The sequence below is a fragment of the Phasianus colchicus genome, chromosome 6 (genome assembly GCF_987193195.1).
Source record: "Phasianus colchicus chromosome 6, bPhaCol1.hap1.1, whole genome shotgun sequence".
In the NCBI taxonomy this organism is placed as follows: Eukaryota; Metazoa; Chordata; class Aves; order Galliformes; family Phasianidae; genus Phasianus; species Phasianus colchicus.
The window spans coordinates 10,902,839-10,963,786 of NC_143441.1; the positions used below are offsets into that span (position 1 = coordinate 10,902,839).

General features: G+C 44.5%; 2 protein-coding genes across 3 annotated transcripts; one reads left to right on the forward strand and one right to left on the reverse strand.

Moving 5' to 3' along the window:
* Positions 1 to 3,830: 3,830 nt before the first annotated feature.
* Positions 3,831 to 10,338, forward strand: CLEC3B (C-type lectin domain family 3 member B). The gene is made up of 3 exons (XM_031590351.2): positions 3,831 to 4,067; positions 7,253 to 7,351; positions 8,549 to 10,338. The coding sequence occupies exons 1-3, from the start codon at positions 3,962 to 3,964 to the stop codon at positions 8,947 to 8,949; spliced, it is 606 nt and encodes a 201-aa protein (XP_031446211.2). The 5' UTR covers positions 3,831 to 3,961; the 3' UTR covers positions 8,950 to 10,338.
* A 5,406-nt stretch (positions 10,339 to 15,744) lies between these two features.
* On the reverse strand, positions 15,745 to 39,123 carry CDCP1 (CUB domain containing protein 1). Of its 2 annotated transcripts, none has more exons than XM_031590350.2 (9): positions 38,607 to 39,123; positions 28,548 to 28,751; positions 26,777 to 27,130; positions 25,104 to 25,472; positions 22,852 to 23,079; positions 21,749 to 22,132; positions 20,958 to 21,323; positions 19,653 to 19,734; positions 15,745 to 18,492 (listed from the first exon to the last, which is right to left on the reverse strand). In XM_031590350.2, the coding sequence occupies exons 1-9, from the start codon at positions 38,680 to 38,682 to the stop codon at positions 18,045 to 18,047; spliced, it is 2,511 nt and encodes an 836-aa protein (XP_031446210.2). In that variant the 5' UTR covers positions 38,683 to 39,123; the 3' UTR covers positions 15,745 to 18,044. The 2 variants fall into 2 exon arrangements, with proteins under 2 accessions (XP_031446210.2, XP_089998550.1); XM_090142424.1 differs by lacking the exon at positions 38,607 to 39,123 and adding an exon at positions 38,347 to 38,568.
* Positions 39,124 to 60,948: the final 21,825 nt, after the last annotated feature.

The following is a 60,948-nucleotide window of genomic DNA, read 5'->3' on the forward strand; positions in this document are numbered from 1 at the left end:
TAAGCACACACATGGCTTTCTTCCCACTGTCCAATCATCAACTTTTTCTCTGAATTCATGAAATTCGTAGAAAATCTCTTACAACCTCCTAATTCAGCATCTGCAGCTACATGGAAGCAAACCAGTTGCTCAGCGATGGGGAAGACACACAACCACGCTATAAGCTGGCAGAATGGCTGTTTGCTTCCCAGTCCCAAAATACTGACTTTCACTTTGGCAATATCTTCACTTCTGCTGATGGTGAGATGGATGATTTCTCATAGTCTGCTCAGCAAACCTACGCAACCAGGAATTTCTCCAAGGATTTAGCATTCAGTTTAGACATGTGGCTACAGTTTTCCTGTGGCTGGTCAGACTTTAGGCTATGAATGATTGGCAGAAAGAAAAGCACTGAAGATGGATGGGTCTCCCCCTAGCCCAGTGGAATCTGCGTGCTCTGAGCAGAAGAGGGGGTGAGTCCTTTGGAGCAGCTCCTTTTGGAAATGGGAAGATGCTGAGCAGCTCCTGGCACTTGAATTCAAGTGGTTTGGCTTTAACTGGGTTCAGTTTAAGGCCTGAGAATCTCTTTTAGCACAGATTTTTCTGAACTGTGGCCCCTAGAGTGTACAGGGTATGGAAAAGCTCCCTCCTTAGGCTTAACACCAGTTTCCAAATGCTGGTACTGGAGAGAACATTTTGGCAAAGTGCTGACTCCTTCATTTTCCCCATCATTGTCCTTATGAAAACCACCCTTTCCTGAAGTATTATCGTGTTCCTTCTCTTGAAACAATGATCCATAGATTCAGCTCTTTCCATTTTAACCTGTTCCGATGTTGTTTACGCTGGCGGAAATCAGGACCAATGCCAGCACAAGTTCACAAGGTGGCTAACACCAGAGATTTTCCTCTGTTCTCCCACATCCTCAGAATATGTTTTTACTGTCCAGCACTATTTCTCTTCTGTTCCTTCCTGAGGTTGTTGCATGGCTCATGTGTGAAGATGCTTTCAAGGCTCCGCCATGCAGGACACATCCCAAAGGAGAGGGGCTGCAGCCTTTTTGTGCTCCTGCTGCCCTGTGAGGAGTGAGCATGGCTTGGCATTGCTGCAGCATGCCTTTGGGCTGGTAGCTTAGTCTTGAGCAGCCAGGGCTGGTGATTACCTATCTCGATAATAACCGTGTGAAAGCTGTTATCTAGTCCACCCTTCTACTTTCCAGCCATTGTATGGTGGCACTCGTGCATTACTTAGCTTGGCAATCTCCACTCATTTCCTCAGAGCTGGACCAAAATCGCCTCTGATCTTGCTGCCCATTTCCTTGCCCAGCTGGGCATGAAATCACAGGTCTGCATCATTGCCAGGAGCATCCAGCTTCCTTCCATGGGCTCCTTCCAGCCACTGTTTTGCTGGCTGAACCCTCTCCAAATACAGCATCTCAACCTACTTACTGGGTTTCCCAGAGCCACGTAAGCCTCTGCAGTCTTTGGGCAATCTTCCTAAGCACACACTCTTTTGCTCTCTCTTTTTACTTCAAACTCGTCTGCTTACAGCTAACAGGAGTTGTTTTCTGTCTGACCGCAGACTCATCTTGAAACAAGAAAGTACTTTCACTGGAAAGTAGAATTCTGAATTTCAGATTATATATACATAATATGAACAATGAAAATGGTTTCTTGGCATCTTCTTACATTCCTCCCTCTGGTTAGCCCTTCTGTGAATTACCTATCGCTCCCTTCCACAAGTTCCCACTCCTCCTTCCCTCTCATTATCTGTGCTTAATGAGGCTCCCAGCTGTGGCTCTTCTTGCTGCTTCACTTTCAGCTTTCAGCCTGAAAGGGGAAAGATTCCAGTGGCCAAAACCTCATCATCTTCCAGTTGTATTAGTTCATCTAATGAAGAGGATTACCTCTACCCACCTCGATTACATAACATACGTGAGTCACCCGGATCTCAGAAGTGTTCTATCTGGCTGAGGTGCCAGCACACAAAAGGCCATTGATGTCCCTGTTATTTAATGAGAGTCTCAAGCCTCAGCAGAAGCCCAGACAGGGTGTGCGCTTCATGTGGGCAAGAACCCTCCAGCCTATAAATGCCCTTCCTCAAAAGCTTCCCAGTCCTGGACCTGTTACAGCAGCCCATGAGCTTTGTACTCTTGAGTGAGTCCATGTGGGTTTAGGAACCTTTAGCCTCTGTCATATAGGTCTCACGGAGACGAACTTTTTGAGCCTCCAAGAAAAGCAAAGGTGACATTTGGCATTCATGACAGGTGGAAGTCCCACCTGTGGTGAACCTGGTAAAAACCTGGTACCTGCTGGCTGCTGCAGGAGGGACCTGTTTGCTGCAAACCACATGTTGAGATGGTGTTGGCCAAAAACCTTTTCCTTCAGGAAGCACAGCCATCTAAATCGTGTGGGCAGGGACCAGGTGGCTCCACACCCGAGTTGTGTTTCACAGAGAGCGTTTCAGTTTTTTCTCTGTGTGGCAGAACATGAATCAGAGAAATGACAGGCGAGCAAATCTGCAGCCAAGGAAAACTAGGAGGTGCTGAGCTAACCAAAAGCCTTTTTGGATACAGAGATGCTGCTCGAGTGTCAAGAGAAGGGAACACATGTGGGTGTGAAGATGTTTGGCACCTCTGGGTCTCCATCCTCCTTTGGGAGAGGCCAGGAAGGAGAAATACCCCTAAATATTTGTTCTCTTGCATGAGTCTGTGTGGGATTGTGTGTGTGTGTGTTTGTGGTAACGGAGTGAAGATCAAACCCATTTCCTTGGCTTTGAAGTTTGGACTGCTGCTGAGCTCAGTTCAGGTAGCAGTGAGGGCTTTGCCTGCTCAGCACAGGAGCAGCGTAACAGCTCAGCCAAACTAAATCAACAGCAGATCTTTTTCCATGTATATCCTTTTTTATCTCAGATCTTTTATGTGCGTGCAACTCTAGTGGTTCCCAGTGTGTTGGGCAGCATCTTGCTTTTTGTTTTTGTTTTTCTGAAAGGATTTCAGTTAATGATAGCTGCACAAAGCACTTTGTCCTCCTTCTCTCCATATGTGAATTCATTCCACTTGCTGGGATATTCCTGTTCCTCCCAGAGGAAGGACTCCAGAATAACTGCAGTTCCCCAAAAACCCAGCAATAATTTGGGCTTAGGTCACAGAGCTGCCCTGAAGTCACCCTGAGACCCCTTGAGGGCAAAACATCTTTGTGGGACACATTCCCACCACCTCAAGGCACGCTCATCCCATTTCACAGCTCAGGGCTGTATATTAGCCTTAAGGTTCCCCATACTGAGCAGAGACCCAAATTCTGTGAGTGGCCCATGGGGAAGACACCTGGGTGCTCAACTTGCTTCCAGTGCGGCTCTCCTTGGTGGCACAGGAGTCAATACTGAGCATGAAGACCCAGAGCTGTTCCCAGCCCCATGGGCACAAGGAGAAGCAGTGACAGACACCCATGAGGGCATTGCCCAAGGCCAGAACCTCCCTGTCCTGCACCATTGCCAGCCTCTGCCTCCTGGCTTGACATGCATTGAAAGCTGGGTTGGTTTAACCCTCAGGAGAACAAGCACTGATGTTACAGATTCTGAGTTAAATGAGGGGAGAAATGTTGGGGGCTTTGTGATTCACAGTGCCACTGCCATCGCTGAAACGTGAGACCAACCTCTTGGTGTTGTGCTGAGAGTCATAGGGAATCATTCCAGCTGTATTCCCAGCTGTTCCCTTAGGTTCAGCTGAATTGTCTCTCAGTACGCTTGTGGGTTTTTTTTTTTTTTTTTCATGTGTGTGTGTGTGGTTTTTTTAATTACTTTTTAACAAAAACAAGCGACGAAAGCTGGCTGGGCTGCTCTCAGCATTGGCCGGAGCTGCTTGGGCCCTCCCTGCGGCCGCTGGAAGCCGCGAGCAGCGCGGGGCCAGCTTCTTGGCCAGACGCTGCTGATTAAAGCCGGCGTGTTGGGCCGAGCACAGTCAGTCCCGCTCAGCTCAGTGCTCGGCATGGCGCTGCGGGGAGCCTGCCTGCTGCTCTGCCTCGTCTCCCTCGCCCACATCTCCGTCCAGCAGAACGGCAAGGGCAGGCAGAAGCTGTTGGCCTCCAAGAAAGGTAAGGGCCAAGTCTGCGGGATCCTGCCTGGCGTGAGGGGCAATCGGCGCAGTTAGGGGAGCTCTAATGGAGCTTTTAGCTTTTAAAAACCCAAGGAAGTCTCATTTTCTTTTAACACCTGTAGGAATGCTTTCGTAAGTTAGAAAGGATAGAGGAGTGTTTTGGGCAGGTTGCTGTACTGAATGCGTGTGGTGGGGCAACATGAGGGTCAGAGGGCACCGTGTTTTCTGTGTCCTCCTCAAGGCTCTCCCCAAACTTCCCCTCTGCTATAGTCTTCCTTCCTCCAGCCCCTACCTCTGCTCATTCATTTTCCAGAAGCTAAGTGGCAGCTGTGGCGGAGCTGCAGCCAGGAGCAGACAGCAATACATCACCTATTACAGGCAGCATGGCTCATCATTTTCAAGTGCTTTTCTTCTCATCCCTCCTCTCCTCAGCCCAGAGCAGACACCCAGAGCACAGAGCAGGCGGTGAGCTGCTTTGCAGGCTCTTTGCTCTTCGGAGCAAGCGAGAGTGGGAAGGAAGCATCCCAGGAATTCACTTGGCTGTGCTCTCCCGCAGCTATTTTTGTCAGATCCCATCCTTGAGAAACTTTTTCTCCCAGTGGACCTCTCTATGAAATTGGTGCAGATCTGCTTAGTCCACAGCAGTGGTTTCTGCCTGTGTTGTATAGCAAAAATACCACCTTGCAAGAGGAATCTCATTTCTTAGGGAGATCTTATCTATCATTGGAAGTGATGGGAGCCCCATCTCCTGGGGCTCCTCTTCATCCCTTGCCACCTCCAAGCCCACTCATGGTAAGGATGTGATGTCACTCTCCTGTCCGCCATCCTTGCTCCTGTCCTGCTTGGTGGCCAGATGAAGGGAGTGAAAACCACCAGCAATCCCCTCGCAGTCCCCCTGCCCTTCACTGGGGTGGCTTGGACAGGGCAAAGTCATGGGAGTGTTGGGGCATTTTGTTGGGTTTGTATTTCTTAATCTGTGTGGCCAAGCCACAAACAGAAGAAATCAATGCTTTGAGCCAAAGCCTTTTCAGCTCTTTTTTCTCTTCTCTTTCTTTGCGCTATTTCTTTTCTTTCTTCATGATGTAATTATTGCTTACATTTGGATCTCCTTCAGAGCAAAAACGGTGCCGTTTCACCAAGAAAAACCCAAAACTACCATTTCAAAAATGCTGAAATAACACATTCACTTTGCCTGTTGTTTTATCCCCCTCTCAAATTGCTCCCAGTAATTGCTCCAGCTGCAGCACTTCAGCAAATCCTCTCCAAACCCCAGTGGGGTGGGGGTGGCCAGTTGCAGGGGTAATGCCACTGGGAGAGGGTGCAGACTAGGGACCCCCAGCACTATGGGCTTCCTCTGATTGCAGCCAGGCAGAGTCCATGAGGGCATGGAGGGAGCACCTCTGTGTAGCTCCTACACATATTTTTACGGTATTTGGAGTCCAGATGCAGGTACTTGCAAATCAGTGGGTAGAGGTTGACATGGACTCTGCTCCTGACTCTGCCCCAATTCCTGTGTGATTTCAGAGCCTCAATGTCAGTAAGCAAGAGACTTCAGAAAGTGCCTGCAGACATTTCCAGCAACACAAACCCCATGCAGAGGTTCTCCGTCCCCTCCTGTGCTCCAGGAACATGCTGGGCTGAGGCACAGCTTATGCAACATGCCTTTGCAACAAGTAAAATCAGCCCTGAGTCCCCATTTGCAGCCTCAAACACATTGCTTACGAACTTTTCATAACCAGAGCGTCACGACCCAGCTCTTTCTGCAGTTCCCTTCTCTTCTTGTCCCTGTCCTCAGCCTTCTAGCTCAGGGGTGGCCAGCCCAGGACTTACTCTGGCTCCCAGGGACAGCACTGGCACACTGCTGGCTTCAGAGCCCCAAAACCAACTGCAACAGCTTTGATCACAGCTTACAGAGATGAGCTTTCAGGAAATAAAGGTGCAGAGACAAATACTACTCTTGCTCCCAGGCAGAGCAACGAATGGAGCTGCCCTGGCAAGACTCACTGAGAGTGCCTCACCATGGCCTTTGGATATTACTTAAACCTGAGGGACATTTGTTCTGCTAGAAAAGAGGCTTATATGGATAAACAACTGTGCTAATTAGCTGTTTCCCACAAAGTATTTTCATCAAGGCATTAAAATAATACCTAGTGCCTGAATCGCAACTGAACCCATTAAAGTTAATTGAGCAAGGAGCAAAGCAGCTGAAGGCTCTCCTCCTGGTCTGTTTGTGCTTTTGTGTGCATGACACATGTAATCTTCAGGCTGGTGGTTTGGTGAGCATCCAAGTTCCTTCCCCACTTGCCTCAGTTGATGGCACAGCTCCACAGCTCCCTGACCCCAAAGGAAGGCTCTTTTGCTGCTTTGTGGGCAAACTGAGGAGTGACAGGTATAGAGCAATGACCACAAATGCCTCTATGTCCCATCTTCCACTTCCTCCATCCCATACCAGTCCTTCTGTGCAGGAGAAATCGGAGAGAGAAGAGCTGGTACTAAGCCATGTGTTGGTGACCTTCCTGGTAACAGCGTGATCCATGATACAGGACTCCATTTAATGCTAGCAAAATCTTACTGAAGGGATGAGTTTCTTGCACTCATTCTCCTCACTGTGTCTTAGGAGACATCACTGTGGCTTGCAGTAGAGAAAGGCTAACTTTACAAAGGAGGCTGTGATGAAAATGTGCTTCACTTCTCACCTAAAGAAGCCACAGGTGACACTTTTCACCAGTGTTCTTCCCAGAATAATTTTGGGCAGGTCTCCCCATGCAGTACTAATGTACAGCAGCCCAAATGCTGTAGCTTGAGCAGCCCGCTGCAGTGGTGCTGCTATTACCACAACTCCCCTGCTAGAAACATCGTGAATATTAAGCCATGGTGCTTGGATCAGCCATGTCATTCACCCAGAACCAGCAGTCCCAGGACTGGTACCACCACTGCCCACTCTTGAATCCAGCAGTTGGTGGTTAATAAGTGAGGAGAGCGATGCCCCAAAACCCAGCCTGAGGGACCTGGGCTGATGGTGCAGTCAGACTAGTGAGTAAATGCTATCTGATTGACTGTGGGAATCTTTTTTGTCTTTCTTTGTGGGGAGGGAATTGGGGATTTTTGATTATAGGAACAGTTCCAGCTGCCTCCTTTGGGGCTGTGGTGGATGTTTATGCTCTCTCTGGATTTCTCCAACAGATGGTGTGAGTCTCAAAATGATTGAAGACCTGAAGGCCATGATTGACAACATCTCTCAGGAGGTTGCTCTACTGAAGGAAAAGCAAGCACTTCAGACAGGTAAAGGACTCCTTGAAGAAGGCTTGGCTTTTGCTTAGAGAGTGGAGGTGCTTTTAAAGCGGTTAGCATTGTTCCATGTGACCAGGGATACCCAAGCAGGCCACGATGATGTGTCCATCACATGGAGCAAACTGGGGATCAAAGCAAAGCATGGTCTCTCTGCAGCTCCTCCAGGCACAGGAAGCGCCTCAGGCAGTTAATGATAAGCGTTGTGCAGCATATGGCCCCTTTCTTTATGCCTTAGAGCTTCTCATTTGCAAAGCTATTGATATTTCTATGATACTAAGCCAGATGTTCATTTTCCATTACGAATCAGCAAGACGGGTGATAGATTATTCTCCACTTCAGTCAGATGAGCTTTATTCTTTGCCTCAGGCTTTTGTCTGAAGCCTGGGGAGCTGGTTACCTAATCCCTCATACATTCCATGCTCTTGCCCAGGCGACTCCGCTGGGGATTGATCCCCCCATGCCTTATGTGACAGGCATGGAGTACAGGCCCCAAAATTTCTTTTTCCAGATGTGCTCCATGGTTATTCTGTGCAAATTCCATGACACCAGTAGGATCTGCAGAACACGAAACAGAAATACACTAAAAGTGCAAGTTAAGGAGAATTTTCTCCCTAAAAGAAAAGAAACACAAGCAAAATCAAGGCTTTAGATTCAAGCTCAGTCATTGAAATGTAAGCAGTCTGGATATTAATGCATAGCTCTGATTAGCTATTCTTTGGATGGAGTACCCTGTATTCTCAGGGTTTAAAGCTTAAAAATTAAAAGGTTGCTATTCTTAACAATGAAATCAGAGGCAAATAGAAATTTCCTCTGAAGACCTCCACCTCTGCAAGCACAACACTTCTGATCAAAACCTATAAAAAAGACATTTTTTTCACTCTTGCATAATCAAGATGGTTGAACTGCAATTGCAGGCTGCTGGCTGCTTTTCCCTAAATGCCCAGCCCCCAGCAGAGATATGTTGTACCCCAAGGAACTCAATCCAGAGAGTGTAGCCTCAACTTGAGCACACTAAGGATGGGATCACCCCTGGGACCTTTCTGGGAGGCTGTTTCCAAATGTGGAGGCCACGTTCCTCCTGTGACAACGAGGGGCCCTGAGGGATGCACATGCTGTGCTTGCTGGATGTCCATTTTAAACCCAATTCTCTTCTTGTCTCTCTGTTCCATTCACGTGGCAACTTCTCAGTCTGCCTGAAAGGCACCAAAATTCACCTGAAGTGCTTCCTGGCGTTCTCTGAGAGCAAGACATATCACGAAGCCAGCGAGCACTGCATCTCGCAGGGCGGCACGCTGGGCACGCCGCAGGGTGGAGAGGAGAACGACGCGCTCTATGACTACATGCGCAAGAGCATCGGGAACGAGGCAGAGATCTGGCTGGGCCTCAACGACATGGCAGCTGAGGGCAAGTGGGTTGACATGACGGGTGGCCCCATCCGCTACAAGAACTGGGAGACCGAGATCACCACACAGCCCGATGGCGGCAAGCTGGAAAACTGCGCGGCCTTGTCAGGGGTGGCGGTGGGCAAGTGGTTTGACAAGCGGTGCAAGGAGCAGCTGCCCTACGTCTGCCAGTTCATGATCGTGTAGCGGGGCTCTGTAGAGCTGTAGGATGGCTACCTGCACGCCCACACACCCACACGCACCTCCACGTAGCGCCGCGACCGAGGCAGCCGCCATGGCCTGGTATCAGGTCGGAGCTGCGCTGCCTTTCACTCGGCTGCATCCAGCCCCATTTGCATCCCTCTCCCTATGGCATGATGTATAGATATATTTTTGTACACGGGGAACTGATGAGGTGGTTTCGATGAAGACCCGGTGTGACAGCCCAGCCTCATCAACAGCCACGTGAGCTGCCAGGGCTGTCTTTCCGCAGCCTCTGTTGCCACTTTGCTGAACCTTGCTGGGACACGGCAATGCCAGTCTGTGCCTTCTCCTCCGGCCTCGCTCCCCTGCAGGCCCTGGCACAGGGATCAGGGTCCTGTCTCAGAGAGCAGTGCGTGTTATTTCTGCTTTGTGCTCAGATCCATTGGCCTTGTACCCAAGCACTGTTGGAACTGTTGGCCCAGTGTCACGCTGCTCAAGGGGCTGGCATGCTGAGAGGAAAAGTGTCTTTCTCACAAGCATTCCCCTTTTTTTGATCCTTTTCTCATCAGTCAGAAGAAAGTGCTTCATTTATCTCAGTGAGGGAGCTAGCCCCAGCGTCACATCTTTCAAAATTCCTGCCATAAGCTTTATTTATCCTCCTGCCCCACACAGGAAGCAGTGATTACTTGCAGCATACTCAGTCAAAGATATTATTGGGAGCAGAAGGTGAAGGTACTAGGTAAACAAAAAATCTGCAACGCTATCAGGTAATATGCTGCTCTATAGAAGGCAACTAGCTACCAAAAGTAAACCCTGAACAAGTCTGACTTTAGCCACTTTAGGAGTTTTAGGGCCTGTATTAGTGATGAATTACTCCAGTCCTTTTTGGTCAAGGCCCAGTCCTCAGCAAACACAAATGTGCTGAGTATCACATGCAGTGGTAAAGATGAAGACCTGGCCTTGGTAACTTTCTGCTGAGAAAAGGGTTGAAAAAATTGAAATATAAATTGGCATCATGGGAAGGCAATCACAGTCTTGCTGACACTGATTTGCTGACTTCTGGCCAAAGCATACCAGTGGCTCTTTGATGCCCAGTGCTTGGTACCAGCCCAGTTCTTTGGATTACACATCCCTAGCATGGCTAGGCAGAGGGCAGCCTGATGGGAATCATATGTTCATGGGGAGCCCTTAGGAGAAGTGTTTCCATTTGCTGCTTTGCCTAAACCCAGCATGGTGATGGGGCTTCTAGGATGTCATGTGGGAGAGCCAAGCTGCAGGGGTCAAAACACACACACACACAGTGCATACTTCCCAGGCTGTCATTATTGCCAAACTTTCTGCTGTTCAGATGAATACAAAATAAAAATATATATAGCTTGCTGAAGGAATGGAGTTGAGTCAGTGTGGTTGGACTGCTTCCTTCTCCTTCGCCTTTCTCTTCAAAACAGCACCGGGGACCTTTCTGAGGGTAGGGGACATAGGAGGCAGAGGGCAAAAGCAGGAAGCAAAAGTCCACTGTTCTGTAGGATTGTCCCTCCTCTTATTATTCCAGTCAGAGGCAGGGAATCCTTTTACAGGAAAATAACATTTCCTCCCTCCTCTTGCTGCTGGGAATTTTCAGGAGCCAACCCAGAAGAAAGGACCTTCCCTTGCCCGTGTCTGGCAGCAGTGGCAATACTGGAGAGGTGACCCTTCCCCACCTGCCTACCTCCTCCTTTGTAGCCAGCAGAGCTGTGGCAGCACTAAGCATCCCCCTCCTTCCCTCAGTGACATGGTGAGAGTTTCTCCCTCCTCCTCCTTCCCCTCAGTGTCCCCAAAGACCACGCAGAGCTGTGGAAGGCAGAGCTTGCCAGAAGGCCAAGACAGCATCCTATGAGGTAGCTCATCTCCACGCATGCTCTCTGGTTCCCTAGACAGATGATCTCTCCAATTCTGAGATGTATATGAAGGCAAAGTAGCAAAGCCCAAAGCCTTGCTGGCTTTAATCTTGATTGCTCATAAACTGCAAGGTCTTAAAATGCAAATGCACAGTCAGAGATATAAAGAGAAGTCTTTTATAATAGCCCAGGAACAAGAGGGGCAGTGTGAAAGCCGCAGGTCTTGGCAGTGCTGGGCTGTGGGGAAGATGCAGGTGCACAGAGTGTGAACCTTAAAAACAGCCCTGGAGAACAATGCCAGAGGATATTCCCCATGGGAACACTAAGGAGTCAATCTGTCAAAAACTACAGTTTTTTTCTCTCTCTTGCTGCCTCTTTTCACAGCATTCTGCTCCCACCAGGCACTGTCCTTCCCAGATAGTTGGCTCTTCCGGAGTTGGGATGAGCGTGGGGAAAGGTGACATTGCTCCTGCCATCTTGCTGGACCTGGGATGCCGTGCCTCACCTTGTACACCTAGGGGTACACTTAAGAGTTTAGAAGTTCTCTACACGCTGCTCTACATTATGAATTTTCTTTTAAAAGCTAAAGATGTACTATTCTTAACACGGGGAGGAGTTGAGATTTTGCATCAGCAGTTTCTTGGTGGTAGACTCTCTGGAAGATGCCTTATCCACAGTTACTTCTTTTTGTTCAGCCTTTTGAAGGCCAGAATTCACATCTTTCCTCTGTCCTGGCTCCACCTCCTTCTGTCACAGGACTGGGGCATCGAGGCTGTTCTGATGTCTCCAAACCTTACAGCAAGGCCAGATAAACCCCATTAAAATAGCAGTATGTGATAAGATTTTGTGCCACCGACCATGCTGCTCAGCTGACTTTCCACTTGCGTTGCAGAGCAGAAAGATGAAGTGTGGAAGGCACACGTATTCATAAGAGAAGAAAGGCTTCTGGCTGATGTCCTAGAAAGTGTTACCCAGCACTATGCCATCCACAGCTGATTTCAACAGAGCAACACCAATATACCCAACTGATGCTCCTGGCCCCAGTCCACCAAGTTCCTTAAGTAAAGGCAAAGGACCACTTGGTTAAAAGTGGAATGGCTAACCACAGAACAGTTACTACCATGCTGAAGTGTCCTGCTAAGCAAGGGGCATAAGTGCACAGTCAGTGGCACATGGTCTTACACAACACCTTCTACTTTAATAATATTTAGATGCAGTCCCATCCCACTATCTTCTGCAAGGAACTGCTCCCAAACATCTCTGCTCCCTCATGTGATAACAGGAAAACACTCACCTTGCTGGGGCTAAGACCATTGGAGGAGTGCACTGGCAGCCCTCAAAGTGAAGGAGCCAAACCGTATTATTTTCATGGGATTTACCCTTAGATACAGCCCCTATTTAAGCACTGAATCCTCCTTCAGTACTGGATCCCTCCATCTCTCATTTTGCAAATAAAATAAGAAGTCACAACTATCCATCTCAGAAGCCCCTGTACAAACCACAGAGCTGTGAGGTTCAGCAAACAAAGCTGAAGCTCACAGTTGCTGGGAGAATAAATATAAAACAACTTGGAGTTGCTACACTGATGGAGCATAAAAAGCATCACCTTAGAGACAGAAAACAAAGCAGGGAGGAGAGAACATCAGTGGCGTGCAGAGTGCTTAATCTACCTGACAGTATCCCAAAGCATCCTCAGTATGGAAGCACCCAGTGGGAGGTCAAGGGTAACACCTGGGGCTGTGGCAGATGCTGCTAAAAAGAAAATCACCATGATAGAAACAACAGGTGGCTTCTCTCAGTTCCACGTGGACATGACAGAGCTGTGAAACCTCCATGCTGGGGCCTGGGCCACTGGAACCAGCAGCATAACCATGTGTAAGTAGAGAGCTGCTTGCAGAATAGCCATGTCTTGGCTTCTCCCTGCAAGAGAGCTATCTTCAGCCTTTGGAAAGGGCAGTGTGAGGCAGCTGCTTGGCAGCCCTACAGGCTGGCAATGACAAGCAGGTCTGAAGGAGTGATGTTTACAAAAGCACTACTTTGGAAGCATTGTGTCTTATAAAAGAGAATGTCAATCTCAGCCTTCCAGGACTGACACAGATACTGAGCAAGGAGTTCTGCTGCTGCTTTGCCAAGAGTGACCAGAAGATGAAAACTGAAGCTCCATGCAGTGATTCAGCCAAAAGAAAACTGAAAACAACTTCACCAAATCCCCCTGAAGAAAACAAGATACATTGTACATTAGATGATCAGTCCCCAAACACAACTAACAAGTAGGTAGATGTAGTGAATCAGCCTAACAGCAGTGTCATATTGCTCTGCGTTTGCAAGAGAACCATTCAGGTTGGAAAAGACCACTGAGATCACATTGTCCAGCTGCCAACTCACCCCCACCATGCCCACTGCCCACGTCCCTCAGTGCCACATCCACACAATCCTTCAACACCTCCAGGGACGGTGACTGCATCACCTCCCTGGGCAGCCTGTGCCACTGCATCACTGCTCTTTCTGAGAAGAAATTCCTCCTAATATCCAACCTGAACCTTCCCCTGGCACAGCTTGAGGCCATCCCCTCTTGTCCTATCACTTTTACACGGAAGAAGAATCTGACCCCCACCTCGCCACAACCTCATTTTCAGGCATTTGAAGAGAGCAATAAGGTCTCCCCTGTGTCTCAACTTCTCCACTTGCCTGTGTACCAGCTGGTGTAGAACACACACAGGGATACTGGCTCCTGTATGTCATTCTATAATATGTCAGAACAGAAAGCCAAATGCTCAAGTATGCCTTAAAACATCAACTTTTAGGAAATGGTCCAGAAATAGCATCCGTTAAAAACATGGTGAAACAATTGTCTCCATTGAAAACTGAGGACTTGGGAGGAGCAGCCTGGGTGGGGTGCCATGTATCTACAGCCGTTGACTGACAATTTTCCACACAGCCTAGAAACTCTATGTGCTTTCAAGAAAGAGGCACAGCAACAGGCAGTGCTTCCTAATGATAAATGAAAACATACCCTCTGGAAAGAAAGGAAAGCACAGCATGTCATTGTAGCATGTCACCCAAGAAAGGGAGTCAAACCTGAAAGCATGTAACTGAGGAAAAAAACTCCTACGTGTCAAATGTGAAAAGCATGAAAACAAGCAAAAACAGTCATCCAGATTTCTTCCTTCTCTTAAATATTTACCTGAATTGTTTTGTTGGTCTATAGGGAGAATAGCCTGCTTTCAAACCTGCTGGAACTGCAAGTATAAGTAGCATCCACAGTCAGAAGTAAAACCACCTCACAACTTCAAGTGATAAATTCACTCTGAATAGAGAGCACACATCTGTGGAGGAAAAACTGCAGTGAGCAGGGTGTGCATCCAAAAGCAAATGGGCAGTCTTTGGTTCTATGATGATCAGGGGGCCTTGATAACCTGAGAGGTACATAGAAAGTCCTGATTGTGAGGCCTGGGATCTGGCTGCATCAAGGGCAGCTTTGTGGCTCCTCTCCTCTTTGAGGAAGAATGAGAGAGCTGTCAGGATCTTCTGGGACACCTCCCACTTCAGCTCTCACTTGACCACGTGTGGTCTCGTGATGGAGCAAGCTGGCCATTGCTAAAAAGCTCAGAGCAGACAAGGGTAAATTCTTACACCGACCCTCAACACTTAAATGTCAGAAAGATCCAGAAAAAATGTTCACTCAGAATAAGGGATAAGTTTCACCTTAATGATTAGAACATAAATTTGGTGTCTGAGCCTCAAATAATGATACTTCAGAAGTGAAGTGGTACATTATCTTCATCTATATTGACATCATGGTAGCAGGGCAAATTTCCTGTTATAAACACCACAACCCCAACAAGAAACCATTGAACCTCTTATTGTTGTGGCTTGCACTTCTCACCAGTGACCCAAACGTGCACATAAGAGCACATGACTGGCTATGCAACTGAAAGGATGCACTATGCTACCAACAGCAAAGCAGGTTCTCTAGAAACTCACTGCTGTTGACTAAGGAGATGAAGCTACTGATATATCAACATGCTTCAGGCTGACCTTGTACTCCACACAGCTGCAACACTCACCAAAGTCCATGCAGGTTTTCCCGGTGTGAAATCCTCAGTACTGAACATTTACAACTAGCTAGTAAGATTATCCCTCCCTCTTTTCCCTGCAAGAATACTTGCTCCTGAAATCCTGAAGGAGGCTTCTCAGCTCCACAGCATTGTCGAGGGGTGCTTGTGGATCAGAGAAGCATCAGAGAAGATCTTCTGCTTCTGGATCTTTTCCCAGTCACTCCAGCGGAGGCTGTTCCCATGCAGGAAGCCATATCGAGCTGGTGGGGCTGCAGAGACCTCTGAAGGATGACTCCAGCCTTTCAGAGTGATGTTCAAATCTTTAGAAGTTCCCAGTATTTCGTTGTCCCACAACGTCAGAGGCAGATGGATGGTGGTATGGCAGTAGGGGACAAACCTTCTCTGCAGTATTTCCATTACATTTTGTAGTCATGCAGCAGATGGCAGCAGAGGGGCAGTCTGCCAGAATGGTACCTGACATGGAAGTGAGTATGTAGCAAAGGTATGCCATTCCATTCCTGCATGCAGGAACGGCACCCATTGATAATCATCACCACTTGCTGAATGTTTATGGAGATCAAACAGTGGATGTGAGCACAGTGGGTGGTGCATTTCAGCAGTGGTGGCAGTGACCTAAGAGACAAACCACACAGGGCTTTTTTTTCTTGCTGGTGAAAAAGCACAGCTAATGGCAGTGACTATGTTGAAAAATAGTATTTTGTAGCTGAGAATTTTCTCTACCAAACAGTATTATTGTGCTCTTTGTGTGTCTGTTGTATTTTCCACAGAAATAAATAAATAAGAAGCACTAGTTTCATAGCAAACTAGTTATTTACACACAGGAAAAAGCTGCACACTGACTATTCCAGCTGGTAATATAGTTATGTTTTATTTATTAAAAAAAAAATTAAGTCACAACTTTATCTGAGGGAAAAGTAAACTTGAATTTGCACCTGTACTCTTATTCAAAACATGAAGTAAGTCAACCTTAGACTGAAAGCAAATGTAAACTGAGGTTTGTATCACCGTACCAAAAGCTGAGTTAAAACAGAACAAAAGGAAAAAAACACAACAGTGAACAAGCATCATATTCCTCCTTCAAATTTCCAGACGTTGTAAACAAAAGCCTGACCTCTGTTCCCTTTCCATCAGTTGTTTAGAAAGAACATGAACTAGAAGATTTCACCTAAGCAGCTGCAGAAACTGAGCCAGAGGGATGAGATAGCCTTGAGTTTCTCTCAGAAGCACATTTCTTTAAGAAAAAAAAAAAAAAGAAAAAAAAAAAGGAAAAGAAAAGAAAGAAGCACTGACACATGAATGAACAAATGGGCTACCCTGATAAAACATACAGTGCCAATTCAGTTACCTGAGAAAAAGTAGATAATGTTACTGGAGAAATCTTTTAAAGTTGTCAAATGGCATTCAAACACTCCAAGTACACTTAAAAATATATAATCCCAGTGACCAGCCACAGATCTAGGAATACATATTTCTGTATTAAAAGTGCAAAACATAAGCATAAAAAGTACATGAAGCAATAAAAAAGCACTTCCAGCTGGCATACGTTTTCCTGTATGCCACAGAAGATTGAGTCAGATCAGATATAATTAATTGGTATACACTGTTAAGCAGGCACACTTGATTGTTTAACACAGTCATTTGCAATGCCAGCATAGTTAACGGAGGAAGAAATCCACATTTCTTTTGATGTAAACAGTAATGTTCCTAGTAAAGATGTTTTCGTTTTAGACATTAATATAAACATAATGTCACTGCATGCAACACCTTCTATAAATCATGTGGCACCTCTGAGCATCATTAGACAAGAAGCCATCAAAACAATTTAGAGAGTAATTCTCAAGTTGAATCTAGCTTTGCATGCACAATTGCAAACATCCTCAGTAACTGCACACCTAGCCAAGCCAGATGTTTGTGTATAAAAAGCAACTCGATTCATATACCTGTAGTGCTGTGAGTGAGGACATGACCCTCAAGTTTTACAAGGCACAGGAACTGAGGGGGAAGCTAAATACGGCACTCAAAAATGAAAATTATTATTGCAAGAGGTGTATGTCAGAGGAGCCAGATGACTGAAGCTAAGTACCGGGAGAAATCAAGAGTTATCTCCAACATTGTTTCAATGTGATTGTTAAATTTAGACGGATGACCAAAAAACCAAAACACAGGCCTCTCTTAAGGATTCACTCATATGCTTTACAATTCAGAGGCCGTTGAATATAATCTGTTTTCTTTATCCCCCTTTTTAACCTTACTAGATAAACAAGCATTTATGAGTTGAAGTGAAATGCATTAGTAAACAGCTAGATGGCTATACCATTACGTCTTCACCAAACCTGTACCCTCTGGGACAAAAAGGTCAAGAAACTAACAAAACGTGAATGCTGCAGGCACCTGAAAACAAGTGCAAACTGTTTTCAGTCTTTGGTATAAGCTCACACAGTGCTACTCAAGTACTAGAATATCAGTTGGAAATTAGAGAAAAAACACAACTTTACTTCTGAGCTTGGCGAGCCCAAGCTCAAGTATACACACTGATTAACATGCATGGAGCATTTCCAGGCTGCATACACGTGGTCTTTCAGTACATTTACACTGCAATCACTACGTTAAATACAAGTGAATTTTCAAACAGCAAGTAGTAGACATGAAAGTCTCTCCTACTTTGCTTAGACATTAAGAGAAGGAACCCATACCTGTTCAATCTGGAGCTGCCTTGAGTCCATGAGGTGGCCTATGCCTTCAAAAAGTCACCAGCCAATGCTCAGGTCAAATGACTTGTGAGAAAGGAGGGAATACTGCATAAAACACACTTTCTACTCAATTCGATGCCACAGTTTTAAATTGGTATTGTTATGAATTCTTTTTCCTGATGTCTTGATAATAAAAAGGAATAGCATACCTCTGCCATCCATCTCACAACTCACAAGTTTTCGGAGTGCTCCACTGTTTGAGTTTAAAAGACATTAACTCTAAAACTGGAAGCTATCAACAGCTGAATTAAAACAACAACACAAACAACAAAGCAAAAACAATATCAAAACATACTTAAAAATAACACTCCTCTTCTGCTATTTTTTCCCTGGTCATTTGTCTTTGCAGGCTGTTTGGATTTCCACAGGAAACTACTGTGCCTGGCATAAAATTACTCTTCTAAGCTGTCCTGTTCCTTATTCTCCAGCAAGGACATGCCTGTATCACCATTATTTTTTTCATTTCCGTCTCCACTGTCCTCCAGTTCCCCTGATTTCTGATGAGCAAATGTGTAAGTGTCACCATCTGTTTCTGCCAGAAGTGGAGGCTCCTCTGTGTTAGGAGAGCGTTTTATGTCTTTTCTAAAGGAGAATGGAGGTGGAGAAGGTGGCAAGCTACCCATGGGCCCATCGAAAGGCTGGTACACATCAACTTCTGGAGTGACTGAGCCATTGGATTCCTTCAGCAAGTGCCCATAGACCATAGCATCATCAATAACTGCATAGACATGGGACTCGTTGGTTTTCCTATCTTTTTGGAATAAGCGTTGCTTTCCAGGCATCTGGGTATTGACATTTGTATTGTATACACCCACCATGGGATTTTGGTTTTTCTTCTTCCTGTTAGAGAGTTGAAATGATTCACAGGTCAGAAAGAGCACATGGCTCAGTGCATTTGAGCTCAATAATAGCAGCTGCTGTTTACACATTCCACCTACCCTGTGTCAGACAGTCTAATCTACCTGGATCAAAGACTGTACTTGTAATCTTAAGAAAAATAATTATTGAGTTAAGACAAGGTTGTTTTTTGTTTTTTGTTTTTGTTTTTTTTTTTAAGCTATTTAGTTATCTTCAGTTGCAAACTGAATAAGTTTGGAAGATTAACACCATCAGCCACCCAAGTACAGAGATTCCAGTTATGCAGTGTACTGACCCTCTAAAGTTCCACAGGTGTTAAGAGGACATAAGGGCCAACAAGGCTGAGTGAAATAGTAGATCCACTGTGAAAATCAAATGAACTTTCCCTGGTTTTGGTGCAACTGTCCTCAAGGCAGAAAGACCAAAGGCTGAAGTAAAGGGTTTTTAAACCTATATTCTTAAAACCTTTCCTGTGCAACAGAGAATTGCACTCATAACTGCTCTAATTGTTATATTACACAAATCATTCCAGCTTTACAGCTTCAGGACCAAACCACCCTGAGCACACACACATCAGGATCCCCCAAGATACTGATGGCTTCAGACTCCCATTATATGATTTAGGTGTGTTGGCTTTGCACAAATGAGTTCTCTCCCCAAGGGCTCATCTCATAAAAAAGTGCTCCTACTTGGTGTGTAAACTGTGGAAGAAATTGCTAGAAGGTCTGTAGATGAAAGACAAGTCTTTGAATACCCTAAGTGACTTTACAGTTTGTCTTAAGAAAGATTTGTCTGGGGTCACATTCATCACAATATCATTTCACATGAAGCACTGATAAATCCAAGCAATACCTTTACTTCTAGTACAGTCAGAAGCTTGTGCCAAAAGCAAAGCTGGGCAACACATTGGGTGCTGAAGTAATGTGACCCCAGGAATGCTGCTCTACTTTTAAGAGAATCAATTCAGAATAAAGCAGCATTCTTGGAGCAACAGCACTCCAATGCCCAGTGCATTGCCTACATTATGCTCCACGACTTTGCTTAAGGGAACTACATCAACAAGTGAAATACAAAGCCCACCACCTCCCCCACAATGCGTTCTTGAACTGCTAACCTACACACATGCTAAATTAGGAACTTACTTCTTCTTAACACAGCACACAGTGAGTCCAATAGCTGCAAGAACTCCAGCCCCAGCCAGTACACCAAGTATCACTGCTAGATCTGAAAGCAGACAAGTTACAAGAACACTGAGCATTTTCCTAAAAGCTGTTTGGGTCTAAACCTCCTCAGCAGATTTCAAGTGCATCTATTGCATGCAAAGAGGGAGTTTCCAAGCTGTGCATGCCTAGGGGTAACACAAGACAATTCCAAGAGGTTGGCAGTCAAGCAATGACAAGCTCCAGCTGCTAGCAGTGGATCACAGACTTTAAAACAACCAACACTCCCTCTGTCAGACTTAGCCCTTGGTGCAAGGATTCAACACAGCTCACATGCTGCTGAACTTACTTGCAATGTCTCACAAGCCTCTGGCTGAGCATGTAGCATAGAGAAGAAAGCATGGAAAGAGACAGGCAAGTAATCAACAAACAAAATAGTTATTTTTTCACCAAATCCCTCTCAGTGCAATCCTTTCCCCTAAACTACAAGAGTTATGTTGACTTGGAGTTTTCAGAGAGTCATTAAATTGATCAGGAAAGTCCATATGTGAGCAAAAATGAAAAAGTGGTATGTTACAGAAGTATTCATTATAGAAAATAAAAGGAAAGAGGAAGAGAAGAAAAGAATAAAAATGTTTCTAGACCAGAAACTGTATCAAATGTCCATGTAACAACACTTCTACAGATAGCAGCAGTCTCCCACAGATTATGCAGAAATGCAAACATGAAACAAATTTACCTGTATCTGAGCTAAACCTACCCTAAAAATGTTTTTTTTTAGTGACTTGTGTTTCAGAGAGATGAAAGATAACAAAAAGCAGATTTTGCTGTTATTAGTCAAGGCAGTCTAACAGAACAGCGAGATCTCCCACAAGGATTATTTGTTACTTATGTGAAAAGACTACTCAGATTAGTAAATTTGCATAATCAAATCCCAAATTGTTCACTAGGTCTGTGACCTTGGGAGCTGAAAAAACACTGCTTGATCTTCTTACACCTTCCAGCTGTGATCTCCAATTTAAAAAGATAAAATAAATAAAACCAGTCTCATTCCTCTCCAGCCTTGCAAACCCCAAGCCAAACCCCCACCACATAAGAAACTCTCCTTTCTCCTCAGCCTAGAAGTGCTCATCTGTTACTCTGAGAGGCTTATGAGGGACAGGCATTTCAGGAAGCAGGAATCTTATAAAACCCAGGGTATGCAGAGCAGCACACAGTACTGTTTCCCCAGTGGAAGGAAATGAAAAAAAAGTGGAAAGCAAGCCATGATAAACTTACAAGACTCACCTATCTGCTTTTCAACAAAAGTCACCCAGAACTTCAAGGTCAGTTGCATCGGGTCCACAGGCTTACAATTGGAGACATTTACCCAGAAGTTATGATGCATATTTCGGGGCTGAGGCAGAAGCTCATCCTCCCGCCGTACAGTTTCCTCTGCCCCAGGCATCTGTTCCTTTATGTTGACATAGGCACGCCCTGTCTCACAAGTAATGCCCATGCGGTCCGTGGAGAACCCTAGGCGGGCAACTTGCTGATTGGGCACAATGATGTACCAGGATATGGAGACGTAAGGGGGTAGACCATAAAGTGAGCTGGGAGTCTGTAAGTAAGTTTTAGCTTTTGAATCTGGACTCACAGTAAAAGTACACTCGTCTGTAAGAAAGCAAATGAATACAGGCATGAAAACTTTGTTTCGTTATGTGTTTTTAAAGCTTTATCTTCCAACATGTAAAATTATATAGACTTTCTTCTCTGTAACAAAAAAAACATCACTTATAAAGTATATTTCCACATTCGCATTCTATGTCATTACCAGCAATACAATTCACCTATCATCTCCTCTGTATCAGTAATCATCAAAGACATAACTGCAGAATTTCCCCTCAACCATCTATCACAAATCTTTCCTTCCTGCAGGAACAAGCCACCTCACTGACTCAGTAAAGACCAGTCCAAGTAATGACTTCAGGCCTAGACTCTAAAGAATTGAATTCTTATTTCTATTCGTTCATATGTGTTCTAATAAATGTACTGAAAGATCCAACAATGGAGTAAAGATGTACAAAACATTACCTTACCTTTAATATGTGGCACAAAAGACATTTTCAGATCTTGATGATTAGACTCATTGACGAAACCTTTACCAAATGTTTTTAAAGAGATGGTGATATTATTCCTCAACTGAATCTTTTCAATGGCTCCACCAGGGCAGAATATACCGACATTCATCTCTGTCTCCGGGGTGGCACTAACAATGCTGTAACTGTAGCTTGTGTTGCAGCTCTGCTCTGGGAGGTGTTGCCGCAGTTTCAACGACGGAGATGTGATTTCTATATTGATCAGTTCGGGAGCTATGAGCTTCCAAATAAATTTATGCAGTTGGACTGGCAATTGGCTGATAGTCTTGGGCACTGAAAGGGAATAGATCTTGCTCTCACACCACCGAAGATTCCCCACACAGCCTGTAATCACAAAGACAAGTCAAAACAGTCGTATTTTTTTCTAGCAGAGGAAGTACCTAGGAAAAGCAAGCCTTTTGATATACCAGAATAACCAGAGTCCTATTACATCTGTGTTACAGATCCAGATAAGAATTTACCCAAGCAGACATCCTCTCTTATTAACCTTTACCAAATATATGTATGGCTTGTAGTTTAAGAGGATTCCTTTAAAGGGTGCACCAAAGAAATGTACAGATACAAACACATGCAAAATAGGAAATCACTTCTGCTATATTGCTTGCTTATCGGGACACAGTTGCGAACTAGCTAAGGTCCAGACCTATATCTTAAAACTTTTTCTACTAGCAGTAAAAAGCATCCATTCGGTGCAGGATTTTCCAGAACATATGAACAGCACAAAATGCATTCCTGGTGGTCGCCTTGCTCCCACACTTTCTTGGACTGATTTATGGCTTCTCCTGCTCTGTTTCCATATTTTGCAGTTTTCAGTAAGAAGCTTCTCCCATGCCTTTGTCATTTCCCTTCTAGTAATAGCAATGCAGCTCCTGTTTTTCAAAGTGGGACGCTGCAATGAGTAACAAGGTCATCTCCACATTCACCGTGCCATCTCCCATCCGGCCAAAGCCTGATTTTCAACACACACCGCTGTCTCTCAGAAAGTGAGAGAAAAGCATACAGAAACATTCTCTAGAAACAAGATGAAGCCACTTTTGTCATACTTATGCCCTGTTCAGCTGTGATCCTCAGGCGGGATAAGTCCTTGCACAGAAAAGAAATCTTGTAGGTGGCGCCAGAGGCCAAGGTCAGAACTCGGTCGCAAGTGCGAGGATCCTTGCAGATCAGGCACATGGGTTCTGATACGGATGGGGTTCGCCTGGGCCACCCTTCAAAGTGGATTGTGACAGTCATATTCCGTTCTTTGCTAAGGTCAACCAAGTGAGTGACATCTGCAACGACAAACATCTCAGAGCAATCACTGGTGTGAAGGAGAATTGCCTCCATCTCTTCTCACACCATTAGACAAAGAGCAGTTAAAGCTATTTCTGTATTAACTAAAAAAACATCATTTATTTCTTTCTATCCATGTAACAAAAGCTCGGATAGTATCATATCACTCTTCCAGTTAAGTTTAAGTCTTTACATCATTTCTTGACTACTTTTCAGTTGTAATGGGGTGATGTAAGCTAGTCCCTGTTGAACAGGCTAGGTTATAATACAAATAGTTGAACTCCATAGTAGTTAAGTTAGATTTATTAGATTTCTCAGAAAGTGCCTTGATATTTTCATCACAAATCTTGAGAGGGCAATAGTACAGACAATCCTGGAAACAACTTCCAGACATACAGAAGACAAGAAAGTGATCAGGACTAGCCAGCATGCATTTAGGAAAAAGAACCCACGCTTAGGCAATGTGACACCCCCTCTAGAATGACGGGACTGGCTTGGTGGGTGAGGCAAGAGCAGTGACTATTGGTCTCAAAAGCCTTGCGAAAATTGAGTTGAACATCTCCCATAACGTATATTCCCAAACACACTGATATAGACTAGCTAAGTGGACAGTGATGTGGACTACAAAACTGCCTCAACTGCTGACCTTGAAAGGTTTGTGATCAGCATCATAAAGTCTGTCTGGAGGACACTCATTAGTGGTCTATCCTACTGGGTAAGTACTGAGACCAGAACTTCTTAATATTTTCATTATTGACAGATGAGAAGATAGAACACACCCCTCAGCAAGTTAGAAATCTTCAGGTCATTGCCACAGTCAAGCAAACAACCTAGGATCTTCACCACAGGGTTATTCATTCTTCAGGTGTTTTCAGCAGCAAAACACAAGATCAGACTGAAAAGTTATTTTGATTGGAAAATAGCTGAATTTTCCCCTTACTTAACGACAAGCATCACAGACAGCTGTGGAATACCAAAATGTTTGGGAAGCTTTGAGAATGTGTAGATACTGATGCATTTTTAATAAGAACCATGCTTAACTTGCACACGACATACAAGATAAGTTTCAATATGGTCCTGAGGGCTGGATTTGAATCTTTGATGCAAGTTACATAACTAAAATCACTCATGAAATTCTGTGAAATCCCTAGTGAAGCCACCGCTCTTTCTCAAATCCAAGCAGTTTATTGCTTGCACTTCATTAAATAAACAACAAGCTTTTTTTTAAATTTATTTTTTAGATGGTTATTATCTTGGCTATAAATATATTAAAATGATTCTTTGCTTTCCAAAGTAGAGCAGAGATAAAGATGATTAACTGAATGCAATGTTTTCTCTCTGTCTGGCTTCCGAGATGTAACACTACAAATGTACACAAAGGTGGTTTGTTTAACAATTTCAGAAGGATTTGCCGTTTGTGAACAGAGACAGACTAGACAGATTAAGAACTGAGGATGAGAGTGTTGGGATGCTACAGAACCTTTGATAGGGAGACTGTGAGGTGACATACAAGCCTGGACAATTTAATCAAGAAGGTTCTTGCAAGATAATTGGATCAGATCCCCACAGAGAGAACATAGCCTCAAGGAAATGCTGCCCTATGTTTAATTTTGTTTATAAGGAGTGCAAGGTCCGATATCACAGATCTTAAAGGCACTTCTCAGTTACATGGTGTACACGCTGGAAAAGGAAAGGAATCTCCATTTACAAGGTACAGTATAAAACCTACAAATGGACATTTTGACCCTGCTGCAAATTGCAAAGCTCAGTATTGCCATTCATCTTCCTGTTACAGTAGCCAGTGGCAAATAAAGTAATGCAGGCCTCAGTTCTGCTCAGCAAGCCACCTCCTTAACTAAAGGAGGGCTCAAAGCTCAAAAAAAAGAATGACAAAAGCAGTATTCTGTTCCTCGTGGAGCTCAGACTAAATGTCTATGAACAAAAGCAACAGAGCCAGTTTGTGTCTGCAGAAGTAAAAAGTAATAAATGCAGAGAGGGACAGAAGGAACAAACCAGTACTCACTCTCATCAATCTGAGGGTGCTGGACGACGACTTGGAAGAGTAAGCGAAGGATGCCTGGGTTCTGGGCATCCTGATCACAGCCCTGCAGAGACAGGTTGAAGCTGCCAGCAATATTGGCAGGCTGGCTGTCACTCAGCTTAAACACCTCAGGATTACTGACAGAGCCAGGTATGTAATACTCCACCCTCTCCTCCTTCCTTTCGCAATTGGAAAGGCTGTAGTCGTGGAAAAACACACTCGCTCTCATGTTGGAAGGGACTACAAACTGCCATGTCATGAGCTCATCTTCTGGAAAGCCCAAGGGATAGTTTGGGGACATCAACATGATGGAAGACTCCCCCTTCAGAGTGGATTCAATAATGCATAACCCTAAGATGGAAGAAAAGAATCATGAAAACTATTAGCAATTAAAGACAACACACCAGCATATGTAGCACTGCAGCAGCTGAATATTTTTATTTGACAGTAAGCTCATCCACTGCAGTTACAGGTTAGGTTATTACAAAAATGTCAGACTAGAACACATACTTGAGTTAATGCTATTACCTTTAATTACAGAAAAGGAAAGGGATGTGCTAATGCTGCATTTTCAGTGTAGTGGGTTTACCTGTCAAACACATGGATGGGCCTATATTTTTTGAAAAGGAAAGATCCTAGTTATCACTTCCAGTCCTGGCTTAACAAGAGCAATCATGAAGCTTGACTACTGCTTCCACTAGTACTGCTTCACCACATTTCATGAAACAAACAAAACAGTTTTTAAATTAGCAGAGAGCTCTCAGTCCAAAAACTTTGGAGTTCTAACAAGAGCACACCAGCACAGAGCCTCAAATATGCATGATAAAACATGAATGAGAACCACAGAGATGGTGTAACATGACTTGTACTTGGATGAATCCCAGCATTTGGCAGAGCAAAGCTATGTATGCAAAGATTACAACCTTGCTCCAGCCAGTAACTATGAGCAACTGCAAGGAGTGCCACCCCTTACCTTTCTGAATGTCTCAACAGTGCCACGCCAGAGCAGAAGTGACAAATCTTATTTTTTGTTATTGCGTTCTAGAAACACAAACCTAGATCTGGTCTATAGCTGATGGCAACAATCACACAATTCAAGTAAAGTGCAAGAAAAACCCTGAAAGAAGGTTTGTCATGAGATCACAGAGTAATCCGTTGACTGCTACACACATTTCAGGTATTTTTAAAAGATTATTACACAACCTGTTATGTTACTGCACAGGTTGAAACAGATATCTGTATTTAGGCACTCATGTGACCTTCAGGCATTGGTTCCCCTTTTCCCACCTCCCTCTCCTGAAGAGAGACATTAGTTTGAGACAGAAGCAAGTCAAGGAGGCTTTATTTAAAAATAAAGAAGCATAACTACACACTGCAACTAGCAAATAAGTCTTCTCGATCACTCTAGTTATGCTATCTAGTCTCACATAAAGCAAGAAAACTGTCATGTTTATGTTTTAGGAAGTTTAAAGAGATTGCACCAAAAGCAGCAACACAACAGTTTGCATAATTATTGCGTTGAACAGCCAAACTACCAAGTCATTTTGATCCTAGAAGAGAAATAGCTACTGAACAAAAACTAACCACCACCACCTTTTCTAAAAGAGGATTGCACGGGGAAGAAAACAGGGGACAATAAACTACTCCATGCTTACGTTTTATGGAAGATCTGTTGGCAATGTTAAAGCCTGAGGTGGTGGGAGTCAAGTTCCAAGGGAGGTGCAGAGACAAGATGACTCCTCCAAGCAGTTTGACACGAGACACCGAGCCATTTCTGCAGAAGGTGCCAATGTTGACCGTGGCTATATCGATGCAGCTGTTGATGTTGTAGCTAACTAAATCTGGACACATCTCTCCTGGTTGAATCTGTCTTAATGGGGCAGAAAATTTCAGCTCAAGTCCAGCCTTTGTACTTGCTTTCACATCCCAGATGAAAGTCCTATTAAGGCGAGGTAGCACTGGTGGGTAAAGATGAACATCTCCAAAGGGGCATGGGCCTGATACACAGTCTAAAATGCAGAAAGAGAACAGCCATAATACACTAAAGAAAATCATCAAGTAAATAAGGTATGTTACTTTCCCTTTCTTAGTTTCTTTAAACTTCTTCAGTATTTATATATATGTATATATATATATATTTTTTTTTAAGTTGAATCTATTTATTCTACATAGATTTATCAGATTTATCTACATTTATTCTACAACCACTCCTATAAGTCCTGTCTTTAAACAGGACTCCTGCCCCTTTGAGTAGACAGGATAAACTTGCTTTTACAAATGAGCCAGCTTGACTAACAGAGGGCATTTCATTCTTTGTTGTTTGCTGAAGAATTTAGAAGATATGTAGTGAACAGAGAACTGAATAAACAAAAGGGAGGAATTCAACTTTAAGAGAGATGGAAATAATGAATCTAGAGAACTGATTTTAAGCCACTGCACTCAGAATTGCGATACAACGCCTGTCAAATCATTAAGTTTTCTATTAATTGCTGTGAACAGAACCTTCATTTCCTTGGTGCCCTGATAAGAACCTGGGGCCTAGAGTTTGCAAAAGTGATTAAGAACTGTCAACAAAATACTTCAAGGAGAACCTAGAGAACTTTTATCAGAAAAATCTAGCTTAGCAGTACTTCAAGCTGGAAAATTAATCATATTTTATATCTAAGCTTAAAAGAAAACACAAAACAACTATATATTACAAATATGTATCATAAAATATTATGAATATTACCATTTGCATGACCTACATGAATAAAACCCCCAAACATGAAAAGAACTGTCTTTATAACAAGGCCTGAACATCAACTAAAAAATAAAGAAGATATAGTCAAAAACTGACTGCCAAATGAAGTTTGGGATCTAGTTGATAAATAGCACATGCTCATGCCACTAAAGAATATATTACCACACAGACATAGAATAGAAATTACATTCAAAACAAATACAAGTTTAGTTCCAAGTCTGTCAAATTTTCAGATTCTTGTCCTCAGAACCATTCATTTAATATAAGGAAACATGCATATCTCAATGTTTGTCTTGTCCATACAGACACAATCAAGATATTCAATGAATAAGATGCATGACAGTATTATCAATGCTCAAAGGCTTTTGACAGGGCACTCCTTTGAAAAGGCTAGAAACTGCAAGAGAAGGGATGTCAGAAAGCAACTGATGCAATGAAGTCTCATTTAACTATTTTCAAAAGCCAATGAGTTAACATTCATTTTGCTAGACAGAAATACAAACTTAAACTTGAGTAGTTTCAGTAATTCAAAGCTGTCTATCAGCATCCAAGGTTCTTTTCCTAGCCAAGAATATAGGCAACACCTTGATACAGTAACAGGGAGAAAAAAAAAAATAAAAGCACAGTTAGTTTTATTGGAGGAAAATCACCACTGAGAAAAACAAAATAGAAACACGTCTTACCAATATTCTTCTGAATTTCCATCATGAAATATTTCTCAGGAGTGTTACAAGTGAAGATGAAAGTCACATTTTCCCCTGGTCTTATCTGCAATTCAAACCTGCGTCCATTTTTTACGTGAATTAGACAAAGAGGTAAGACACCAGGTTTCAATTTAATTGTAACTGTGATGTTGTCTGCTGCACGAAGGGAGATTGTGAAGGAAGCTAAGGAAGAAAAAAAAAAGATAGAAGTGCTGTGTTACTAGCATGTAGAAGCATCACCACACATCTACAGAGGCATGGTGCTATCACAGGGAGCATTTACACCTGTCTCATAAGTCTTGAGTGCTGAATCTCTATAAAATACCTGCAGCTCCCCCAGCCCAGATGACACAGCAATCTACCTGCTGCACGTGCCCAGAGAGGCATGAATGCAATTTGTGGAGGATCATTTCTGCTCCACCATCATGGGTTTCGCATTAGTCCTTTCAAATTTCTGCTTTCCAGACTCAGACTCTCAGCCTCAGCTTAAATTGCACTGTAGGGTTACAGGTCAACCTCAACAACTCCTGCAGGTCAGACAAGATACTCTGGTGATGCCAATACAGACCAAGCGTCCAAACCAATGCCCACCTAGTAAGAGTTTCAATCACTCCTAGTTACTAAAATCACATTAGCTACTGCACAGCTTGGCTTGCCCTGCTGAAAGCCTTCTGATCCTCCAGGCAAGGAAGAAGCACTAATGTGAGGAATATCTGCCCCCAAACAACAGATTTGGATATGAGAACACTGGCCAATGGGTGCATGTGGGCATGGTTCTCTCCTGCCCTCCAGCTCATTCCCTGAAGGCCCTTAGCAGTGAATACAGCACCTGAGGCCTTGGGTGGGCTGTGTGCGCCCAGACACCTCTGCACACCTGGCACAACCATCGGCTGTGGGGAACACATCCCACAGCTTTTTGGGGAACACACAAAGGACCCAGAGGTGGTCAGAGACCTCAGGCCATCTTCAATCGTTGCTGAACACATGAGCAGCTCTCACACAAAGCACTGGAGCCACAGAATAAGCACTGTATGGTCAGTGGTTAAGCAACAAGTGGCCCAGGTACGACTACCTACCAAATATACAAAGTGCGAGGCACTGACTGGATATTCAAGCAGACTCAAATCACTCTTCTCAGCAAACTGTGGTGACTAAAATTTGAGTTCCTGCTGAACAATCTATTGTGCTTTTAAATCTCCCTTTTAGCACCTCTGGATTTTTACAGACACCAATTTGGTTTTGCATGGCCAGGCCTTCATTGTTGGCTCTCCTGTGCTGCAGCTGCAGCTTTAGGTCTGCACGTGTGAAACCCCCATGGCTAGGAGTGCAAGACAAAAGAAGGTGCTCAAAATGATACCCAGTCGTGCTTTCATTTGAGTTTTGGTGTCTTGAGCCTCTTCTGGACTTGTAGGCCTTTTTGGAGTCAAGCTCCGGAAACAATCCATGTTATCTGTCAGGATCAAAGGCTTTAAACAAAAAAAAAACACAAATAAAGAGGCTTGCCAAATTTCTGCACGTACCTGTAGCAATTACTTTATCAGACCTCTATACCATTAGTGAAAAATCCGGTCACTTATTAACTTTCCTACAGCTTTTAAGCTCTGACCTGATAGCTTACACCAACTCCCTAACCAAAGGTAAGAACAAGTAAGACTTGCATTCGTGCTTTAGAAATGCTTTCAGAGCCGTTCTCAGTCTGAATTTTCCTGTGGAAAACTAATATTAACAGTCATAAAGAAGATGAGAAGATGTAAGGGAAATGAAGAAGGGATCGTGCAGGAGGCTGCTGTGATGCACCAGCTGAACCATGAGCAGTGCTGTGCACCCCAGCACAACGCAGAGCCTGGCGTGCAGCAGGTAAGGGGGACCCAGGAGACACAGACATTTCCCTTGTGCAATGAAGTCCCAAACACACAGGCAGCAATCACAGAGGTAGCTTCCTAGAGGTGGGAAAAAGAAAACAGATGCTGCTCTTCCTCTCTCTTCAAAGCAAAACAGCTTCCAGAACAGAAACGACTACTTCCAGACTAGTCCTGAGTATTTTTCTATAACACTGTATGTTTGTATTCTACTGCACTTACTGATCATGACAGTCATCATTTTTTGGAAGTTCATGCCATTCAGATATGAAGTGCTAATAGCCCATTACCAGTAGTTAAAATCTATGAACAAAAGTGTCTCCGCTCTTGCACGCTCGTGCAGGCTGTACACCCAATTAGGCTCAGTGGAGCTACCTACTGGAGATGCACACATGGCCAGGCACTATGCCAGGTTACTGCACAAACAGCTTGCTAAAACAAAACCTCACAGGTAATCCATTTGGTCAGAGAACTGAGAGCGCTGTGCCGTAATATAAACAGCATTCAGTTGCCAACAATGTGCTAAGTTACATCAAACTATCAGGTCTCATTTTCGTAGGCAAACTGGGGAAAAAGAATCATGCAGGAAGAAAATATATCCAGTGATCTCAAAGTCAATAAAAGAAAAAAAAAAAGATTAAATGGCTAAAAAGGCAAATTATAGCCACATACAGAACAGAACAGAGACTACAGCAGAGCTTTTATAAGCATTGGTGAGTCTCCTCATGACTCACCCTGATCTGTCTCTATGATTCCCACTATATGCCTCCTATTTGTATTACCAATAACCATCCACACTTCTCGTAACGAAGGAATTTCCACACCTTGTTAATTCTGCACAGATGACACATAGGATATTTGAAAAAAGGAAAAGCATTACCAAAGCTGGGTCCACTCTGCACAGTGATGAAATTGTTGGGCTAGAAGATGTCAGAGGCAAAGCCTCCAGCCCTGAGCAGCCCTGGATGGAGGTTGTTCACAGGCTGGTGCCTGTCTGAAAATATTTTCCTCTACATGATTACAGCTCTGTGGCCTTCCTTGAGTATTTCTTCAGCTAACCAAATGCTAATCTGCATTGTTCTGCTGCAATCAGACACCACTACTGCTTGTCTTCATTTACGACTGCATCTCCACAATTGTCTCATCACAGCATCCCTTTATCACTCCATAATGCTCATCTCCCCACCAAGGCACCCCAGCCAGATTTTCCTCAACAACATGATTTTTCCAAACCTTTCTTCAACTTTTTTGCTTGGGGCTTCTCCAACTCGATTTAGAAACAAACTGCGTAGCATGAAACAAGTGAGATTATTCTGCAGAATTCAGCTTAGCTGCAATAAACACTAATTACCCGTGTATTTACTTAAATATATTTTTCCTGTGCAATGCAGAAGGTAAGCTGGAGGGTAGTGGAGCCAGTGGTGCTCACAGAGAGCACGTGCATGAGTGTACGTACAAGGAAAGGACTTGGCAGAACAGTGATTTATAGCTATGCACAGCGCCTTGCCAAACAGAACAGAAGAACAGAGTCCAACCAGTAGTCACCTCCTGAGGGCTGAATGACTGAGTCTTATTGCAGCTATTTATCCATAAGGATCTATGGATGATTGTTTAGTGTGACTTCAATTTATGGAGTCAAACAATCAAAACAAACAAACAAACAAAAAGACAACTTAAACCAACCAGACAGACCAAAAAAACAGAACTGACAAAAGTTACCAATTTTAGCCATTCTTAACAAGACAAACAGCTGGATCAGACTGACTCAGACACCACTCACTACCAGAGACAGCTGAGGGAGGCGGGCGATTGCATGGCTCTCTGCGGAAATGAAGCATCTGGATGCCAGCCCCTGCTCTACCCAGGGCTCTGAATGCTCTCCACTCACTTCCTTGGGGTTGGCCTCATCCAACCTGGTGCTCCGTGACAGGAGGACAGCACAGGGACATGATAGGGACAGCTCCTGCATCCCAACTCCATGCCCTTATAGCTCAGCTAGGAGATGCTACCTCTCCCTGGAACCCCTGACACAATTTTCATTGCATTCTCAACCCCAACTTGTCAAAAAATGGGTCATAAAATATTTTGAAGGGCAAATAGCTCCTCAATTTGATTACTTGAGCCATTTTCTAGCTGCCTTACTGAATACTTCTAGGTTTCGGTCCAGATGTCCAGTTCATCTACAATACCTGAGTGGCCAGGGTCAGCTGCTCCAACCCCAGCTGAGATGTCCACCCATGCAGTTTCCTTCTTTAAGTGCTTCAAGTTAGCCACAGACCCTGCTCATGGTAGGGGTGCTGGAATCAAATGGTCTTTAAGATCCCTTCCAACCCAAGCCATTCTGTGATTCTATGATTCTACAAACCACATACTGTTAAACTCTACTCAACTACTGCAGAGAGCTGTAAGCAGCAAATGGAATCACCAGCACAAAGTGCAGCCAGCCCTGTTGCTGTGAGCTCAACCTTCTAAAGCAAATAGGATTTTGTTTACATTTAAAATGCAAACTACCTACTTTGCTTATTGCTTAATGATCACCCATCCAACGCAAGAGATGAGGTCCGTATTTCGTGAAGGAATTGTTTTCATGGAATCACCCAGGAAGCTGAAGCTGAAAGCTGCAAAACTTATACACACATAGAGGTTGATGCTAAGTGTTGCGGCAGGATCTCCACCCTAGAGATGGCACCTGGCACCCATTCCTCTGCCACCATGACACAGTCCCCTCACCTCACAGGGGGCTGCACTGACACCAGGGCAGGGTGGGGATGCACAGCAGTTGAGATGTCATGCACCCTGCTGCCTTCTCACCAGGAAAAAAGGTGGCAATGACTTGAGCCATTCTGGCACAGTTCAGCAGTGCTCTGCCAGTCCCTAAGGCCAATAAGACTGCTCACTCAGAAGTAGTTAATTAAGTTAATTTGCAGCGCCTCACAGGAATAAAGTACCTTGACTTCAAAAATAACTACGTCATTACTCAAACTTCAGTATTTCTATTCCTTTCTCTAGAACCTTTTCAGATGGCTCACTGAGACATTCATAACTCATGTGTGAAAGACATTTTTTACAAGAAGCTTTTTTCACCACAAATGGAAAAAAAGACACTTTGGGATTTGGCAGGCTTGTCTGTAATTACAGAAGGGAGAACATTGACTCTGGGCAGCTTGTTTTTTTTTTTTTTTCTTTTTTAGTTATTTAACTTCTGTTGTTTCAATTGAAGTAGGAAGTGAAACTCAGCAAGTCCTCTTTGCAAACTGGACATGAGCCCCTGTACAATGCATAAAACTAAGAGATGTGGGTCTGTACAAGACACCACCACCCTGGCACCAGAAACACAAATGCACCAATGCAAGTCACTGCAGGAGCCTCCTCTGATCAAAGGGATGTTTGCTTACACAGTTTATCCCTGCCTTAACGTAAGGTAGTGAGAGGATGACATCTTGGAGCGTGTCTGTGCAGTTCTCCAGCCTTGGTTCTGGTTAACCAACATGGAGAAGCACATTTCACAATCCGTGGTTCCTCCCATGCCAAACAACCCACCAACATCTTTGTCTCTCTGCTGTGGAACTGCAGGTCACGTTTCCACTCACCATTTACCCATCCTCGTACGTGAATCTCCCAGTTCCGTTCACGGACACAGGACAGTCAGGGACAGCTCTGAAACACTGGCATCATCATGCTGCTCAAAATAAGTCCTTGCTCCAACTTTGAGTAGCCGTGCTCTCCTTGTGACCACACTCCCTTTATCCCCCAAGAAATCAAAAGGCACAGCTGCAAGCAAACTGTCTCATGCTCTCCCTGAGAGTGCATGGGGGACACAGTCATTCAGAGGCAGCCAACACAACAGACACAAGTGGGACTTCTCTATCCATGACGAGACAAGTCAAGAAAATCTGTCATCCCACAGCACTGGCAGTCTGGGCATTCAGAAGCAGGTGAGACAGAAAAGGCAGCTCAGGGGAGACCTTACTGCTCTCTGCAGCTTCCTGAAAAGAGGCAAAGTGGGGGTTGGCCTCTTCTCCCAGGTAACAGCGATAGGAAGAGAGGGAATGGCCTCAAGCTGTGTGAGGGGAGGTTCAGGTTGGATATTAGGAAAAATCTCAGAAAGAGCAGTGAGGCAGTGGCACAGGCTGCCCAGGGAGGTGGTGCAGCCAGCGTCCCTGGAGGCGTTGAAGAACCGTGTGGATGTGGCACTGAGGGACGTGGGCAGTGGGCATGGTGGGGTGTGTTGGTGGCTGGACTAGGTGATCTTAGAAGTCTTTAATGATTCTATGAAAACACACATCTACCAGAGGTTATGGCAGAGCCAGTTGAAGGTCTCATCAATACTACATACATTGGCCAGATTCAGCTCATCTCTACCATTACCTAATACAGAAACCAAAGGTTTTGCTCTTATGTAACAGCCAGCAGCTAAGTACAGCACAACCAACATCCTTTCCTTCACACCCTAGTGGCACAGGTAGGCACGGAACAAAAGGAACCCTCAGCCTGAGTTTTTCCAGGAGCCCTCAAGTGGAGGCTGAGGCCAGAGAGCACCAAGGGGCACCCAGAGACATTGCAGCAGCTATAGGAAGGAAAATGCCCATTAGTTCAGCTCCCTTTGGCAGCAAGTGAAGGCTGTCACCAGCTACAGTCTGACTGGTTACAGCCCACACCAGTTTGAACACAAGAGGATGCAGTTCCACACGTCTGCTCTTCTCCCACATCTTCCTTAAGCTTCCCAGGACCTGGGGAAAGCCATGTTTTGTCACACACAGTTCCAAGAACCGAGGGTTTTTTCCCCTCCCAGTCATTCTCCTTTTGCCTGCTTTGAGTACATACAGCTGTAATAAAGCCATTAACCCATGTACAGCAGCTGTAGTGCAGATGCCCTCCATCTGCCAGCACATGGTAAAGCCTCCTCTTGTCAGACACCTCCTGGTGCTCTCCTTCCCAACATTAACTTCTACTGGCTGCAACACTCAGCACAGGCAAAGCCAAAAGTATCATGGCTGTTTTCTCAGCAAATAATGGCTCTTCATGCCAGGTCTCACTTGAAATGTTTCTCTAACAGACTACATGCAAAGCTGTTCAGCCTTCATCTAGGACTGAGATTTTAGTCACTGGAATTCCAAAGCTTCTTATTTAAAATATATATGTGTATATATAAACATCAGCTAAGCTAGGTGATATGGACTATACTTAAGCTATTACCACCAGAACTGGGACATACAATAAAACAGTAATTTTTTGCATATGTATCTTCTAGAGAATAAAAACTAAGCACATCGTACTGGTACAAGACAACAAAAAACTACAGCATACTCATGTGCAACAATTATGGTCTTAAAAGGAGATCCAGAAAGCAACGCGGCGATTCTGAGAGGAAATAACCCAGCTTCCCTGGCTTCCACAGGAGCACAAACAGGCCAATTACTTATATTCTGTCAATACTAAGTCAGAACACCATAGACAGCCAGATAGCAGCTCAGTTTCAAAAAAAAAAAAACCAAAACCCAGCAGTTTGTATTATGATTCATGCATGACTTGAATCAGTAAGTTGGGAAGAAAAAGTTACCTTAAGGGCAGAGCAAGAAGCAACACAACCTTACCAGGGAATTCACTTATTATAGCAAAGGCATTTTAAATACAAATCTGCAATGTGTTTTATAGACTTCATATGAGTCTGATTAACTTCATTATCACTGCTACAGAGACAAATTTTAGTTGGAAAACATATTTTAAAAGGTCAAGCATGTAACGGTTGATGCACACACTCCCACATTACCCACAGTGATTGCACCAAATAGTTTTCCATCTATAAGACAACCAACATTTCATTTAATAATTTATATTATGAGCAAACTCATGAGAAGAAGAAAAACCACAAACTCATTTGCAGCCAGTATGACCAGTCACACCATATACATTCCCACAGGAAAGCAAAGATGAGACAACACTCTCATGTGCTGGGGGGGGTTGGAAGGAGGAGAGAAGATGGGTCTTCCCCAAGGACAACGAGCAGCAGCATAAGAATGGGCACACCAGGACTTGCAGCTGTCCTACCAGAGTGTAGCCAGTCCCAGAGCAGACACACGTGCCTCACAGTCACTTTCTGTGCAGTTCTGCACACATAACCCACAACTGCACCAAAAGCACAACGCACCAATGGCACCACCAGAGTAAAGGGAATGCCTCAAAAATTATGAGAGACGTAGGAATGTGAGGCAAAAAAAAATTACCCTTAAGCGTATCAGGTTTTCAGGCCAAACCCTTGCTAAAGGAACTTTCAGGTACAGTTTTGGTTGCGTCATAACAGAAGTAACTCCCAGAATGATGAAGAACACCAGGTATGCAAGATCTGCACACAAGCCTGGGAAACAGATTCCCTTCTCCTGTCCCACTCACACCACACCAACCTTCAACCCATGCTGCCAAACCCAGACTCATCTTTTTTGAGGGGGAAGGTCTAGAGAGTGGGGACATGGGTTAGCCAATCCAGCAGGATGGCACAGGAGCTGCAGTGCTGGGGCAGGAGAGAGGCAGGCAGACAAAAGCATGACATTGAAATAAAGGAGAAAGAGGTAGGAAGAGGGACCTTGTGTACTTGCATAAGGCAAACATAAGCTTCTTCATTTTGTTAAAGCACGAACAACACGCCTGGATGCAGTTCGGATGTTTTCAGTGTGACAGAGGAGAAGATGATGGATCAGGTGATGACAACAAGCAATAAAAATCAGGGACGATGGCTCTAATTTTGCAGCTCACCTCAAAAGCAAGCCCATGAAGTTTAATGGGAGGCATCAAGGAGATTTATGGTGGGGAAGAAAAAGGAACATAAGATTTTGATAAGAACGTTTGACCAGACAGTGAGGAATAATGTATGAATAGTCTAAGGGTGGTTCAGATGGAGAACATGATTAATGGGCTGTTGCGTTTCCCACTGAAGGGTTGGATCTGTGTATGAAAAAAGATGCAGTTGAGGTTTTTTTCCATCTGCTTCTAAATTCATCTGCTTTACTGCTGGAGAAAGCCTGGTTTGTCTCCTTCTAGCATGGGTCCACTTCAACTTTTCCACTCTTTGAAACAACCCATAATCAATCACAGCGTAACACTCTTTCTTTATTCTTAGAAGTGTTTTAATGAGCAAATAGCTGTCATTGGTTTGACTCAAAAGCAACACACTGAAGTTCCAGATTACTTAGTTTGAAACTTATTCTTCAGAGCCGCCCAGTTTCACAGCCAGTGCTTTAAACTGCGTAGCTTATAATCAATGGCTGCAAGCGTGATGCATCAGTGCGACGGGCACAGCTAAAGGCAACAGAAATGTTAGCATGAACCTCACATTGGGCTGCTTGGGTCATTCGCAGTCACTGCAAATAACTGCATTTGTTTTGTACATCCTTCCAGGGTCTTTCAGAGGACACACAGCTACAAAGCAGACTGTTTACGTGTAAGGATGAGCATGAACCGCCTGTATTTCCATCCTGCATTTTTGGCAGCCGAGCAGCTTTTGAAACCGAGGAAAAGCCCCATGTGCTGTATTTGAGCTCACAGCTGGAATTCTTACAGGGCTGCAGATGAGATTTGGCTGTTCCTGGGCCATCTCCACGGTACGGCATGGAGCACCCAGGAAGTGTGAGAGGAGCAGCTGGCAGCGAGCGCAGCCGAGCACTGGGCACTGCAGAGCTCTGCTCGGGCAAGTGCTGCTCTGTATGCTGGAAACTTAAAGGAACAGCAAGTTATATCGGAACTAGAAGTTATACAAACTATAGGACCTGCTCAGGCCGGCTCAGGGCTCAAGCTCCTGCTCCTCGCAGGTAACCCACTCCCTCTCCCTGCATCCAAGGAAAAGGGCTTCGGGAAGTTACTTCCGTAACCGAAATACCAGAAACTGAGAGCACAGAGATCACAAAGTTCACCCGGTCAACACTTACCTAAGCGACAAAGACCGACTTCCAACCAGGACAGCCCGGTGCCCCAGCTCAGGCACGCTCCGGGACTGCGCGCCGCACCCATCCCCGGCCCCGCTCCCCAGCCACGCCGCCGAACGCCGGAACCGCTCCCCGAGCCGCAGCGGCAGTGCCGGGCTCAGGGCACCGCGCCCCTTCGCTCGCAGCGCGGCCAAGGAGCGAGCCCGCTCATCACCGCCATCACCACCACCGCGCATCCCTCCCCGCAGCCCCACCATCCCTACCTTCCCGCTGGAGGTGCTGCGCCGAGGCGGCGATGAGGACAGCGAGCACCGCGAGCAGCGCGCGGATCCCCGCCATCTCCCGCAGGGACCCGGCGCCGAGGCGGGCGCTGGCTCCCTCCGCGCCTTCGCTTCCGCCTCCTCCGCGCACCTGGACGGAGGGAGGGGACGGCGGCAGGCCCGCCCGGCAGCGCGCAGGTGGGGCTCTGCCGGACCGCCTCTTCCCCTCCGGCCTGCGGAGCCCTGGGCTGGGCGGGAGTTGTCTGCTTCTCTGTCGTAGACCTCTGCCCAGCGGGACTTTTTACTGAGCTCATCTTAATCACGTGCAATTAAGAGAAGTCGCGTGTCAAAACAAAGACAAAAACCAAAACGCGCACACACACACATACACACACCAAACAAACAAACAAACAAAAAAGAAAAAAAGTAACAATTATAGAATGATTTGGATTGGAAGAGACCTTAAAGATTACCTGGCTCCTCCTTCCCGCCGTGGGCAGGGCTGCCACCCACCACACCAGGCTGCCCAGGGCCCCATCCAACCTGCCCTTGAGAACCTTCAGGGTTGGAGCACCACAGTTCTCTGGGCAGCTGTGCCAGAGCCTCACCACCCTCTGAGAAAAGAAATTATTCTTAACATACAACCTAAACCTCCTCTCTTTTAGTTTAAAGCCATTCCCTCCTTGTCCTATCACTACACTGCCTGATAAAGAGTCCCTCCCCAGCTTTCCTGTAGGCCCCTTGAAGTACTGGCAGGCCGCAATGAGGTCTCCCCAGCAGCTTCCCTAAGCTGAACAGCCCCAGCTCCTTCAGCCTGCCTCTTTAGGAGAGGTTTTCCATTCCTCTGAGCATCTTTGTGGCCTCCTCGGGATCCACTCCAATAGTTTCATGTCCTAAGTGCTGCAGATGGAACCTCAGCAGAGAGTGTAGCAGAGGCAATGCCCTCCCTCACCCTGGCTGGTCATGCTGCTTTTGATGCAGCCCAGGACACAGTTGACTTTCTGGTCTGCAGTGCAGACTGCCGTCTCATGTTGACCTTCTCATCGACCAGCATCCCCAAGTTCTCCTCCTCAGAGCTGCTCCCAATCCATTCCCCCATTCCAGCCTGTATTTGTGCCTGGGATTGCCTCAAGATCCAAGGCCTTGCTCCTGGCCTTGTTGAATTTCACATGGTTCCACCACTTGTGCCTGTCAGGATCCCTCTAGATGGCATCCCTTCCCTCCTTCCCTTCTGTGTGCTATCTGCACCACGCAGCTCGGTCATCCACTAACTTTGCTGAGGATCTTCAGAAATGGGTGCTGTTAATAAGAAAGCAGTTAACAGGTTATAAGGCAGTGCTGAAATGAATGGATAAGTTTTACAGCCATATGCGGAGGAAAATAATGATTTCTTTTCTTGTAATCAGTTCTGCTACCAATTAGTTAACATAAGGAAGCAAGGAATGTCTAGGCCTTTAATTTTCTGCTGTTAGGGAAATAAAAAGGCTTTTGGCTAGTCACAGATTTTGGTTTATGTTAGTTCTATCTCATCATCTTTCAAATCTTCATTAAGGTCAGTACTTTCCTACTGAAGGTATTTCTTATGTCAGCTTTTTATGTTACCTTACAGTTTCTTTTTTTTTTTATCTTTTTGTTTCCTATTCAGTTCCCCCCCCCCTGTTTTAGAGACGACAGACCAAGGAACAGACCGCTCTTACCACTGTCTGTATGTGATGAGAGATAGGATGGAGAGGGCAGTGCAGTAATGGACTGGCTGCATATGGGGGCCATTTGGTATGGAATTTGTGCATCTGCTGTGCCATAAGCAGTGTAGATAGTTGTATTAAGATGCCTAAAATATCTGGCATGGGAAAGCACGCAGAAATGCCTACTTGAAGTCAAAAAAACATAGCCTGCCAAAACATATAACTGTGCAATGGCCCTCCCATCCTGCAGGCAGCTCTAGCTCCTAGCTTGGGCTGGGAGTGAGAAAAATCAATGCGTGTTGTCTTGCATTTCTCCCTCCCCTTCTACGTGTTATTTCCTCCAAAAAGGAGTCAGCTGGGTCAGCTGTGAGGCAGTCTCACTGGAGCAGATATATGGATTGGAGCTCAGGCTTCACAGAAATTGCAAAATAACTGCAAGAATGTCGTAACAGCAAGAATGTGTCTGCACGCAATGAGAGCTCCCTCAAAAATGGCTGATTTGTTATTCATCTCTCAGTAGCTTAATGTGCCTTAGTACAGCTGGAATCAGCACAGAAAATCAGAGGGTTTAATCCTGTTGTGGTTGAATGAGGCAAATCGCCATGAACATTATTTGTCACTTTTGCAGTATTCATCTTCCAGGCAGTCAAAGTGCTCTGTAGAAGCCCATTTACGTGGTCATGTATTGTTGGTCAGTGGTGTTGTTTCCTGAGCAGCTGACACAGTAATGTCAATGCATTTCTGAGAAAGAGTTGGGATTAATCATCTTGAAAATGCGAATTTAGCAAGGAAAGGCAAGGAAGAGATAGTGGGATAAAATGAAAAAGCATGCATGACATTAGTCATAAGTATTTCTCTTTTGTTGCTGGGAATCACATTCTTTTCACGGAAATTCCATACTAATTACACAGAGCAAGTTACAAGAAAACACTGAAAAGTTATCAATGGAAGTACAGGAATCATGAAATCATGCTTTTGAGGAGCAAATCTCCCACTGCAGCTTTCTTATCCCTACATTCACTCTGATAAGTGAACGCATCAAAGAAAGAGCCGGTGTTGTTCCTACCAATAGAGCTGCTAAAGAGAGACTACATTCCCCACTTTTTTCACCTGTAAAGAAACTGTTAAAGTGAGGACTGTGTAGGGAACATGGGCACAGCTTCTTACAATTAGCATGGGAAAAACTCTGCTATATATGAAATATTCAGCAGCCTTACAATGAGACACTTATATGTGCTTTGCTCCAGTGAGAGAGTGTCCACTTGAGGCTGCTGGTAACTACTGTGCTGACTCTACCCAGCTTTAGCTTTTGCAGGTGTTTGGCATAAACACCAAGGTGCATTAGAGTCAGGCCCCATCTTATAAATTGGAATACATATTTAGGTAGTTTAAAATCAACATGACTGTGTCTTCCTGACACCAGCTTGCTTGTCACCAGTTTACTTGAACGTCCAGACACAGGGTTAAGTCTGTCTGCATAGGATAATGTATAATGTCCCACAATAAAATACAATTATTTGCATGTACTTAAATTCAATTGCTTTCAAGATAGACATTTGCTTAAGGATGTTCATGAAATAAGAGTTCCCTGAGATGCAGAGTATCAGTGCTGCAGGTGCAAAATACCCATGTGCCCTGTTTGGGAGTTACTCTATTACAGTGCTTAATGGAGATTCATATAATGCTAAATAAGAAACACAGCTCTGCATGATCTGTTACAACATATACGTAATTGATCATTTTAAAAAATGGAGGAAAATTAGGCACAGCTATAATAATGATGCCTTCAGCACTTTGGAGTCAACAAATTAGTCTTCCAGAGTCTGAAGTCATGCAGCATATGATTTTGGTCAAAAGCTTAATTACTTCTCAGTTATTCATGGTGATTAGATGAATTGTGTCACACATAGGGACTGCTTGCAGCATTTAAATACAGGTTCGTATTAGATTTTGAATACAAGCAAAATTCAGTAACGCCCATATGCATGGCTTTGCTCCAAGGCTTGTCACCTGAACATACACCCACCAAGCACCTGAGGAGCTTAAAGAAAGTTTTCTTTCAGCAAAACTTTCAAAACACTCCCAGTGATAGCTCTGACTTGACTTGGCAGGTAAATCAGGCAGAGTGCAGAAATACAGCTGGTTCAGCCATTTGGGGCCAAAACAAAAACAGCCTTCAGACTGACTCTGGTTACCCTTCGGTCAGTTAGTTAGGCTGTTTGTATTACTCATCATAGCACCATTAGGAAATTTTGAATTACTCTGTGGTTATGAGACCGTCGTGCTCGTCTTGAAGCTGCAAATTATGTGTGGAGCTCTTATCCTGCAGTCTGTGCTCCTTTGCTTTGGGGCTGGATGGAGGGCAAAGGGGACTGCACGGCAGCTCTGCCCCAGTCGCACTGTGTGTTCAAAGGAGGGCCGTTCATTCGTGTACTGGAGACAAGCAGGATTTATCACCAGGCACGCTTCAGTAAACAGATAGCGGACAATTTTCCTGTGAAGCTGTGTGTGAATAATGTGGTGGTGTTGCAGTAGAATGGGAGACAAAATGCTGCCTCCAGAGTGTCTCGTTTGTCTTCGGTATTTACTTACTGTTTTCTTCGTGGTTACATTTTACAGGGAGTTTACCCAGGAAAAGAAATGCAAAATGCCACCAGGGCCTGCTTACCGCCTTCCTTTTGTGCTAAGCAACACGCAGGGGGAAAAAAAAACATCAGCAAGTAATAGTCAATCTCCAACTGCTGTGCATCTATGGGCTTCTGAGCAGTGGTTAGGGCTGGTGGCAGTTCAATGTAAGACCCACAGCCTTAGGACACACAGCACCTTGGCTGGGAAGGACTCATTGGCTTGTTGGAAAGGCAGTGCTTGCCATGCGTCACAAGCAGTGCAGGTAGCCAGAAGGGACTCCAGGCTTGTCTGCTTCTGCGCCTCCAGGAATAAACCCAACTTTTTGTCAGGGAGAAGTAATATTTCATCATTTTTATCTTGCTGTAAGTGAAATCACAGCAAACCAGCTTAGCAGAAGGAGCATTCCTCAGCACATCCTAAAGGATGTGTTATTTATTGCATACATTGGTATCTGTCGGTTTACCAGACATATCTGGTACAGTTGCTCAAGCACTGATAACAAAAGATATAAATAGTATGTGTGGTAAACAATTTGTAGAAGAGGACACTGCTACCTAATGACGTGTGTGCCTTTATGTATACTTAATCTCTGCAAAGACAGCCTGAGTCACATAATGGACTCTGTAGAGAGACTGGCACTCCTGCTGTCACAGTGACAGGAATGTACATGTCCTTTGTGCATGAGGATTATTAGTGATGTATCTGTACTATCAGCTACTGTGATAAAAGCATACAGAGCTGGAGACGTTGAGATTTCCTCTCTGAGTGCACATGTTGTCCAACACAACCCTCACCTTCATAAAGGTTTGCTAGGAAAGTGAATCAGATGCCTGCTGGATCATGTTCTGCCTCTGAAAATGGGTTATGTTAGCTACAGAAATGATGCAATTCACAGAGACACTGATTGTGCCTGATACGGACTCATGAAAATTTCAGGGAGGGGGGCTGCACCCAAGGGCTTGCTGTTGTCACTCATAACTCATTTCATTCTTGCAAAATATTTGCCATCACAGGTGGGCATGGAAGAAAAGGACTGGGTCAGCGATTACCACCAGCTGTGGGCTTTGATGGGGTTTTGTGGAGGTGTATAATCTAGATGCAATTACAGCAGGTTGTCTGGGAAACTGGAACTAAAGTTCTTATTCTCCAGGTAAAACTGCTAAAGCTTGCCTGGAAATGCTCAACAAGTAAGAAGTGAGCATCTGCTGAAGCTATTTTAGATTTTACAAATTGTATCAAAAATTTGAGTTTCTCCCCAACAGGATAGCATGAAGTGTTGCAGCTTTTTGTTAGAACCAAAAAGTTGGCTCTTGGATCCAGCTCTCACCAAAGCCCAGGCAAGATGGGCATGACAATTTGATTGCATTTCGCTTATATTTTTGTTATACCATAAGGTGCCTAAGTAGCTCCATGGAAGAAGTTTTACCTCTAGATTTGAGTTCATCTTTCCAGGAATCTGGGGTATGTGGGCCCAGCATCCTAATTCAGATTTGTATGGACAAAGATGTGTCAGGGGAAGGGCAGCTGGGGATTAGGGACAGGGTCTGTGCCAGAGGGCTGTGGGCATGGAACAGCCTGCCCAGGACTGTGGGCACGGCCCTGAGTGCCGGAGCTCAGGGAATATTTGGACAGTGCTCTCAGATACTGGGTTTGGCTTTTGGGTGGTCCTGTGTGGAGTCAGGAGTTGGACTCCATGATCCTTGAGGGTTCCTTCCAGCTTGGAATATTCTGTGATTCTGATTCTATGATGTTTAATCCAGTTCAGGATTGGGGTGCTTAGATGCTGTAGGAATGGGGACTGTGTGTGAGAGGTATTACTGTCAGTTGAAGTTATGGACTCTATGTGTTCAGAACACGCTGGAGAAGAGTCTGCTTTGTTCTCTGGGTTTCAGGACAACTGCAGAAGACAGACACCCTGGCTGCTAAAACAGCACGCGTCAGCAGAAAGCAGAAAGGGAAACTTTCTGTCAAACCTGTTAGTACTGAGAATATAAGCCCCTGGGGCCAAGTCTAGCTCTATTTTTGTGTCTGCAGACCATCTGCTGCTATTTCAGGTGCTAACTTAGTAATGCCTCCCACTGTGTTCCTGCCACAGAGACAAGGCATTAGCAAGTCCTCAAGTTTATACACTAAAGAGCAAAACTCAGGTGAACAGCATGATGGCAGTCATTGCTAGAAAGTCAGCCCTTCTCAGAAGATATTTGCCACATACTTTCTGTGGTGATTGTAAAAAAGGTGTAGGATCTGCAAATCAAACTGTATTTAATTGTGGTTTTTTTTTTTTTCAAGAGCAAATTGTGTTTCTAGGAAAGACAACAGGCCATGGCTGGGCTTCAGAGAACATCTCTATCCTAGGAAGTCTTATCAAATCCCTGGGAGGAATACAGGCTTGGGGAGAATAACTTTACAAATATCCCAGTTATGGGACAAGGAGAAGGTGCTGATGAAGGCAGGACATGTGAGTTCAGTAGAGGCTCAGTGACTTTTTCCTGCTTGCTGCCTGCGCATTTGAGCTCAGCAGAGGGCACTGAGCCCTCTCAGACGATCCTGTGCAGGCTGAGCAGGTGAGAGCCAGTGTAAGGCAGGAGAAGAGAGAATATATTTTTCTAGGATACTGTGACTGTACCAAGAATTAAATGCAAAAATCAGCAGCTCTCATTCCATATTTAGCAAAACATTGGTCCACATCTTCCACGTGAAAGAAACATTTTGAGAAAAGTTTGTGCAGAACATTTCAATATAATTATGCAATAGGACATAGTGTAAGCACTTAGCGTGTGCTTGGTTTCCTTTGACTTTGTCTTCGTGCTGTCAGATATCCCTGCTGCCACACAGAGGTAGAGCCAGCTGAACGTAAATGTCACCGCTGCAGAGGGATCATGCACAAAGCCATTCCCTGCTGAGGCCATAAGCCGTCTGTGAGCTGTTACATCAGCTCATTTCACCTTCACTGAAGAGAGCAGGGACCAATCCTGGTACACAAATCATAGCTATCCCATTCTTAGGCGCTCAGGCCTTCTGGACTTCAACTTCTGCACTTCTGATTTTGCAAAACATTGAAAAACTAGGCAAAGTTGGTGCCTTGCTGAGCCAACGTGGCTGAGGCACACCGGGCTCTGCAATAAGCACATGGTATAGCCACATATAGACAGATAAATTCAGGAGAGGCCTTCAGTGCAGGTGTGTGTGAACAAATGATGGGGTGAGATGCCTTGTTTTTGCTGTCCCTCCTTCTTGGCAGTACACAGTAAATGTAACTCCCTAGGTCTAGAAGCAAACAGCTGAAAGCCCTGCTGAATGTTCCAAAAGATTATCCACATGAGAGCATTCAGTGCACAGATGCTAATTGCCTCTTGAAATATCCTTGAATATCTTCTGCGCTGTCAAATGGATTTTCTGTGAGCAACACAAGGTGTCGCAGCTTTCAGAATCCTTCTGTGTCAGCAGCACTGCCTGGCCACACAGTGATCACACATACGTTCCTCCACAGAAGGAAACAGTCCTATAAAGGCAGTATGGACCAACACTGGGTCTGCCAAGGGCGTATGGTGCTTCTTTAGAAAAGTCCCTGCTGAACACCTAAAGATGTATTCTGCCAATCTGCATGAAGGAGATAGGGCAAGGAAGCAGCTCTGTACCATAGGAAGTACTGCAATGCATAGCATAAGTGGCATTTATTGGGATATACAGTGTTCACCTGCCATAGATTGGAAATGGCATCTCTGCTTCAGACCATCTGATGCTTTCCCCTCTAAAATTGTTTTCTTTGTGCTGAAATTTGCTGTGCCACCTACGTTTTGAAAGCAGCAGGTTGCATGTTGAGGAGTGTAAGAAGCTCCCTTCTACTGCATGCTCCTGGCACCCCAAAGCACCACGTGTTTCTGTGCACCCTATTGCAGAGTATCAGAATGACTAAACAGCCGAGTGCAGGTTTCATTCAAAGCCACGTCTGCATGCTCTTTCTGTAGGGAGTATATTTGCCATTTATCACCTGACCTTTCCATGGATCAAAGCTGGCTTTATTATGTGCAATCCTTCTTCCAGCCAACATTTTCATCCGTCAGGTTTTCAAAAAAACATGTCTATTAGAAAGACTCACTGTGCCATGTAGAAAGGCAAAAAGAAGGCAGATAGAAGAAAAAGCAGAGAACAGGAGCTCCCCAGTGCACCTAAAAATGCTCCCAGACCTTCCAGTTTGTTCCCCAGGTTTGTTTACTTTGCCACTGCAAGGAGAATAAGCAAAAGCCACTGGTTGGTTTGTCATTGTTCTTCCCTCCCTGAGACACAATGTTCTCAACACTCATCGCACCTTATCAAGCAATTAAAGCGAATAATTTATACAATTAGTGTAGTCTTTGCTTCCATTTATGAAAAAACTACCAGAGGATCACAGATTTCTTTGGAATTTATTCCTTAGTTAAATTTCATACATCTTAATGATCCAACTCTTTGGTTGATGGACTGTTAATTTTAAGCAATTATTCACATTCGTTAATATGACTTTGTTTTCTAATGGCTGGTCAGACAAATCAAGTGATGCCATTTCTATTCCCCAGCTGAATAGTAGATGCCAGTAGAAGCATTCATAACTGTGAATACAATGCTTATTTTCTTGAACCGGCAGGCAGGCAAACATGGAAAATTCTCTTCCCTGTTTATTTGAACTTGGAAACCGTGATTTCTCACATATTTGTAAGCAAATGAACACAGAAGATGTGAGAGCACACCCAGAGTGAATGTTTTTAAAATTCAGATAGATATTGGGCTAGGGTTTGTTTATCCCTACATATTTCTCTGGTTCTTCAAATGCAGCTGATGCACACAGGTCTCTGCATCAGGCTATAAAATGCATTATTCTCTCTGAATTCTAGTATCTTCTTTTCTCTAACACACTCCCAGCAGACAAACACCATGCTTTTGTACTGCTGATAGGCATTTGAGAGCTTTCATATCCAGTTCACAGTAGCAAGATGTACGAAATGAGAAATACAAATTGCTTTCCTTCTGCTGTGCAGCCGAACCACACCAGTCTGTTCTAATACCAGCAATTCTCAGACTTAGTGACATATGGATCCAGTCCTGCTGCTTTTCACGGACGGTCACTTTGCCCTGAAATTCAGCTGTCCTCCAGCAGCAGTGAGTAGCCTCTACTCCTCCACTCCCAGGGGCTCAGCTGGCTTTAGGAGCCAGCTGCATTCTTGTTTGGGGTTGGTCCTTCATAAGAGCTCATCGTAACACAGAGCTCCTGGCAATGTCATTGCAGCATCAGTGCCTCAGAACCCAGGGGCTAGGGTTTCCTAAAAGCTGAAGCATAATTGCTACCATTAACCCTGTTCATCATGAGAATTTCAACTTCCTAATGATTTTAAATCCTTAGGTGCTTAGTGTTACTATACAAAACCCAATATAATACAATAATTCAACAATAACACAACTGATATAATAAATCTTAAAACCTACGCCAGCATAAAACAGTTTTGATGTGAAAACATTTCTTTATTGAAACAAAGAAAAAGCTCTCAAAGAAAAACACTCTTTCAAAGCCAGATAGGATAGGGACCATGGGCAACCTCATCTAGTGACTGATACAGTGGCTGGCAACCTGCCCATGGCATGGGGTTGGATTAGATGGGCTCTGAGGTCCCTTCCAGCCCAAGCCATTCTGGGATTCTATGATTTTATGATTCTCTCAGCTTGCAGTTTAGGGGCATTGTGCACTTTGAGAAGAAAAATGTAAGAATCTTTAACATAACATATTTTTTTTTCAAAACCAATACTTTATTAGGGGCCAGTAGACTTTTTAGTGGCAGGTGAAAGCCTTACTCATCTAACTATAAAGCCATTGAGAGGCCATTTATCCATCACTGACTTATCCACCATCGCACCACCCTGTCAGACAGGAGTGCTCACACATTTTGGAAAGGCAATTCCTGCAGAAGCCTGGCTTTCACGGAACCCTACACGGAAGCACAGCTCTCTGCAGGCTCTTTCCCCACCTTCCCCCTTGGGCAGACTCTCTCTGCAACCTTTTGCTTTGCCATAAGCATTACTCACCTACCCAACCTTTGTTTTCCCTTCCATCTCTCACCACTGAACATCCGCTTGATAAAGCCCTGCCCCTCTGAATCCACTGTGCTGCCTTCCAAGGGGATCCAGTGTGGCTGGCACGTCTCCCAGCATTAATCACAGCTGATAAGTAGCACTGCCCTACAAGGCCAAGCGAGTCCCACTGCCTGCCTGCCTGTTCGCCCATTTTCACGTTTTGGATCGGTATCACTTTTGCCTTGACTGATGTTAGTGCCAAAGCTCTGGTTCAAGTAGCTAAATACAGCCAGGTTTCTGTGATAACGCCCAGGTATCACTTGGCAGGTGAGACAGAGCACGACAGACCCAATGCAGAGCCTGGACAAGCCCTTTGTAACCCTGTTCGGTAGGGAAATAATTGGATGAGCCCAGGGAAAATCCATCCGTAGCAGTACAGATAAGATGTTTAAATATCTGTGTGAAGAAAGAGAGACACTTTTTTGACAATTATATGAAAAGATCACTGTAAATATTTAAACTTGTACAAAAGGATACCATTGGTTCATCATAGACATCAGTCTTACTCTTTGAAAACAGAAATTGGGATCAGTTTAGATAAAACTCTTCTGTTTGGTTAACAATCTAGGAGGCTGTTCGACACAGCAGTAATGTGCCCATTGCTATCTTCACACCAGAAGGAATTCAGCAGCAGTGCACTGCTGTGTGAGTGCTGTGCAAAGCACTCAACCCATGCCTCCTCAGCCAGGAGAGGGAAGTGTTGTGTTCTGCAGGCACTGCCATGCATCAGGACACTCCATAGGGGCCATGCTGTTTTTTCTGAAGAGCAGCTTTGTGAACAATGTGGATTAGTGGGTCTCCAGCTCATGATCCTGAGGGATGATCTTAGCAGAACAGATTTCCCATTGCTGTAGCACAACTCTTGACTGTAAATCAAGAAGGAAAATGCCCTTGGAGCCTTTGAGCTATCTGTTTCTCCTAATGTCCATCTCTTGATTTCCCCGAATCCCCATCTTTGTCTTTTAGTTTCCCTTAATCTCCCCAGCCCATTAAAAATGCCCCTCTTGGGGTGTTAATGAGTTCTTCTCATTTCAGCTTGTTAAAGGTGGAATGAAAAGAAACAGCGTTTGTTCAAATGAGAGCACAAGACAGGAGTCACAGTCTGTGGAAGAAGGCTGTGATTTTAGCAAAGCTGGCCCTGCTTTGAAAAAAAACATGGAGAACTGAAGGATGGATGAAAAGAAGCGGGGAACTGGAGGGAAATGGCAGGGATGCAGACAAGCAAGAGGAAAGCAAGGGCATGGATTATTGGGGAGTAGCGTGGACATTTAATGGGAAGAGATAATCCTCATCCCCAGAGAAACGAGATCTGTGTTCACAGGCTAAACCTGTTGGGAATAAAAAGGCTCTCACTCTTTGTTCCACTGCTTTTGTTAAGGCAAAGAAGCAGGAGGTCTATGTTCATTTCAGGTCTCGTTTCTGACTCCAAATCCGAAAAAACACACCAATGGCCTCTTTGTTACCAGCACAGGCATAGATGTCAGGGCTGTAAGATCAGAGAGCTGTAGACTCCTGCAGGTGGGACAGACAAGTCTTCTGCAGAGAGCAGCAAGGCACCTGGAAGACTGTTTTGTTGGCATTCTGGTGAAGTTGTATTTGTTGGTGTTTTTTTTTTTTTTGGTTTGAGGTCATTGTAAGACTGAAAACAGCCCCAAGCGGCTTAGGATGGTGATGCTCTGGGAAGACAAGGTAGGGCTGGGAGTGCAGCAGTACCCATCCAGTGTGTTTTGTGTCTGTGGTGCAAGATATATGGCTGGTTTGAAGAAAAACACCAAGAAAAACAATGGGTTTCCAAGTTCGAGTAGTTATTAAAGCTTTGCTATCTGGTGGTTGTTGCTAGGCAAGAGCTGTCCTGCCAGTGCTCCATCGTGGGGGTCAATTAAATGCTATCCTCCAGCAATCTGCTTTGAACTTAAGCCTGTGTGAAAACAAGGAGAGAAGATCCTTGTTCTGTTCATTAAAGAATGATTTGAGACACTGATAGAGACAAGTCTTGGTCGCAGCTTTTAATTGCCTTGGAGTGGAGAGGGGGTATGGACAGTAATTTCTAGGGCTAAACAGGGACACTGAATCTTTAAACAGAAAGAAAATGCATCCAAATTAATGTGTCCCACTTGAAATAGCAATGCAGGCTTTTTATGGGAATGGGGAAGAAATATGGCCATATCACTCTTCAATATCCAGAACTAACAGTGTGATGTTGTGCCTGGGTATGAGCCACTCAAGGAAGAGGAATGTCACCTTTCCCTATACTCCCTTCCAGCTGTGTTCCATCTGCTCCTGCTAAGCTCTGTGTAAGCTGCTGAAAGTTGCTGTGAAATGTTCCAAAATATCTCTGATCCGCAACCCCAGGGCAGAGCTGGCACTCCAGTCTAACACATGACAGTAATGGTGGCAGCCTGCATTGGGTGCATTTTCCAACCAGGAGCTGTGGGTTTGGTTCCAGCCTTCAACACACTGACACTTCTCCCTGTCTTCCCACACTGCAGGACCTCCCTAGCTTGCTGTGGCCTTGTCTGATGAAGGAGAAGCACCAACGAGGCCTCTCAGCCAGGCCCAGTGCCTGCACACCATGGCAGAGCTGTCTAGGTGTGTGCCTCTGATGGACTAGCTTTCTCAGCAAGGCTCTTTTTTTCTTTTTTTAATCAGAGGGCAGTGAGGCCCTGGCACAGCTGCCCAAAGAAGCTGTGGTATCCCATCCCTGGAGGCACTCAAGGCCAGGTTGGATGGGTCAGCGTGATCCAGTGAGTGGCAGCCCTGCCCACAGCAGGGGGTTGGAACTGGGTGGGCTTTAAGGACCCTTCCAACCCAAACCATTCTGCAATTCTGTGATTATATTTTTTCAAGGGTCTTCGCCTTATGCTGAGCAAGTCTCCACAGGGGACACGCTGCTGGAGATCTGCAGGCTTCTGGGAAAACCTTACAGAAAAGCCAGAAGGATTTTTGAGCTACAGCTGATTGTTTGCTTTCATTTCTAGGGCTGCAACCGTGCCCTTGACAGAGAATTGGCAAGCACTGTCTGTGCAAGGAAACTGTGGTACGTGAGAAATCATTGGATAACAAAACAAATCTTAATTGTGTAAGCTAGCAGAACCTCACAGCACAGAGCTGTCACCGATGGCTGCTGGGTTTCCCTGCTGCAACATCTCTCTTCTTTTTGCAGCTCGAGCTCATAGGAAGAGTTCAGCTACTTATGGATGTTGAGATTTGCCAGGATTTTTGTCTCTTCTGCTGTGTCAGAGGGGCCCGTGGCAAAGGAGATGAATGCTGTTTCACCCAGCTGTAACACAAAGTGGAATGGCCCTGTTCTGCCATAGACACTAAATGGGAGAGTAAGGTCATCATGGCTCATAATTTCTCACTTGGCTTCCTCATGCTTCCCTTTTCCCCTCTGGACACTTAGAATCATAGACTCACAGAATGGCTTGGGCTAGAAGGGGCCTGTTGGTGACGGCGACTGAAGTACTGTACACTTCACTCTTAAGATGGAAGGCAGAAATATATTTATTGATATAAATAGATATAAGATGGTAATTTGAATAATGGTGACAGTAACTTAACAAGATTTGAAATGGCTAGATGTTCCTGACTGCTTGGTACACAGAGAGTGGGGAGGTGCATAATTAATCTAAGATCAAATAATAGCAAAGCTAATATAGCTTAAAAACAACAAATTGCTTATCTGTCTGCAAGGCCTCACCACGTCCTGGGTGAATTTCTGTGCACGTGTTAAGTAACCTCAAGAGATGTCCGTACTCAAGGGGAGATTCTGGTTTGCAGCCAGCTGCTTGCAGGAGGAACTCTTAGAGGGGTTCTTAGGCTGCTTTCTATTTATGGGATAAGATGATTGACTCATAGTCATACAACCTAGAATTGGTTCTGTTGAATGAGGTGTCTGGGCACTGGTGTTGAAACCTTGATTGTTATTAGCAAGAACAAGATCTTTTGCATCTCATCGTGTGCACTAGGCCTTGGGCATAACGACCAGGTTGGGTGGGGGGGCAAGGAGTGCACCATCACAGGGCCTTAAATATCATCTACTTCCAACCCTCTGCTGTGGGCAGATGCCACACTTAACCGCAGTCATTTTTAGTTGCCTTGTTTTTGTGTTAGAGACAGAAATATCTGTGCCACGTTTCCATGCCTACTCATATTTACAGAGTTTGGTCTGTAATCCAGAGATGAAAAGCCAAAGGAAAGAGCGACAGCGAAGCAGCCTGCCTTCAGTCTCCCTTGCTTTGCCATGAGCCATATCTCCCAGGAGAACAATTGTGCAGAACAGGAGGTCAACACAAACCTGAGGACAAGCTAACCGCAAAGTTCATGTTTCTTACATCCTTAATGATGTTCAATGAGCAAGAAATTGTAACCATGGAAACTAGCTTAACAAAGGTGTGATGTGTGCTGTCCTCAAGGGTCAGGCAAGGCTTCCGCCTCTATCAGCAAAGTTTGTCAGAGGAAAGGATGGTTTTCCAGTGGCATCTCAGGTCAAACAGCTATATGAAAATCTACAGCCCGGTAATTAGATGTGTGCCTGACGTCACACACATAAGGACATCCGCTGATCCCAGCTCCTTCCTTTTTGAGCAGTCAGTATAAATTTAAGATACAGTTAGCTGAAGTCTCTCCAGGAAATGCTGAAATTGAATATAGTGTGAAACCAAACCTATGAAATCAATTATTTCCTATTGTTTTGCTGTAGGCTGTTTGAGAACAGAAAAGATATGACGTGGACATTCAAAATGCCACTCAACACTTTTGTTGGATACTGAGCAAACAGAACACTCTGTATTTTAGGGCTCTGACTGTGAACCTCTCACTGTAACAAGACATATCTCTGTGAGTGTGCTTCTGAATTCCATCCATGGTTGATAGCAGGCAATTAATTCTTCAAGGAATTCCTGTTACATTCTATTCCCACTATATTCTTCCTAGAACTATATTAAAGCAAATATCATGAGAACAGAGAGAGAGAAGAGGCCTTCGGCAGTAGAGATTGAGAGATCTCTCTGAGTACTCCAACACCAGCAGCAGTGACAGGACAACTGATGCAGCAGCTCAATCCTGTTGCACCAAGGTGGTGTACAGCCCTGCAGGAAGCCTGTGGGGACAGAGGGCTCCCACATCAAGGTTGTGTAGGTATGGTGCACCCAAGGCTGGGCTGCCTTGGAAAGGCCAGCTTGCTGAGGGAAGCAACTTTGAGAGTCTATAGAATGAGATATGCCAGGGCAAATGGAAGGATGTGTGGTTGTTTGGCCAAAGAGAGCATGGGGGAGTGATGTAGGAAGGGTCGTCAGATGCTTCAAGGACAGATATAAGCAGGAAGGGGCTGTTTTGCTGGGAGGGGGTTGTAAGAATGACAAGAAGTAACAGGTTTAAATTACAGGTGGCAAAATTTAGATTTTGATTTTCAGTGTGGGATTCATGTAAGCAAATGTAGACACCAGCTGTGTAAATACACCAGTTAGGCTTATCATAGAATCATAGAATGGCTTGAGTTGGAAGTGGCCTTAAAGCCCACCCAGTTCAACCCCGGTGCCATTGATCAGAATGCCCTCTAGATCAGAATGCCCAGGATTCTATCTAACCTGGCCTTGAACACCTCCAGGGGTGGGGCACCCACAACCTCCTTGGGCAACCTGCTCTAGTGCCTCAATACCCTCTGATTAAATATTACAGTATTTCCTCATGATATCTAATCTAATTCTCTCTTTTAGTCTAAAGCCACTCCCCCTTGTCCTGTCACTAGCAGACCATGAAGAAAGTCAGTCTCCCTTCTGTTTATAAGTTCCTTCCAAGTACTTGAAGACCATGAGGTCTCCCCCAGAGCCTTCTCTTTTCTAGGCTGAACTTCAGCCTTTCTTCATAGGCTTGGCACTCCAGCCTTCTGATCACCTCTGTGGCTTTCCTCTGGAGCTGCCTCCTGCTCTCACATCCCTACGTGTTCAAGTCTGCAAATCTGCCATGCATGCAAAACTCGGCACTGGGAGTCGCTGACCCCGTTTATCCTAATTTGCTAAGATAAAGAGCAGGGTGAACTGCTGCATCCAACTAATGCTGCGATCGCCAGCCTATGTTTAGCAGTCATAGCACGTATCTGGGAACCCTAACGGCTGGGTTAGTAAGACTGCACACTCTATGCAGAATAGAAAAGTCTGCTTCCTGCTGCCACTTGGTGGGAATCAACCTTGTGTCATGCTCTCTGTGTGTCTATGAACATTAAGGGGAGAAAGGAAGGGGGAATGTCACAGTGCTAAAGAACGGGTTTTCTCTCCAAGCTGACTGCATGGCACACGTGTCCGTGGAGCAGCATGGCTTTAGAGACGTAAGCATTAGTATGCGGTGACCATGATTTATATACAAAATTTAGCTGAGTTTGTCAGAAGGGAATAAATTAAATAATTACATTTCTCAAAACAATACTTTCCCTTCACCATGTTGAGCCACAAACACCACTTTTCTTTTTTTTTGTAATGCTTTATTTCATTATTTACTATGTGAAAGGCCAGCAGCAAATCTTGTACCTTGCAGAGAGCCAACACTCCACACTCTCCCTATGTGTTCCTTGTTTTTTTTCCCTTTGAGAAGTGTACAACAAAAATGCAGGGATGCTGGTAAGAGCTAATGGCGGGCAGTAATAAAAGAGCACATTTGTGCATTATTGTTGTCTCTAGAGAAAAAAATAAATAGCAACAGCTGTATCACGAGGAAAAAAATCTCTCTGGCCACAACAAATGGAAATCAATGTTTTACGCACACCTCTACTCTAAACCACAGAACTGAAAATGGATAAAGGTCTGTTTTAATGATCTCCTGATGAAATGTAATGATGGACATTTTTACTGCCCAAGAAAGTCCAATCCTTGAAGCACACTTTACTTACAGAAGCACGCTGAACATTGAGTCACGGATAAACCACCCTGCCTTTGAAGCTCTGGCAGGTTCCTGTATATTTTATCAGATATAATAAATAAATACCTACCAAAGAAACGAGCAGGGTCAGTACACAGGAATCAGGTCAGCACGCTGCTACTTGTACAACACAGCTAACATTTGCTGCAGCGCCAGCAGAGGCATTAAATCAATACTTGAGAAGTTAAGGTGTTATCAGGAGACAAGTTGCTATAGATAACTTCTAGTTTAATTGTACTACAGGTGAATAAATACGCCAGCATAGAGGCTTAATGATGTACTTCTGTAACACTTTCCATCTTCAGAACTCAACCTGTCTGAGACACGTAGGTAAATACTAACCTCGCTCCACGGCTGACTTATTTATCAGCTATCAGCAGGCAGACCATGCTGGTGAGCTACAGAGATGAATTTACAGCTCAGCCATGGGAGTCACTCGGCTGTCTGCACCTCAGGGCCATTTCATGCTGCCAGCTGCTGCTGGCCAACTCCTAAAGCAGGAGAGTGATGGATGGCTGTCAGCAGGAGCCCCACAGCCTCCTCTCCAGAGGATTTCCCGGCTGGAGCTGCCTCAGGCCTGCTCAGGCTGCTGGGGTCTGCTCTGCAGGCTGGCTTGTCCCTCGTCTTTTAAGCAATTCCTGGAGACAGACAGTGCCAGTTTATTTTACTTTTGGAAGAGCTTCCTCATATTTGCCTGAAGAAAAAAGAAAAGGCTCCTGACTTCATGTTCCCAATGTAAATTGGGAGAAACAATGCTGAAACCAAAGGGGTGGCAGCATTAGAGTCAGAGTGGCTACAGGGGAATCAATTCCTTCTCATTTCTCTCTGTGCTGCAGAGTCAAACAGAGTAGGAAGGACATTTCACTAAAGAAATAAATGTTTGATGCAGACTGTACTAGAGCCTAAGACCATATAACAGATGATGTATGGCCACTTTTAACATCTTTCCTAGTAGGCTGGTAGCACTGTAACACATTCACAACATTTATCATTTCTTAATTCACTACAAATCATGGAGAAGTCAGTCCTTAAAGAAAAACAGGTGATTCTTTCTGGATACTGCCTTATTGGCATAACCACCCATGCTGTTCTGGCAGCACATGGCTCTGCTTCCAGAGGAAACTGCTGGCACTGTGATCAGGTTGACAAGCAAAAGCAGGTACGTCTACACTCATTTGGGTAAATTTACTCATCCTAGGTATGCTTGAATGTTAATGGCACTTTATGGTACTGTGCAATAATGGGATGGACAGTGAATGTGCATATGCATCCCATTTCTGTGATCTAACCTGCCAATGAGACATTCTCGTTCATTTTGCACAGGCCAGAATTTGATAGCACCATTAGACAGTGTGTTTATATCATAAATCACATTGCTGCTAAAGCAAGTCCCCAGCTCTGAGCAAAAAAAGTGGATACACCCTGCACATACCTGCGTATCTTTGAGGCTCTGTGTCCCCTAAAAGTACAGGTTGTATTCAGTCCTATTCTTCCCCACTGTACTTTAAGAGAACTCACACACTTTAGTTGTAGTGGCCTGCCTAAACTTTGTGCTTGTTCCTTTTAACTTTGTGAACTATTTACACCCAAAATGAATCCCTACAGAGAGTCTTGACAAGTTTGGACAGAGGTTCAGCTATTTGGACTGAAGACACAAATCCTTCCATCTCCAGGTCTCCCATGTGAAAAGATAATTTGAGCCCATGAGAGGTGAGGGGGGCCAAGAGAAGTGAAACCTCTCCAGTCTGAGAGGCAGCCCAGCAGCCCTGAGAACAGTCCAGGGCTTAGGGACTGACTGCAGCCCGACTGTGAGCAGGCATGGGACAGAGTGGTGGGCACACTGCTGGGGCCATGGCCATAGATATCGAGTCATGCCCATCAGAACGGGCTGACTGAGCTCTAAAAAGAGAGGCACTCATGCTAGCTTTTGCAAAGTCTGTACTAATATCCCACCCTTTTTTTTTTTCTTTTTTTTTTTTCTCAGAGAGCAGCTCTGTGTGAATCATGTTACCATCAAGATATTTTGTTGCTCATAGCAGAGACCCAATTTTCACCAGGACTGTCTGCAGTTATTATTCAAACACAGGCTTTTACTGTATGTCTCACAGTTTTTGATTTTTTTTTTTCCTTTCGGTTTTTAATATGCAGATGGTAATCTGATTGCAACTTTGGCCTTTAGAACAAGATGTGACTTGTTTTTTAAATACTATTTTCTGCATATTCTACACATAAGCATAACCTAATCAGATACAATAACTGGTTATTAATAACATGAGGCATAAATATCTGTGCACAGAGACTATAACCGAATGCACTGCTAAATTAAGATATCAGTTGTATTAGTGCTAATCTCTCAGACCTTAGGTCATGAGCAGCTCCCACCTAACAGCATTAAGTGAAGTTGTCATATCGGCCAGGAATGGGTTCTTCTGTGAGGACAACAGCAATAGCTGGTTTATTTTGTCCTCATCTTCTAACAGAAGCCTGGAGAGAAGAGCATTCAAGAAATGCAGTGAGACATGATGGGAACCGTGCCTTTGTTCAAAATCATTGTGCATGGAGAATTCTGTGCATTGGTCAGTGAAAAGAGGGAACCATGAAGTTGTGGCAGGGGCTAAAAGCCAAATAGCCAATGGCCAATAGAATGGCAAAAAGATTGTGTTACTACTCAGTGCTTTATAGCTGATGATGAAATATCCATTTCTTCAAATCATTGCAGTACGCAAAGTTTTAATTCTTTTGTGAATTCCTTTGCTCCACACTTTACTGAAGTCAGTGTAAGGAAACCTTCAACACTCTCTGTTCATGTGCTAGCTCCAAGCCTAGAAGGATTAGCATTGCCTGTAGCAAGTTTTTGCTGGATTCCTCACTTATTACATTGCTGCCTGGATAACCACAGCCTATAAGCATGCTGAGCAAAAACAGGCAGTAGAGCAGCTGTAGGAAATAAAGGCAAGAAAATGAAGATGTGCTAAGGGAGAAAACATTTGGGACGTTTTTTAACCCTAATACTCCAGACAGGCATATAGATAAAGTATGCTTGTATCATTGAGGAATTCATACACATTCTCATGAATATTTGGTTTTATTGTGAATGTGGGACTGGAAGAAATTGGGAAGTAGCTAAGAATAACTATTATTTGCCAAATAATAGCAGACAGCACATGCTGAGAAACTTGGTGTAAATGTTCTCTGTTGCTACAGTCAACCTGCAGTCCTCCACACTGAGGATTTTGATATTTTGAATGTATTACAGACATGCATTAACTCTTTCGTATTTTACAGCTTACCAGTTCCATGAATATCAGTATTAGAATGACTTAACTGGGAATTTAAGCAGCTTTTTAATTGGAAATGACATTAACTTCTGTTATTCATTAGCATAGGCTCCTCACTACCTTTTTTATATGATGGAGGAAAGATAGCAATAGAGACAATATGACAGCTGAGAAGATACTAAAAATAGTGCTGTTTTCAGCTGAATCATAGATTATCTGATGAACTTAATTAGGAAATGTTCAAAAAGTGATCATATTCCTGTCACTATGGTAAAAGACCTTCCAATTACAGCTATGCTGGGGCTGTTCTCATGGCAATCAGCAGGAGCTGCATGCACAGTTCTCAGATTTGTTTTTATAAAACTAATTCATGCAGAGTTTATGCTTCAGGACTTTTGTTTTTCTTATAATGGCAAAGCCACTGATGTCTGCTTCACTGTGCCCTGCACATGTAGGAAAAAAGATTAGCCAATGTTGTTTTCTTTCTGTACTTAGCAGTGGGAGGAGAGTAAATCTCCGTGACCCATTCCACCCACTGAACTTCAGTTAGCATTGGGCAGTACCATTACCAACCTCACTGTCTGAATTCAGGGACAGGAATGCTAAACTGCCATAGGCACAAAACATTCCAGTTGTAGGAAGAAAATGAGAGCAGCATTCCTCTGTTTCAAAGCAGCATGGACTAGTGCATGTAAGTGTTACGATCGCAATGCCGTGATGAGAGGGTGTAAGTCTCCAGTTAAGAACTGCAGGTGGGTAAGTGATTACTTTTGTCAGAGGAATCCACTGTCACACCGCTGTAGCTAGAGCAAATCCTATGGAATTATATTTTATCTGCATGGCATAGGAGCATTCCCAAGGTAGTATCAACAACAATTCATAGTAAAAGTGGAAGAAGAATTATAGAACATATCAAAAAGGCCTGGAAAATTCTCTCTACACATTCAATATATCAGTACATAGAATCTGAAATAAACTAGGTTGGGAAAGACTTTCAAGATCATCAAGTTCATCCATTAACCTTACTTGCCAGTTTCCACAACTAAACCATGTCCCTAAGCACCATCTCCACGTCTCTCAAATACATTCAGGAACAGGGACTACAGCACTTCCCTGGGCAGCAGGTTCCAATGTCTTCCATGATATGTAAGATCTTCCTGATATCTGAGCTAAACCTCCTCTGACATAACTTCAGAACTTCCTTCCACGCTATCAGTTGTCATCTCAGAAAAGAGACTGATATCCACCTTACCACAGACTCCTTTCAGGCAGCTGTAGAGAGCAATGAGGTCTCCCTTCAGCTTCCTCTTCTCCAGACTGAACAGCCCCAATTCCTTCAGCTGCTCCTCACGTATCTTGTTTTCTTGTCCTTTCATCAACTTTATTGCTCTTCTCTGCACAACCTGAGCAAGTCAAATCCTTCCCGTAGTGAGGGGCTCAAAACTGAACTCAGTACTTGTTGCATACAGAGGGACAATCACTGTCCTAGTCTTGCTGGCCACACTATTTCTGATGCAGGCCAGGATGCCATAAGATGTGACCAGCACATATGCACTAGCTTTTGTGAGAAACTATTGTTTGGAGCTGCTGTAAATTTATTCACAGTAATATTCACTGTAATTGTTCTTCCAGGGAGAGAAGGAAAGGTCATGCATGGCTGGAGAAGACCACAGAGGAATAAGGCCTCTGTCTTGACGCTTTTAGCCACTAAGTGCTCCTTATAGTTAGAGGGGTACTGTT

What these genes read in the sequence shown, in the direction of transcription:
- CLEC3B (XM_031590351.2), top strand. Translation starts at nt 3,962, where the DNA reads ATGGCGCTGCGGGGAGCCTGCCTGCTGCTCTGCCTCGTCTCCCTCGCC. An exon ending in GCTGTTGGCCTCCAAGAAAG is followed by an intron (nt 4,068 to 7,252) that starts GTAAGGGCCAAG and finishes TTTCTCCAACAG; the next exon opens with ATGGTGTGAGTCTCAAAATG. An exon ending in AAAGCAAGCACTTCAGACAG is followed by an intron (nt 7,352 to 8,548) that starts GTAAAGGACTCC and finishes GCAACTTCTCAG; the next exon opens with TCTGCCTGAAAGGCACCAAA.
- CDCP1 (XM_090142424.1), bottom strand. Translation starts at nt 38,428, where the DNA reads ATGGGTGCGGCGCGCAGTCCCGGAGCGTGCCTGAGCTGGGGCACCGGG. An exon ending in CAACAGATCTTCCATAAAAC is followed by an intron (nt 25,473 to 26,776) that starts GTAAGCATGGAG and finishes CTTCCATCTTAG; the next exon opens with GGTTATGCATTATTGAATCC. An exon ending in GCACCCTCAGATTGATGAGA is followed by an intron (nt 23,080 to 25,103) that starts GTGAGTACTGGT and finishes TTGTCGTTGCAG; the next exon opens with ATGTCACTCACTTGGTTGAC.